The sequence below is a fragment of the Patella vulgata genome, chromosome 5, assembly GCF_932274485.2.
Source record: "Patella vulgata chromosome 5, xgPatVulg1.2, whole genome shotgun sequence".
In the NCBI taxonomy this organism is placed as follows: domain Eukaryota; kingdom Metazoa; phylum Mollusca; class Gastropoda; family Patellidae; genus Patella; species Patella vulgata.
In genome coordinates, this window is record NC_065883.2 from 57210727 (window position 1) to 57266206 (window position 55480).

The 55480-nt window shown below is 34.7% G+C and overlaps 1 protein-coding gene and 1 long non-coding RNA gene across 2 annotated transcripts; both read right to left on the reverse strand.

Annotated features, from left to right (window-relative positions):
* Window positions 1–18373: 18373 nt before the first annotated feature.
* On the reverse strand, window positions 18374–19694 carry LOC126820803 (uncharacterized). Its single transcript, XR_007680148.1, has 3 exons — window positions 19614–19694; window positions 19181–19503; window positions 18374–18559 (listed from the first exon to the last, which is right to left on the reverse strand). It is a non-coding gene; the product is annotated as an uncharacterized LOC126820803 (long non-coding RNA).
* An 18815-nt stretch (window positions 19695–38509) lies between these two features.
* LOC126820739 (beta-mannosidase) lies at window positions 38510–54946 on the reverse strand. The gene is made up of 17 exons (XM_050548839.2): window positions 54289–54946; window positions 51181–51327; window positions 50784–50935; window positions 49990–50180; window positions 49651–49718; window positions 49056–49222; window positions 48240–48411; window positions 47563–47729; window positions 46398–46535; window positions 45000–45079; window positions 44352–44542; window positions 43580–43759; window positions 43116–43213; window positions 42086–42233; window positions 41522–41844; window positions 39919–40113; window positions 38510–39257 (listed from the first exon to the last, which is right to left on the reverse strand). The coding sequence occupies exons 1-17, from the start codon at window positions 54392–54394 to the stop codon at window positions 39024–39026; spliced, it is 2757 nt and encodes a 918-aa protein (XP_050404796.2). The 5' UTR covers window positions 54395–54946; the 3' UTR covers window positions 38510–39023.
* Between the last annotated feature and the right edge of the window lie 534 nt (window positions 54947–55480).

Below are 55480 nucleotides of genomic sequence, written 5' to 3' on the forward strand. Positions count from 1 at the left end.
TAAACTGACAACTTTATGGATAACATTCACTAGGTTTATTAACTGCAACGTTTCAATGAGGATACTCTCACCGTTGCTTGATAACAGTGTGAGTATCCTCATTGAAACGTTGCAGTTAATATTTTGATGTCATCAGTTGTTTCAATATTTAAGATTTTTTCTTATCTGATCAGTTGATTTATGTTATAAAATAGCACTTCTTTTTATACGCCCACATTTCAGCTTGAGCGTATTATGTCGCCACCCTGTTCGTCGGTTAATTTGGCATGTGAACGAGATTAAGGGTAAAGTTTTTGTCGGATTCTTTCCAAATTCGGTGTAAAGCACCGTCGTCATCAGAGGACATGCCCTATTGAGTCGACTTTCATCGTTCTACGGCTCCCCGTTCCGGAGTTATACCCCGTTTGTCTGAACGTGTCAGGGGCTACATTTTGTAACGATTCTTTTTTTCAAATCTAGTTGTAAGCATTGGGGTCATGAGAGTACAAACCCTATCGATATTCTGTGTACCGTGACTTTCGGTTTCGGGGTTATCCACGCCCTCCTGTCGAAAACCTTGTGAAAACAATAGAGGCGTTAGTTTTTAACAGGTGTTTTTTTTATATTTGGTGAGATTATTTGTTGATGTTGATTTTCAACATTCTGCGAACAAAAAACAAAAAACAAACAAAAAACAAACAAACAAACTAATAAACGCAATAAAGACAATAGTTTGTATTGGATCTCCGTGGTAATTGGCTTTAAGCATTAGGGTCATCAATCCCTATCGATATTCATAATCCGCAGCCTTCCGTTCCTGAGTTATCCCCCTTTGCGATAGAGGCTATACGTTTTAACAGATTTATTTTCAAATTTGGTTGGAAGCAATGTAATCATAAGGGAATGTAGAGATTAGATTTCATTAAGGATCCTTATCAAATCTGCTCAGCAGCTAAGTTTCTATTTTGGATAAGCTGCAGCTGGGACAAAGGTGCTGTCCATTTTTGCTCATACTGAAGGTATGTACTGAGATAGGCATTGATGTACTCGAGATGTGTTTTGCGGGTAATGTGAACTGTATCACCAAAAGCATATACTAATTCCATGCCTCAGACCTTTTGTAATCGAGATGCTAATTAAATATTTGCTAGTTTCTGGGCTAAATAGTAGGAGCAGGAGGACCGCACCACACAACACAACAAGGGGTTGGCATGCAAGCTACGCCCATATTTTACAAGAGTTAGACAGAGAACGAGCTAAAATAGAAAACGATTGTTTGTACAATCAGGGGCCATAATCCAGGGAGTTACGGTTCGATATGCATGAATATCGAAAGGAACCGACATCTTTGGGTTATAAACATACCTTTCAAGTGTCATCAAATCGGATAAAAATTATGACCTCTAGAGTGTCCACAAACTAAAAACGTGATTTTTCGTACAATCAAGGGTTATAATCCGATACATTGGGAGATAAACCTATATTTCAAGTTTCGTCAAAACAGAATGTCCACAAATAAATTGCGGACTGGTGCACATCCGGGCGGGCGGACAGGGGCGTACAAAAACAAAAACAACAAGGAAAATCTGCGGAAATGACAGGTGGAACTCTTTCGAAATTCAATTGCTTAACCTAGAGATACATTGAAGTATTTGGAACGCAATACAAGACAGAATTCGCAACAAAACTCGTTTTAATTCTTATTGAACCCACTCAAATTCAAAGAGTTCAGTCTACATATTTTATTTTAAAGCATAGATAGAGTTCACAATGAGATTGTTTTGTTTTGTGTTTTAAACAAACTTGATCTGTAGGATTTAATGATAATGATTATAAAACTAGAACTGGCGACTTTGCTGCTGTAAGATGTTAAGTGACTTAGCAAGTTTATTTAAAGATACATTATGGGAGATTTTTATAGAGAGTTGGCCATTCTTGTTATAACAGTTCAAAAGTAGATAATGAAAGAAGAATATATTGAAAAATTCAGTCAAATTACTTTATTCTGAACATAGTTATCATCGTTGTAATATTTGCCTAGAAATGGTAGCGAAATGTGTCTTCACCTTCGCTGATCGTTTGATTGACAGGCGTTAACTCCACCTACATATCTCGATTATCAAGTAAAGTTTTCAATGGCATACGGAAACGCTTTACAGCGGCCTCGCTAAGTACACTCTATCATTTAGCCTCGATCTAACTGACGTATTTTCATCAGGTTACCCCTTATTTGATTTAATCAATTAGTGAAATCCTATTTAAATCCGAGCTGTAGCTGAGCCATCCGTGGGTCTACAGAGTTGATTTTGGTCTTGTTGTTTAAATAAAGATCTAATTTATAATTTCTATAACATCTGAAGCCTAAATTAAGACTTGCAATAATCAGATTTAGCTCTTGCATAATACATGTTTAAGTTACCAAACTAAATATAATAATATTGATAATTATATCAATATAATTAACCATCTAAATATTGGAGACATGTTGCTTTAAATATAACATCATCTAAATATTACGGAATTCTAAATTTAAGTATTGCAAATTTATACATTTAAACACTATCGAATTAATACATCTAAATAATACAGAGATAATACATGTACATCTAAATATTACATTGCAGAGTTAATGCATCTAAATATTACACAGTTAATACATCTAATCAATATTACAGGGTCAATAAATCTAAATATTACAGAGTCAATACATCTAAATATAGCAGAGTCAATATTTCTAAATATTGCAGAGTTATACATCCGAATATTACAAATATGTCATGTAAATGGACTTGAGATTTGTAAGTAAAGTTCGGTTCAGATAAATCTAAATGTTGCCGAGTTATCCATCCCGATAGACAGTTCAACGCAATTGCCTTGCCAAAAATAGAGTAAACACGAATACTACCCAGATCAATGATATTTAAAGCCAGCGGTGTTCAAAAATAAAAAGTGCTTGATTTATCAAATTTCCAAGATCAATACATGAATCCATTCAAAGTAACTAAGTCTTTAACTGAGTATCGTCCACAGTCGTCGACATTGAAAACACGAATTTATGTCAATTTAAATCAACATTGATGTTGTAATCTTACCTCCTGGAAAAGAAGAGTCTGGTATCCAATATTTAAGACAAAATCAACTTTTTGCATTGGTACACGAATCGTGTACCAGAATGCGTTTCATCGCCATTTGTAAACAGGGTCTCCAAGAACGAGGTTAGACATTTTCCACAAGTCATGTCAAACGGTGACTTCGTATTCTTATCTGGAGTGCATGCGCAATAAATACTACCCGTGTAGAAGTAGACGCTAGTGATTGCCATTTGATTGAGATTTCTCGCGTATTTCGCAGAACATAACTGCTTTGAAATTAGAGTAAAAACGGAAACGATTGAATGTAAATCAGTTTATATACATTCATATTACATTATGCCCCCATCAGACCCCATTGCTGCGATACTGCGACTGTACGGCGACCAGGAAATGTACACGGTCGCCGGCAAACGTGAACACAACACAAGAAAATGTCCCAGAAATTACAAGCTTGAAAAAAGGCGCGTTCTTTTGGCGTTTCTATTGAGATCTATTGGATTGGCAAAGGGGTTCTTACCACACGTCTTCTAAGTGTATCACGACTGGGCTTGCGTTTCTACCCCGTGATCACGGAGACTATACAAGCTGTTCAGATTTTTAGAGATTTCAAGATGACGACGTAAACATTGATATATGAAATTAAAATCGTCTGTTTTTATAGCAAGTAAAGCATAAAAAGCATGGTCGCCATACGGGCGTAATGCAAGATTTGTAACCGCGCCATGGCCGTATTATAAACTCTATAAACGCAGTGGGAACCCCATCAGATCGCCATAGGCACACTGGGAACCCCATTAGGACGTGGTGCAATCACACAACAGTGGTGAAGTCATCGTTACATCGCCGTGACAACACAATAAGGACGACGCGAGGGTCGTGGCCAAGACACCATGACGTCGCCCTAGCAAATGTTACAATTTTTGCAGCGTCTTTGCCACGCGTGTACTGCCCGTGTACTACGTTCATGGAGATTTTAACACGCTTGTCTTGCGACTTTCGCGACCCCATCGCGATCTCAAAGCTTTCCAGGTCAGATCGCATAACCCTGGGGTTTGTTTTAAACGGCGATCATTTGCGACCATGGAGACCACAGCACGATATTTGGCGTTTCCACCACGCTTATAATGTCCATGTTGACGCGCTCGGAGACCATTTTCAGTCGCCACTCCGGTCTGACGGAGGTATTATTTGTGTGAATTTCTCGATCCCAAATATTAGCTCCTTTAATTGTTTTTTGACACCCCTTAAAATCATATACTCAACTAAACATGAACTTTACATTCGTAATATTTCAATCAGAATAATATAGAAATAAATTATATATAAAACTTGATTGTTGACAACTATAGTTCGAGGTGTCTCCCAGTCAATCGCAGCACAACAGATATAATCACACAAATCGCAGTAATTACCACAGAACCTGTAAATAAGAAAATAGCATCCTTTAAATATTTTTCAATACAACAGCTGTGGTCTAACTTCTGCAGTGACATGTAAACGTTATAGCCCTTTTACTTTCAGTGACGTCCATCAACAGTATTGCCCACCCAATTTTTCGTTATAACGAATTAGTATTTCGTTATAACGAATTAGTATTTCGTTTAAACGAATTAGTATTTCGTTTAAACGAATTAGTATTTCGTTTAAACGAATTAGTATTTCGTTTAAACGAATTAGTATTTCGTTTAAACGAATTAGTATTTCGTTTAAACGAATTAGTATTTCGTTTAAACCAATTAATATTTCGTTTAAACCAATTAATATTTCGTTTTAAAATATTATATTTAAACGAAACTATTATATAAGGATGGAAGAAATATTTCGTTTAAACGAATTAATGTTTCGTTTAAAATATGTTGTTTAAACGAAACCATTATAAGAGTGGAACCGTGCGCGAAAAAATTATATAAGAGTGGAATCGTACACTAATTAAGGGACTATGTACTCAATGCCACTCAAGGATTAGAAATGACGTCATTGTTTTATAAACAAACTGTTGAAATTCCCTAGGTTTTTGGAGAAACTCTGATTACGGGCAAGTTCTATCATTACTTGGCTTAAAAATGTACATTCGTTTTCTTTAGCCAAGAACCGTTATTTAGTCGAAGCAATTAACGGGTCAAATGGAATTATTGCGTTGCTTTCTTTAAACCCTATTGAATTAAATGTTAAATAATCAGTCTGAGTATTGTAGATTAAGCCGTGAGAAATTTCATATGTTAATGAAAAAAGCCAATGGAGCATCTGGACTTTAATAACAAACCTTGAATTTTTGTAACAGTGCCTGCCGCCGTCGGTACCTCACAATTGACAGACGCTCTTCCAGATCTACAATCAACACCTTGTCTACTCCATGCTGATGATGTACATTCTCTTGTAGAATTGGCACCGACAGGACATTTAAAATACCCAAATCCTATCGTGGCATACGACGATAGCAGGGCTAGTTTACTGGGAACATGAACAGCTTGAGGAAATCCCAGTTCCCGACAAACTGCGTCACCTTCTCGTTTTGTAAAGCCATCAGCACAAAACGCATAATTCTTTCCAAACTTGTTCTTCAAAATGTACCCATCGCTATAACTTCTGCCTCCATCAAGTTTTACTGTAAAGGTATAACAAGACAATAATTACAATTATAGTTCCGAAATCACGCAATATTGTTACTCTTGTGAAATTGTGCATTATCCTTTAAGTGACCCACCGCCAAACGTGTCAAATATAACTTATTCTATATTTTCGTCGGTCTGTTCGCATTTTATTGTAAGCTGATTTCAGAGAACTACTGAAATCCTTTAATGAAATATTGGTACATTAACACTATTATGATAGAGCGACTTCAGAATCTGTTTACGAAATTTTCCTAACTTTCTTACTCGTCTTGCTAAACATCGTCTGCCAGAAGTGGTTATGCTTGTTGAAAAAAGGTGAAGGAAAACAGCGTGACTGACAACTTATAATGGACTTACAGATAAGTTACGAAACTGGTGGACATATTCCATCGAATGTTATCAAATCGGCCCTTATCCATTAACAAGTCATACATGTACTTACAATTGCCGATGCAGTAAACAGAAATATATTTTTGCTTGCCCTCAGCAAAAGAGACCTCTGTACTTTCTAGTTGAAGTTGGTCTACATCACCCCAAATAACTTTAATAGATACATCCCACCAATATGAGGAGGCTACTTCTGGCATATCATATATATAACCACCATCAAAACCAAGACCATTACAAGCAGCTGTTGCCAAATTCGGTTCTTTCTTTGTATTAATTACGTAACCAGTTCTGCCGTTCATTGTTAGCTGGACATACCCATAGTTCTTTCCACCATTAACCAACGTGTAATTCAAAACTGTAATTTATTGGAACAAAAAAATCGCCATTAACGCCTGGCTATGTTTAGTTCCCTCGCGTAATAGAATGGAATCAAAAAAGGCGGATTTTTAAAATAATCGTTATTTTTTTCCGATTGGATAGGAACTGCAACATGTCTATCACGTGGCTTTCGGTGTCATTTAGTTGAATTCTGATCTCAAAAATATAATTTCGAAATCCAGAATGGCCGCCAAAATAAAGTCCAAAATGTCAGATTTTTAATTTATCGTCATTTTTTTCCGTTGAATATGGCTTGTATCATGTCTTTTATAAGGCTTTTGAGATTAGTTCCGGCTCTTTATGAATAGCCCAGGTAGTATACATTTAAAACCACGATCAAAATAGTATTCAAAATGGCGTTTTTTGTTCTTGTGGCTACCGAATTCAATATTAGTTTTTTGGGTAGAGAATTGAAATTAGCAACCCCAAAACCCTTATATACAAGCCATACCCAACGGAAGCACATGGCGATAAATTAAGATTCAGCCATTTTGGATTTCATTTTAAATTTGTGCCATCTGTTGAATTTATTTTTGAGATCAGAATTGAACCGAACGACATCGAAAACCATGTTAATGACATGTAACAAATCATATCCAACAGGAAAAAATGAGGATTAACTGAAAATCAGCCATTTTGAACTCAAAATAAGGATAAAAAATGAAGAATGCGCCGTTGTAAGTTTGTAGAGAACTGACAAATAAATTGACGAGGATTATATCGTAAACAGCGTTAATCCCAAGAAACATTTATATTTTTTTTTTAAATGCTCCCCCCCTCCCCGCCTCTGTATCCGACCCCTAACTGTTCACTATCATGGTAAATAATGTCACAAATTACGACTGGCAAAAGTAGAATGAATCAGCAATTGGGGATTCTTTGTTTTCCATTAAGGCATTTTCCAAATCTGTGTATGTTGCCAAATTCAACAAGGTGACTAATTCTCAATTTACATTTAAGAAAATCTCTCATTTTAGCTTCTGCGTCTTTGGGATTAGATTCTCTTCGGCCATTAAAAAGTCCTTCTTAACTGATCTACTTCCGAGATCAAAACGGCATCTTAAATTTCACCATCAGGGTTTTAATATCGGCTATGATCCAGTGGGAGATTTCAATACATGTTAATTGAACTATTGTCCAGCTGATCATGTGTATCTTATGTTAATAATGAATATAATGATTGCCAATAGTCACGTGTAGTGCGTGGGTTTTTTTAGAATGTGTGACACATATATATAATAATTTTAATCCGATTGATACGATATTGATATATATATTCACAATGTCTTTGAGTTCACCCGACATAAAGGCGAAGGGTTCATGCTGCTTTTACTTATTATTTTATATGCTCTGAAAGTTAGAATCCGTCGATTTGAATATATTTGGGGTCGAAATGTTTTTTTTTTTTTTTTTTTTTTTTTATCAAATGTACATTTGATTGTCTGTTGTTTTAAATTCTAAATTTAACCTTTATTCTGACATGTTGCTTTAATATATATAATAATCCCGAAAGTATAATCAAGTACAAAAAGTGCAAAAACAAACCTGTGAAATGATTGTCGCAGTAGGCGAATGCTTCCTTGTAGGAATTACATGTATAGTTGGGATCATCTATCGTTTTATTGCACGACTTTAGATTTACCTCATCGCCAGTACAGTTTAAACCAAATATCCACATTGGCGTGAATACAAAGGGGGAAGAATTCTGCATACCAGCTTTCGCATAGCTGACATTTCCACAAACAACTTTAGCTGCTTTATCATTCCAATCATCTGCACAAACCGATCCCCACATACCATGATAGTATACTTCGACCCGGTTTGATTCGGGATCAATCCTTACTTTACCTTCATCTGAAACAAGTATGTACATGTATAAGACATACATGCCAACACAACAGCACATATATAATGTTAGGTATGAATATGCGATCGACAATAAATGTATTTGGATTAAGAAGAGTTATCTGGTTCCCAAGAATATCAATCACTACATTTCAAATATAATCATCTGTATTTCTGGCCATATTCCAAATAGTCAGCAAACTGGCTCACTATATAACCAGGAGGTCTCGGGTTTGAACCTGATACTGGCCGAAAAATTCCTCGGGGTATTCAGCGCGGTTCCCCCTTGTCAATGTTGCAGGGCGTGGGTGGGGGTCTGGCAACGGAACCGCGTCTATTGCACCTACGAGAACCTTTAATAGTTGGAATTCAGTGAAGATTATTCAGAAATGCCCCTATCCGGTAAAATCCCACTCATAGCACACCGCATGTCGTATGTATGTCTTTATTACCCCGGTTGATGAAGAAAACTTGGAAGTTAAACCAATTTCATTTCGTGTAAATATTAATACATGTAGTTACTTTTTTTTAAAAGAGAAAGAAAGAACATTAATGTACCCGATTTATTTGTTTCTTTGGAACATACGACTGCTGAAATTCCATCCGGGTTATCACATGAAGATATGTTATGTGAATTACAATCTTTCAATCTCTCTTCTGTTCCTTTACAATTGAAGGATTTACTTAGTATCTCCTTCTTTTCGTCTTGACTATTATATTTGTAAGCTGTATACGGTAAAACTCGACCTTCATCACCACGACCCCATTCTCGACAGACAACCTTGGCCACATTCTCATCAAAACCATCGTAACACAATCTCTTAACGACAGTTTTCTCATCAAAAACCTTTACAATTCCATGGGATCTATCGCGTGCTGGTGTGGGAATAACTATAATTAAATGGATTTTTTAATGGCACAATCTGTTTTATTTGGGTGAAAAATGAAAATGTATATTTTATTAAATTATGCGAAATAGAAGATATTCTACAAAGAGTTTTATGTCAAAGAATCTGTCTTTATTGGGGGACAACTGATTTGGGACCTTTGCTTGTGTCCCTATCTTAATGCAGACAAAACATGAAATGCAAAATTATTATATTACAGCTGCATAATACGTTTATCAAGAGACACCAATCTAATATAGAAACAAATGTCAAGATATTTCTTGGCAACATAATAAACTTATAAGTAGACCTACACGTTTGCTCCTTGGTCGAATTAACCAAGTGCGAAGACAAATGGTTCAAATCTTGCGCCGTCGCTGTTCGCTTCGCTATGAGTTAACCATGTGAAGACAAGAAAGCAACAAATAATCAGTCCGCAGCCAGCATATAAAGTTCTTAACTACTTTTTATCACCCAATAATACATTCTACAGTAGATATCGCTTGTGTAATAAATTTCATAATCTACTGCGATATCTCCTGAGGAGACATCGCTTTACATAAATTTGATTGGTCAGTTGAAAAGAAATTACTTTTTTTATTATTTTTAAAGAACAGTTCAATTTTTATTAAAAGTAACTTCTATTTTTATTAAAAATGAACAACTTTTTTTTAATTGACTTTGATGGAAACACTGTATCAATATAAAGGAATTTGCAATGGCTGAATTGCTATCAAAAATGATATATCACTACGCAGTAATGTAATCAGGTTCAGTAAAAGTGAAATCTATAGCAAAGAATTATATTTATTTATTTATTTGTGCATGTAAGAAAGGATTGGGTGATAAAAATAAAATCTCCTACTCGTCTTTTTTATATCAAAAAAAAAAATCAACACTCGTCGATGAAGTAAAAAAAAAAAAAACTAGGGAGAGCCTCGTTTTTTTTACTTTATCGACTTGTGTTGATAATTTTTAATATCAAAAAAATGACTCGTAGGAGATTCTCTATATTATATTATTATATGAACTTCCCTAACAAATAAGAAAAAAACAATATTCTGCACGACAACCGCAGCTAACATAATATACCCTTTAAAGAATACAATTTCGTATTTACCTTTATCGATGAAGGCTATGCGCACAAAGCATTGCACTGTAGCAAAAATAGTGTTGTCATATGTACATCCTCCTCTATACCGTCTACACTGACTTAGGCTGGTCTCATGTCCAAGACATCTATAGTGCTGGTCCATCATTGTAATATTTTTGTTTGGTACCAAAAATCCATCACTACCTGCAATCTGACCAGTCTGATATCCAACTTGTCTACAAATTACCCGTGCTGTTGCGTCAGTAAAATCGCCCCTACACATTGTTTGATATTGGTGTAGACTTTCATTATAAATAAATACTATACCCTTGCCAGTTTGAAATGCCAGAAACACTGAAACAATGACATTTGAAATTTTAATCTTTTGTCGTCGTAGTAAGTCTTTGGTTAATTTTAATATCAAAACATTATTAAATTAAAATGATGAAAGAAATGTTGCCTTTTATCTTAATATATATTGTAAAAAGACAGAAATTGCCCCGCTTCATTTTATGCTGTGTGAAGTTGTAATTTCCAGAACTGAAATATGGATCTTTGGACAGTAATTTAACCCATTTACAGATATGCTCAATAAATTATTGTTAAATATCATGTACAAATAAGAATTTAAAGCTGGACTGAAAAATTCAGATAAGCTATTTGAGCTAATTCTTGTTTAATGTGTACACTTAATCTCCCTTTTAACCAAACGGTACCATGTGAAATCTGAGACAGCCCCTTTAATTTTTTAGTGTTTCTTTAATAATCATTATTTATTCGTAGTTTGATAATACTTTGCAATTATTACTTCGTTAGATGACTTGTTATTTTATCCAATTACGTTTTCTACATCTTTCTATATTTGTTTGATAAAGGGTCCATGGGGTATCATTAATGTGTCTGACTGGTAACAAAATAAGTAGCGGCATTGTTTACATACCACCAGGCCGCACCAACACCACACACACACGCACTTACAGAGCCATCACTTACCATCCCCAAGACATCTTATGTTATAGAACCTTACATCTTCTGAACATTCTGATCCATACGTCCAACCTGTATTACTGCAGTTTAAAAGAGTAACGTCATCTCGATTACAAGATATGTTAGTTGTCCAATAACCCAACGTCTGGTTTCTCAATATGCTTCTGGCATCGAGGATTAAAGGTTTGTCAGCAATCCTGTAACCCAAGTCTTTACAAACTAAATCACCATTTCTTGTTTCGGGATACGATCCACTAACATCACACAGATATCCCCATTTACCGTTAATTTTCACCTGTATGGCTCCTTCATTCTCAGTAACACTTCCTGACAAACGGACAGGTTTATCTAGGAGAAAAGAAGAACAAGAGATGATAGTGAGACCAAAAAAAAAAAAGAAATCCGGGGACACTGTTACACAAATGTTTACATGATAAAGAACCCAAGATGTAGCAATTGAAGGGAACATGTGTTTACTTGATTGTCTCAACCCGTAAAGGTATATGATTCAATGCTTAGGGTTTGTATGGGTGTTACTCACTTACCGTCCGTCGCTGCTGTGGCTGTAAGAACACCGTATATTAAGAGGACAGGAAGAAGTAAAAATGTACACCTATTTGACATGTTGACTTATACCTGAAGAGAATAAAACATAACAAAATGGACACTCGTTTTATAAACATAAAATTCGAACAAAACAGTGACATATCAATAGTATGGTTTGTCAGTATTCGTTACACTGTGCAGTCAGAATAATGTGTAATTTACTAACATTACAGATTATGTATTACTGATGACGCCAATTTGACACAATCATGTGTTGTTTCGCAATGTTTAAAGGCGTGGTTTTTTTTTTTTAAAGATACAGTAGTTAAGATTTTAATAAAGAGTTGGCCATTCTTAATATAGAAGTTCAAAATAGATGATAGAAATAGAAAATTTCAGTCAAATTACTTTATTCTGAACGATGTTATCACGGTTGGAACTGTCTCTGCACCGTCTCCGAGAATTGCCGACCGTTTGACTGACAGACGATAACTCCGCCCACATATTCTCGATTATCAAGTAACATTCTCAATGCCTACGGTATCCTCGATTATCAGCCCTTTCATCGGTAGTCTCCGGTAGTGACGTTAGTGATAAACGGTAATTATTAAATGGGCGACTGTTTAAATCGAAGCTGTATCCAAGCAATCCGAGGGCCTACAGAGTTGATTTTGGGCTTGTTATGTAAATACAAGTCTAAGTAATAATTTCTATAACATACACAATCTTCGGGTTATTTTTATGTATATTTAACACAAAAATGCGAAACATCAAAAAGTAAGTTCGACGTGACAATCATAAAGGATATAATGTACATGGTTTAACGAGACATATATTCTCTGTGTACATCACCAGATATACCATTTCTTCTGTATTTCACTTTTACATAATACACTCTTCAAAAAAAGTAGGGGATATTGAAATGCAAATACCTATGCAGGTTGTGATATCATAATAGGGTCATGGACACTTGACATGCTTTGAGAGTATGTTCACAGATGAAGAACTTAACGCCTCAACAGAACCACTGAGCTGCGCATGTGACACGAAATAGCGCCATACACGTGGGAGGGGTTCATTGTCAAATTTGATACGCGCCCATATGAACTGTTTCTGTTCATTTGCAGGCGATTGGCCTGTTATTAACATACACTGGTTACCTCTAATAAAAACAGCAGTGCATTTCCGCAGTTTTGTATTCTTTCTGAATATCCCCTACTTATTTTTAAGAGTACATCGTAGTGACTCTACTGGTTGCCTCTCACGCTATTTTACGTTCTTTAGCAAAAACCTATAGTAGTATATGCACCATTCTTTTATTTTTTTTTTTTTTAGTTGGGTGGCGAAAAACTAACTATTTCTTTTATAGTGTGGTATTTAAGTAACTTGACACGTGATTTTTCTGGTGGACATCCTAGTACCATTTTACGTCTTCGGAATCCTTTCCAATTGATGTTTAATGAAAGAATATAGTGCTTCCCAGTGGATCTCTTTTAGTTTACTTCGCCTTCATCATAGACGTACTAAATATTCATTCAAATATAATACAGGTCACTTCTAAGGCACTGACTGTAAAGGTGGGCGATGATTTATAGTTAAATACTAAAATAACTATCTGTCTTTTAACTATCTGTTAATATTTCTAATATTCGTTACAATCTCACATACATAGCACGTTCAAGGGTCAACAACCCCAACGCGTGGCTTTCACGGGTTTAAATTTCACAATATTACTTAATCTATACTTCCTAATCATTTTGTAATTGTTTTGTTGACTTTGGACATGCTATCATAGAACTAAATGCTATGAAATGAAATGAAATGGGGTTTAACGTCCTACTGTTCTGCTCCTATACTGGGCTAATGAAGACGGGCATACGCCATACAATGTGCTATGAGGGAAATTTTGCCCGGACAGCGGCACTATCGCCTACTCTTATATCGAATTCCTACTGTCAGGGGATCTTTTACGTACATTCCAATATATACACGGAACCTCGGTTTTTCGTATCACCCAAATGACTAGACAGCTGTCCTTGTCAGGCCCTCCGTCCTACATCACTGACAAGGCGGAATCACGCCGGACAATCTGGATGAACTTTGTCGGCCGACCCACTTAGCCACGTGACCCCGTCTAAATGCTATGAACACCTACCAAAGTTCATAAACATATGATAACTGTCGATTTGCAGGGTTCTGCAATTAATGGATATTCTTGAGAATCGAAGAATTAATTAATTTTCAAAATGAAATATATTGATTGGTGAAATAGACAACTACCTTAAAGGAACTAAATCGCTAATATTAGGGACCTAGAAATTGACACAAATGGGTCGCAACGCATATAATAATGTAATATGAATGTATGTAAACTGATTCACATTCAATCGTTTCCGTTTTTACTCTAATTTTAAATCAGTTATGTTCGGCAAAGTACGCGAGAAGTCACTCTCTAGCGTCTGGCTATTCCTGTCTACACCGGTAATATTTATTGCGCATGCTCTCCTGATAAGAATATAGCGTCACCGTTCAACATGACTTGTGGAATATGTCTAGCCCCGTTCTTCGAGTTCCTTGTTACACATGGCGCTGAAACGCATACTAGTATACTATTCGCTGAATTACCGGCCCTTGCCGGAAGAGGGAAGTGTCTTGACTACATAACATCACTTGGTCTTAAACACTGGAGAACAGCACACGTAAAAGGGCACGAGTAGTTCATGAAGCCCGCTTACATATCAGATGACGTCATCTCCTTACCTCTAAAGGCAGAATAAAACGGATCGTAGCATTTGTTAAGAGTTATCAACCCCTTTCTTCCGGGTATATTGCATGAATGTCTTACACCAATCAATAACGATCAGAACAAACTCAACGCATCATCATAACGTCTTGAGCAGACGTTCATAATGTCATTTTGCAGTTCGATTTATTAATATTGCCAACTAGAGAGCGGGGCTGGGTTAAGTGTTAGTAAAGTACAAAAAAAAAATGAAAAATAAAAAAAAGCGTTCTTGCCTATAGGACTCCTCGCAGTGGAACCACTGTGCCTGCAATACTTACATCTATAGGCAACTCAGAGGAAAGTTTACTATTCGTGTACCAATGGTAAACATTAATGTTAATTCAAATTGACAAATAATTCGTGTTTTCATTGCCGAAGACTTTGGATGATAATGAGTTAAAGACTTAACTACTTTAAGTGAAACCCATATTTAGGTAAATAATAAACGGACATTTGAAGCAGTTGAGAAACTTTGATGATGTCAACCTATTCATATTCGCCAAGCTGCAAAACACAACAGATATAACCGAACGAGGTAAGAGAGAGAGAGAGGGAGAAAGTAATTGGGTTTAACGTCCACTCGACACAAACTAGGTCATTTCGGACTAACATATGGTTCAATTTTATTATTATTATTATTATTATTGTTCGATTTATATCATTAATTCGGTTGCGCGTAGGTGTCTTTGACAGGAGAAAAGCCGCGAGGTTGGACAGGCGACCCAATTCCTTGTCACGTACAAGCGGGGAATCGAAACCACGTCACTTGACTCAATGACAGACCTTATTATGTGACGTGCATTCAGAACACCCACCTCCCCACCCCTTTTGGGCAATGAAAACATGTAAATAGATTCCTCTGGTCAGTGACGTATTTGGGTGGTGCCCTGTCACCTCTGCCTTTTAGGAATCCAGCATACACCACTGTCTGTCATGTCTCAGATCTGAATGACACAGGTTCCAAAAGATGACAATAATTATAATAAAACGGCAACTCACCTTACTTTATGTTCGTATCTTTGTCATATTTATGTGTGTTATATCTTGATAAAGCTTTTATTTGGAAGCAAAGCCAGCTATTACACCCATGATTAAGGTGTATTTCGCAATATGTATATCACATACCACCGTCACTATCAGTAGATAACGGATTTGAGAAATACGCCATGATGTAATGTTAAACAATTACTTGGGCTATTGCATTATAAGATAAGATATATAGATTATCCCAGATTGAATAAAATGTTTCGTTATTGACTATTATTTTCTAGACAAATATTAACGGAGGGTTGATTGGTTTGTAAATGATTTTTACATTTGATGGACTTCAAACAAATATTATGTTACTTTGAAGTCACTTATTTAGATGGATACTTTCTCTCTGCATTACTTTAAGCTCAAACCTCACAATCTGGTTTAGTATATACTGGCAGGATACACGGCTTTGCCCGGTGCCCAACTTCGCCCAAATTCGATGGCCTAAAACATACACGGGGTCATGCTGGTTAATTTGATACCACATAATGTGGGGCGTACGTAACTAACGTACGAAAATTAAATGGCAGCTGGCTTTTTTTTCGCACGTATACAGTGAATGGCCATTTTGCTCTATAATCCCAGCCAGAATTTGGCTATTTTTTTAAAATTGCGTTAAAGTTTTAAATTTTTGTTTAGAACTGAAATAAATTAACTTTTAGTCAATCCCCACGCTAAAAACATTAACAGAATTGATTGTGTATATCTGAAATAGACACGACCGAAGCACAAAATACTGCCAATATTCCGACGTCAAATCTAGAGTTGTAGATGATGTTATTTTTGTGAAAAATCATTGGAAGAAGCGATAAGACGTTCTGTACGGATTATACAGTCCTAAAGGCTGCAAGAAGGCTATTGTTTACAATGTAACATTGTGTCTTGTAATGTTGATAATGATCATAATGACGGTGTTTACATTTTGTTTGTTGATGTGACCTCCTGACCTGTGACGTTTAGATAACGTCATATGGATATCATGGCTATTCACTGTGTCAGAGTCACTTCTCTGCAGGTAGGGTGAGTCTGTCACGGGGTCATACTGGTTAATTTGATACCACATGTGGGGGTGGATCGCGGCGACGAAGAGTGATGGGCGAACACTCATACTTACATACACACAGATATCTTTTATTTTAATCATATAGAAAATTTTATTGCACTAAACTCAAGGGCTAGTGTACATGTCCACCGAAACGGATTTATTATAAACATGTTGAATTTACTTGGCCGGAGGAATTTCAGAAAGGGTTTGGTGTTAAAGAAGCATAATTACGTCATATACTTACTTTAATACGAGTAAAAACTCATTCATTTCGACAGCTGGGGCTTTGTATAGGAGTGGGCAATTTATAATTTGGGACAGTCTTTAAATCCATTGGAAAGAAAGTGGTCCGTTACGGCACTTGAGTGCCATATTAAGGTGATGTACGATCTTTTCGGTCGTCTCTTCCAATTTTTAATTGACAGTGATCAAAGCTCTAGCCCAAAAGCTCTTGGATATAAGGTCCCTATTACCCGGGTGATATTGTTCATAGACAAGGTAAGAAAAAATCAAATGCTAATGTATTATTTACACGAGAGTATAAAGCGTTGTGCGAAACAGTACATAATTCCATTACGACACAACTAATGCACATTGGGGGGTTTTGTCGATCCATGGCTGACATACAGTAGGCCATTCACATAAGATTGAGAAGTCTTATGGAATATACAGTGATTTTAATTTTAAACAAATAATGAAATGAAAAGTCTACATGTATATTATGTTTGAGAGAAAATATATTATCTTTAATTATAAATGTCCATTAAAGATTTAACAGTTAAAGATTTTTTGAATGTATCTAAATCTACTGGTTGCCAAGCAGTAAAAGTTAAATGTAGTGCAGGATCTTTCATAATAAAACCATTATCTGAGAATCTTCCTGATATGTTATAGGCATTTATCCATACAAATGGTGCGATATTATTCGTTGCCAAGGTGAGTGTAAATTTGGTTGCTGAAGTAGCGATCACATTTTTAATCTGTAAATACAAAATGATAGATTTTTTTCGGATGTCAACCAGTAACACCAAGAAATAAAAGAAATATTTTATATTATTACTAGTTCCCAATATTATGCTTGTTTAGGTATTCGGCGTAGTGAAATTCACCCCAAAATCAGTCATGATTGTAACTGAAGACCACCTGCCAACGACTGCTATATATTCCAGATAATAGGCCAACATGCATTTTACCAGATCAGTACCTGTATTTTAGCTTTATAATAATAGTAAACATTCTACCTGTATATTAGCTTTATAATAATAGAAAATATTTCACCTGTATATTAGCCTTGCAATAATAGTAAATATTTTACTTGTATATTAGCTTTATAATAATAGTAAATATTCTACCTGTATTTTAGCGTTATAATAATAGTACATAATAACAGTAAATATTTAAGCTGTATTTTAATTTTTTAATAACAGTAAATATTTTACCTGTATATTAGCTTTATAATAATATAAAATATATAATACCAGTATTTTAGCTTTATAATAATAGTAGATATTCTACCTGTAGTGTAGCTTTATAATAACAGTAAATATTTTACCTGTATTTTAGTTTTATAATAACAGTAAATATTTTACCTGTGTATTAGCTTTATAATAACAGTAAATATTTTACCTGTATAAACAGTAAATATTTTCCTGTATTTTAGCTTTATAATATATAATAACAGTAAATATTTTACCTGTATATTAGCTTTTGGTATAAAACCTTGAGTATCTGTAAAATATGTTAATGGCAGCCATGATGTACTGGTTGGATTAGATTTAGAGTTGAGATAAAAATAAAGAAAACAACTTTTATTATGTACGCAACCAGCGTCAGACTGAACTTCATTTATGGGTCTCTGAAAAACCGAGCCTGTAGTGTGGTTTAACTGAAAAATAGAAGAAGGTATTTTTTGGAAGAAAATTTGATAAGCCAGTGGGCGTAATAATACGTATAAATTGCCTACTATTAGAAATAATGTAAGCTATGCTGATGTTGGCAAAACAGACAAAACAAACACTTTATTCACTTAAGCTTTGATAATATTCGGAATCGCCTGTCAAATATGAATTCTCCAACCTTAGATTTCTTCACGCCATATATCTTATAGGCCAGTATGCAGAGAAGACGTGTGACACAATTCTATGGAATTCCGGTGAGATATCCATAGGGTTCGTCGCCACATTTGAAAGAAAATAATTACAAATTGAACCTCTATTGCGTTAACAATGTTTTCGAAAAGGGTTGCTTGAGTAATTCCGTAACGGACGGTCGCAGAACGCATTCGCCCCATTCCACTAATGCTTCACACCTAATTTTAAAAAAAAAAATCCGTCAAGACTCTATTACGTCAACAAGGTTCTCGGGAGGGGCGGTGGGTACCTCTTGAATATGAATTCGCGGAACGCTGAAGATTGATAGGGTTCATCCTCTAATGGCCCCAATGTTTCACTACAATCTTGACGGGGGTTAATTTCATTGGTCTACATGTGCCAGTTATATTAACTACCTTGAAGGAAATATTCCATGTTTTAAGTGGTGTAAATGTGCCCCAGTTATACATCTCCATTATAACAGTACCATGTATAGCCTGTTCTGTTTTCCTCAATTTGTCTTCTTTATGGTTACTTGGAAATTTCTCATCTATTTCTAATGGCGTCATTGGTCTGAACTGTAACCGGTTTGTAGTGGAGTGTCTTTCTTCAATGGACGGCAATTCGTCATTTACAATATATATGTGCAGATTTTCTCCTTCCAGATATGGAGATATTATGGTAGGACTAAAGAAACGTTTAGCATAATAATGCAGCATCTTCCATTTGAGATTATAATCTACGAATGTAAGAAATATGTCAGTAAAATAAAAGCAAACTGAAATGCCATTCATAACAAACATGCGATTGGAAAGTTAAAAACAGTCATAAATTTGAAGTATATAATACCTATTGACGACCATGTTGGAGCTTGCCATACGTCTGCTAGGAACCAAAAAATGGCGCCCATTGTGTTTCCCTTTCCATCCATCAGGTTCAGATTATTTTGTGATCGTCGAAAGTGTTCTGTTTGAAATCTCATCATCAGAGCATGGTTAATCTATTTTAACATATTAAACATATTTTTATTATATAACATGTGTTACATTATTAAAACACAGTTTCGGTATTTATTTTTCAGCTTAAAATGCAGTATGTAAGATTTAGATAAAGGGCTATTCGTTCTTGCTATAATGGTTCAAAAACAGATATTGAAAAATGAATAAACTGAAATTTCATTCAAATTACTTGCTATAATGGTTCAAAAACATATAATGAAAAATGAATATACTGAAATTTCATTCAAATTACTTTATTGTTGGGGAAGTTAGGAATGGTTGAAGTTTTGACAAGCAATAACGTAATATTCTCGATTTTCAAGTACCATTGCTATAGGCAGAGTTAACTCTTACATAATGTATCTTTAATTGCATAAACTTCCCTTTTTATTAGTACATATTCATTTGATTTCCGGTCTAACCTTTATATTAGTACATATTTATTTGATTTCCAGCCATATTAAAACTAACAAATAAATTTGATAACAAGATGTAGTCAAGGAACAATATTCACAATGGGCGCGACACTATAGATCCACTGTCAAGATATAAACCTGTATCAATCGCCCTGGCTCCCAGCTTCTCGTGTCGCTTTGACGTAGCCTTTGATCTTGTTATTTTATTACCTGTGTTACGTATATCATATCTTTAAAGTTCTGTACAATATCTTTAGAGTTTGGCAATGTCATGTGACTTTTACATTCATCATACATTTGTTGTGCACCTGTTACGTATATAGAATCAGTACAATATTATCAACCCACCTAAATTAAACATTTATTAAACAATTTTAAAAATCTATGTCGAAATTGTCATATTCGTCCATAAAATCAGACTAAGCAGAAAATGATTGTTTTAAATATTTTTATTCTTTATATAGTGTTAAACTCTTTTCAGCCATGCACAACCCGAAATACAAAACAACCGTTTCTCCGTTAATATGATTAGCCTGGCTATTGTGACACCACGAGGGCTTGTCTGTGATATCACCCTGGGTGAAAGCAGACGTTAAGCTCCAGAAGGAACGAATGAACGAACATCAGTGGAAATTTTTAGCACGTGCTACAATGAAATTCGATTGACCAACTTTCGTATAGCGTATTCATCTACAGCTAAATTTGCCCTTGAAGTTGAACCGATCCGTCACCTAGTACCTACAAGTGGTATCAGGTGTTATAAATAAGACGGACCACTACCTTTCGGTACCTGATAGGATAGCCTGTGAGCTTTACCTTCGGGATGGTGTGTCCTGTGAATACACATATCTGAGAATAAATCCATATCACTGTCTTTTAGGACAGTTTCAAGGGTTTCATATTCACACCATGAAATCAGACCATATTCAGAAGCAAATCTTGGTGTAGGATAACTCTTCACATCCCACATATCAGCGGAATAATCGTAGAAATGAACTGAAATGTAGAACTGCATTATTCAAGATGTTATTTCAAAATCCCACTTTTCTTTATCTAATGTAAATCTTTCGATGTCTGAACTAATTATTGGTGTTTTCAGTCGTGCTGTTCTGTTTTGGATTCTCTGGAGTTTATCTAGAGGGGTTTGATTGATTCCGTACAAATTAGTCGAGTTGGGATGATACTTAAGGAAACCAGATAATAAAAAACATTAATCCAGTCTTCGCTGGGGATGTTTCCATATAATTTTTTATGATTTGTGATCTCAACGAATGTTGAAGAGAGAAAGAATCTGATTTAAATAACCTACCGTCACCATTAAGTTCTGACTGACAATCATTAGCTATCCAGTGATTATCTTTAGTATAAATACCATCACTAGGTGATGATGGTATCCAGGGTCTAGTGGTATCTTCAGATACAACAATAGGTCTAATAGTATCAATAAATAATTTTATATAATCTTGTTTATATATTTCTACATTAGTTAAATTTAACCTGTAAACAAATTAAAATTCGTATCAGTATGGAATGGGGGCATCCAAAAAGAATTTGAGAGGAGGGAATAGTCAGATTCGACTTCTGAAATTCAAGTTAAAGCTACCGTTTCAACTGTGCTATCATTAGTGACTGCTGTTGTGCACGGAGCAGATATGTTTAAGATACTACTTTTCAATTATCTGGAAATTTCCCAAAACAAAACGTTTGTTTTGCATCTCTGTCCCTTTATCCACGTTGTGTAACCCTTATAGACATGGTTTGAGTAACATACTTTCCATTATTTGGGAATCCTTTTTTGGGTTTACTTTTTAAAAACAATTTTCAAAAATTCTAAAAGTTACTGTTATTAGGAACGGACCAGTTTTCACTTATAAGAACCTCATCCTCGTCATTGAAACCCCAAGCTATGATTGACGGGTGATTCTTTAGACGTCGAATCTAAAAAAAAAATATATTCATATATTAATGTTGTCGCAGATGTATTTTAGTGAATGAAATGTGTGAAAGAATGTTAGAATCTGTTATCCAATCGGACACTTTCGGTTTACATGCATAGTTGGCGATGAGTCACACAAACTCTTCTCTAGCCCGAAGTGCCTAGATAACGATATCGAAATGCGCATACTAAGGTAATAGTGATCGTCGCGATGAACATGTCACACAACTGAACAGTGAAATTCCATGATTGTGTTAGGTAAATTTAGGCTAAGCAAAATTATTGATTGTTTCCTAATGACTCAATACTTTGAATGGAACTTTCAGATACGTAAATTATGTTGTTTCTTCGTCTTATGGTGCTGGATTTACATGTGGTTTAAATGATGTTCCGTGTAATATGAGATCTCTGCTTTATAAAGTCTATAAAAGAGATCCAGGTTTTTTTCATCACCTTGTGATCCTAGGTTTCATAAAGAGAGAAATTCTTATTTCAATGGATTTAAATCTGCCACAATTTGATTTACAAGTATATATACACGCAGTGCACGCTATTTTGTCACAGGGTTCGTCTTCTGACTGAAATGCTTACCTAATTCCTACCCTAGCTAAAAGTTGTCCCCTTTCATTTGAAATTCTCCGAGAACCAAATACCTCCATGATGAGAATCACCTGTATATCCTTAACGATAATTGTACCCCCCATCATCAAAACCACCCGTCATTTTAACAATAATATACCATCAGTTTTGTTCCTTAGTATAATAACACTCTCAGACTGATAAACAGAGTGTAGAAACGACGGTTATGTACCTGTTGGGTGACTTCAGTTGTAACCGAATCTAAAAATGGTTTTGTGGTAGGATAAACTGCATCACAGAACATTAACCCTTCAATTAACATTATACCCAGTCGATTGGTCATCTCGTAAAAATAATCCTGTTCATACACCTATTAACAAAAAACATTATTTATTAGATATTCTTTTAAAAACGATATTAGAAAACATACTAGTTTTAACCTAGATCATTCAGATAAATAGATTATGTTTTGTTCGCACCCCCCCCCCACCCAAAGAATTCCATTAGCATTTATCGTAGAAATGTTTGGCCAATATAGAACCCGTGTAATATCTTCTATAAATGTACTTTATTGTGTAATATCTGTTAACTACTTAGACCTCGAATTAAACTAACAACAAACCCATATGGAAGGTAACAGTGACGTCTACAGGATTTTAAGATTGTTTGAGTTACTTAAATGTCATTGAAAGGAGTTAAACCTTTGAAAAGTTTTGATCTGACGTGTTATTTCAATTAATAATGGGCTTAAACTGAAGTGGGTTGTTTACTAATTTAAGTTAAAATCAATCATTTCTCAACACTGGCTTAACCTATAAACTAAAATTTTTAAGCCAGACAGATGGCCATTCTACAAAACAAATAGGTTTTATATCGGTAACTGAAATATGCAGTGGTGCGTGTGGTAAAACAAAAACCAAATCTGACGCCTCTGCATACTCCATGGACGGTAATGAAATGAAATGGGGTTTAACGTCCTACTGTTCTGCTCCTAAACTGGGTTAATGAAGACGGGCATACGCCATACAGTGTGCTATGAGGGAAATTTTGCCCGGGGAGCGGCGCTACGACCTAATCTTATATCGAATTCCAACTGCCAAGCGATCTTTTAATGCACGCCAATGAGTACACGGGACCTCTGTTTTTCGTCCCATCCCAACGACTAGACAGCTGTCCTTGTCAGGCCCTCCGTCCTGCATCACTGACAAGGGGAAACCACGCCGGATAATCTGGATGAACTTTCTCGGCCAATGCAGGGATCGAACACCCGACCTCCAGACTAGACAGCCAGCGTCTTACCCACTTAGCCACCGTGACCCCCCTCCATGGAAGGTAGCCCAGCAACATGGAGGTGACGGGAACGGCGTCGTCTCCAGCCTTTGGTCTTTATCCGTTAATTGCTTCTGTAACATTCCCGGCCTGGGGTTGTACAGCGCAGTCGACGCTTATGGCAGGCCCTCGGGTCCATCCACTTGATTTGATATTTTTTGTTTATTTCTTGCAATGTATGGGTTATTTTCTTGTCCACAGGTTTATCTTGTCGGTTTTTCTTTGCGTGTAGTGTGGTTCTCCTGCACTTACAACATCAGAGCAGGTTGTAAAACCAGAGAACATTTTTAAAAACCCAGTTTAATAGTAGTCATTAAAAGTATATGGCTGTTCTTAACTTTATAGAATTAATATCGAGTTCTTACCGCTAAACCGGGGGTTGGATGGCTGAATGGTTAGCGTGCGCGCGCTGTATCATAAAGTCTGTTATTGAGTCGACTGGCGTGGTTTCGAATCCCCGGTTGTACGTGACAAGGAGTAGGGTCGCCTATCCAACCTCGTGGGTTTTCTCCGGGTCCTCCGGTTTCCACTGCTAAAGACACCTATGCGCAAGCGAATTATTGAAATAAAATTAAACCATATGTTAGTCCCGAAATGACCTAGTTGTGTCGAGTGGACGTTAAACCCCATTACTTTACCGCTAAACCAGGTATGGTTAAAACATTCATATTAGCTTCAACAACTGATTGTAATAATATAGCAATTCTTTCTTCTGTAATTCGTTCTAAAAACACATCAGGTGGGACCCAGTTAGCTCCTTTTAAAAATATTGGTACACCATTCACTCTGAAGTAAAAACTGGCTCCTGCAGGAAATAAGAAAACAGTTTGTGAGCGTCGTGAAATAATAAATAAAACAAATTAGTCATTTATCTAAGGCAACTTATCCTTGATCCCTGCTCAAGTCCGGTAAGTCGTATGCTCTTTTGAAGATAATAGCGGTAATTGGCGGTTATTATCGATTACACTTAGATATGGCGAAAACCCAAGAAGAAAGAAATTATGATCGGGTATGTCAGAAAGAGCAAGCACTCACTGTATCATATAGATTTTAGACATCAAAGTTTCAGTGTAAAACAAATCAAATACCCGTCATGCACTTGTGTAATATATGAACAATTTTAGCTTATATATTAGTTACCAAAATTATAGCTATCAGACACCGGATCTTGAACCAATTCAACTGTTCTAAAGCCAATTGTTTTACTTTTATTTGATGTTTCTGTTGTATTGATTATTGATAATATAACCGATACTGTATATACAGTTTGATCTCCATATCCATTTGGCCACCATAGACCTATTTCAATATCCTGCAAAACAAAATTTTGCCATGGCTTTAATATATGGATTTAAGAAGATATCTTCATGTAAATTTGAGCAAAGTTGAATGTGGATTTATGTGTCTGGTTTGTATCGGGTAAGCAAGATAATATAATATATTTTAATAAAATGTTATTAGAAATTTCGTTTGTTTTGGTTAATTGGTTATAACTGGATATTTGGTCTATGATCACAATTTCTAACACTACTGTTCACTTAATCCTAATCCCCGAAATGGACAGAGCTTCGCCAAGTCTCAGATAAATTAATCCGATAATTTGTTCTTAATCTGCTATGGGCCCAAATGACGACCGTTTTAGGGGTAGAGCTCTGATAATAACAAATATACTTGAAGCGCAGTATAGAATTCAAATTACTAACATTTGGTATTGGTATTTGGTAATGGTAATTTTGTTGATTAGGAGTAATGTTAATTGTCTGAACATGTTTTGGAAGAGTTGTTCCTTCTAATATTGTAGTAATTTGACCGGATATGGTTATTTCACCAGGTACATCAATATAGACATCAACATCAATTGACCATTCATCACCTACAATATATAAAATACTGTTTTGAAAATTAATGTCCTAATAGCAGCAGCAGTAGTAGTTTGCATCAAACTAATTCACAATATTAAAATAACACGGAAATGCAATTAACTATGAACGGGAGCAGCACCATGACTTCCAGATATCTTTGTAGTGTTTAGGCTTACAGTTACATATAGGATGTTCAAATTGGATTACTTGCAATATTTAAAGAAACTCGGTCAATCCATTGCAGTTTGATACAAATTTCCTATTTTACGTCATTTGACTGTAGGTTTATATTTGAGAGTGGGGCAGAAATGGGGTTTAACGTCCACTCGATAAAAACTAGGTCATCTCTGGACTAACACATGGTTCAATAATCCGTTTGCGCGCTGCGCGTAGGGGTCTTTTTAGGTTGGGGGAAACTGGGGAACCCGGAGAAAACTCGCCAGGTTAGACTGGCGGTTTATATTTGAAGGGTGGGAGGGGGTCTAATTATTTAAGCAAATCTGCCTACCCATACGTAAGATTCGGGGGGGGGGGGATGCTTCAATGGACAAGTCTGAAATATTTTTGATGTTGCAATTTCTGAATTATTGTTCGTATTTGTTTTAAACCGCAATGTTGTTGTGGCAGGGGTGCTTACCTATTTTAAGTGGTAATACAGAAATACTGTTTATCTTTGGAAGCAGAAACTTCTCAATATAAATGTTTTTCCTGAAGACATAAAATATACAGTGACAAGATAAATAGATAAAGTTCACTAATACATTCTCCAACCAGCGGCTGTCAGGCAAGATACGCCCACATTTTGCAAGAGATGGGTAGAAAACAGTGATTTTTCGTACGATCAAGGGCCATAATTCAGGAAGTTACAGTCCGATATGCTCGAATATCGAAAGGAACCAAGATTTTTGGGTTATAAAGATATATTTCAAGGGTCATCAAAATCGGATCGAAATTGTGACTTTTAGAGGGTCCACAACCTTGATATATATATTTACAATATTTGCGTACGAGGGGCGGCAATTTTGTCCGGCAGTTTTGGTCCGATTTTCACTAATTTCGACGGACAGATGCGACAACAATATACGTCCATATGAAAATGTGGGCGTATAAAAATGAAATACGATACAGATTTGTCATTAAATTACTTACCAGATACCTTGACCAGGAAATGCCGGGCCCCAATCCCAGGAGAAGGAATATTCAAATTTACGTATAAAGTTATAATGACAAAATCCGTGGTATTCTGGAGGACAGATAGATGGTAAACTGTAAGCTGATTGGTTACTAAGATATTCAGCCATTGTAACAGCCGATGTAAAATCAATTGTAATCGTATTTGTACCTTCCTAAAAATAAAATCAGAAGATATCAACATAAAGCTCTAGATATTACCAAAAGTACATTAATTCCTTCTTTTTCTTGTTTCAGAAGTTAAAATACAGGTGCTTTTGTGTGTCTTTCAGTAGCGTGTATAGGGTTTCGGACCGGAAGGGGGAGATTGAAATTTTCCGACATATTGTTTGATATAATAAGATTTAAATTGCTAAGCATAGCAATTGCAAACACTGTCCAAAAATTTGTTTCGGTCTGAATGCAATAATCCTTGTATAGAGAATCAATTTATATAAAGTGAATGTTATTCGTATGGAAACCTGGACGTTATTTATATACAAAGTGAATGTTATTATGGAAGCATGGGGAATGTTATTTGTATGGAAACGTGAACAAAGTTAATGTCATTCTATATATTGAAATATGGCCTTATTCTATATATAAAGTGAATGTTATTCCTGTGGAAACGTGGGCTTATTCTATATGTAAAGTGAATGTTATTCGTATGTACTTATGGGAAATATTTTCAAGGAAATTTTCCTCAAAACCCTATAATTCTTAAGATTTAATGTTTGGACAATGATATAGTCAGCAGGTCATGTCCACTTGACGTGATCTGACGCGTCAACGTGTTTGGATTTTCTATGTCTATTTTAAAAATCATATTAATAATTCCTTCCACTTATTTCCTCATCTAGACTGATAATGCCACCGAAGGGATGTATTTATGTTAATAAAAACAGAATTCATAAGCGATGCAATTTTCTTTTTTTGAAAAAAAAAATAATCAAAGCGTTAACACTACCTGAAGTAAATTTCTGATATCAAATATGTATTTTATAAACATATTATCTGTTGAACCCAAAGTCATGCCATTGATTGACAGACTAGCAAACGTATCTAAACCTTCTGCTACCAGATGAATATTATACAACTTTAAATCACCCACAGAAACTAAAAAAAACAACAACAAATACTCTGAGGTTAAATTTATATTTGAACAAACAGGCCTTTGTAATATTGTCGATATCTCTAACATCCAAGTGATAATTTTAACAAAGCCAAATCTATTATGAGGAACTGGCTCACTAACTAGGGCCTAGGCTCAACCCCGGTGTTGGTCGAGAAAGTGTCCGGTCCGGTACAGAAAAGTAGGACGTTCAACTCCATGTTAAATTCCCTCAATTTAATTCAAGATTGACTTTGTTGTACAGTCCTACAGAGACCCATCTACTTCTGAAACTGAGCTAACTGTGGACAGACAGCCTAAGTTTCTTATGAGACAGCGTCAACTAATACAGTCAGCAGGGCATATAGATGGACTGTTTATATATTTCTTATATGAGTTAAGGTATGTCGTAATGTCTTGATATTATGAGATCGGGTGGTTAATGACAACAAAACCAATATTTAATGGTCAATTTTGTTCTTGATTCATCTTTTAGCTGTTAATAAAAATAACACTCACTGTCAAAGTTTCTAGAATATGTCCAGTTCTCCAAAGCTATCCATTTATATTTTATATCATTGTCTCTATAAAATGGATCCCCTATTATATTATTCTTGATTAAAGCTGTATAAATACCTCCAGGTATATCACCACTTATATTATATTCTGTAGTATATAAATATTATATTTCATCAGGGATATTATATTAGGTTATATAAAAAACCCTTAATATTATAGAATATATAAAATCACCGATGTGATATATCATGAAACCGCCGCTTATATATTAGGTAAATTAAAATCCCCACAGTATGAGGAAATACATAAAATCACCACTAATATGTGATATAAATCTTATTATATCCCTACTTATATATTCTACAACCCCCTCCCCCGCCTCACACACACACACACACACCAACACACACACACGCGCGCAGGCGCCCTTGCCAAACATGATTTACTGTGTTTTGTTTCATCCTAATCAAATCACGTTTGATCTTTGTAAAACTAACAACATGAAATCAATTATAACATGTACTTACGCCCTTTGGAGTCTTGTATTTGCCATTGTCCATTTAAATTCTGATACAAATATGCATGCACTAAATGAATTGTTATAAAAAGAAAAAAATGCAACTTAATTAGGTGGGTCACCATCTTGAACTAGCATATATCACCTCATAACTACGTTATCAAAATACATTGACGACCTTCATAAATTATCTACTATAATAATACAATGATACTTACTTATAGAGTTCTATTATTATCATGTCTTTATCTGTCAAACATTTTGCTGAATGTGCTAAGGTCGCCAGGTTTTATTCAGTCATTAGTTTATGAGTTCTCAGTTTAAAGATGAATTATTACTATTATTAATTTTAAATAATATCTTACTGTAGACTTATCTATTTATACAACAACTAGCCTACTTGGAGCAGATTATATGGGCGTCTGCTAAACTCCTAGACATACACTATATTCTACAATGTGTACGATTCTTAATGAAGCTTAGAACGTCTATATCTTAGCAATGCAGGGGCGTGGTTACCGCTGATTTTGCACGAAGAACAAGAACTCGTTGAGAATATTTTTATTTTAACGTTAGTGGTTAGGGAGTCCAATGGAGGTGTTGGCCGAGAAAGTTTATCACATTTTCCGGGGTGGTTTCCCCATGTCAGTTTTACAGGACGGCGAGTCCGACACGGTCAGCTCTCTAGTCGTTCGGGTGAGACGAAAAACCGAGGTCCCATGAACACATTGGCGTGCACGTTAAAGGTCCCTTGGATGTTGGAGTTCGACATAAGAGTAGGCCTAAACGCTGCTGTCAGGGCAAAATGTTCCTCATAGCACAATTTATGGCATATGCCCGTCTTCATTAGCCCAGTTGGAGCAGCAGAACAGTAGGGAGTTAAACACCATTTCATTTGATTTCATTTCCGATGGAGATGTGTGTTTGTGCGATTGGGGCGGATATGTAATTAGGGGGCGGTCATCCCATGCCGAGAAATTTTGAGCCTTGAGGTACATTATTAGAGTCGATCTGCAGCATATCACTGTCACGGTTTGACAAGGGTTATAGTCTCATAACATAATGTATGGCACATGTCCGTCTTCATTAGCCCAGTTGGAGCAGAACAGTAGGGCGTTAAACCTCATTTCATTTCCGTTGGAGGTGTGTATTTGCGCGGTTGGGTTGGGGTGGGGTGGGGTGGGGTGTAATTAGGGACTGTCATCCCATGACTAGAAATTTTGGGCCTTGAGGTACATCATTAGTCGATCTGCAGCATATTAAAGCCACGGTTTGACAAGGGTTATAGTCTTGTAAATTGCATTGCAAACATGTTATTTATTCCACTGACAGCGAGCACAAAAACTGTAAACCCATGATGCACTGTGCGTCATTGCACCTCTATCTTTCTCTTAATCCCTGCAGCAATAGATTAGTAGATTTGTCCCGAATTAGCATACCCACGATGAGCTGGATATAATTAGGCTTTCCATGAATACAAAATGCACAGTGTGTCAGCAAGGTAATCTTTGGTTGTTTGGAAAAAATCCTACAAAATAGGAGGCCTCGAAAGAGGCAGACACTTTGGATTGATCTGGGGGTGCTGTATAATAAAGGAAACTATAATAATATGTCATGAACACTATTGATGCAAAATGCAAATAAGTAGACAGATAAATGTAAAATATCAGTCCATTCTCCAAGTAATTATGTCCTTATATAAGGTTTTATTTTGTACAATATAACTAGAAAATCATAGATATATCTTTAATATATTTTCAATCACATTTCAACAACACATATAAGAATACTGAGTACTATAATTTACAATCATTTGGCTTAAATCATATCAATAATATTTGTTAAATACATGTATAGGCACTATATATTAATATATATAAACTTTAAGAAAACATTACTTTCCTGTTAACGGAAAATTACTATTCTTAAATATCATCATTTTATGTGTAAAATTCTATTAGGGCTTAACATTAGATATATAATTAAGTTCATAATAATATTTTGAATTGGTAAATAATATCATTTCTATGAATATGGATAACTTCAGTACTATAGTTCTGTAATTCAAAGTATTTCGCCTGTTAGCAATAGCATTTTCTTTAGTTATGTCATTAAAAATACCAAATATATAATAAAAGGCCATAAAATATCCTTAGTTATAAAAATCAAAAATATCTTACATAACATAACATTTGTTACATGAATTAATACTTAATTCCTCAAAATATCATTAATTAGCGTAAATTATATTCAATAATCTAATTTCCTAATTACAATATCATTAGTTTATCAAGTTAAATGTCATTAGTTTTATGGAGTGTAATATCATAAGTTTTATCAAGCGAAATATCGTTAGCTATATAATCATCTATTATATATCTATATAATCATAGATGTCTGCGTGAATGTGAATGTTTGCCCATCACGCTTCATGGCCGCAATCAACCCCCACATATACATTATCAAATTAACCTGCATGACCCCGTGAATGTTTTAGGCCATGATTTATGAAGATCAAGGTCACAGATCTTGGACCCTGGGTAGATCTTGGGATCAGGGTGAAGCTGGGTATGCACATAGTTATTAATATTTCTACAGAACAACACATTCCAAATAAAAGTTAAAATATAACAATATTTTTAAAAAGTTTAAAGCACAGACTCATTGCAATCAAGAATTAGTGTAAAAGGCATTGGGAGATATAAATAACATTTGCGTAGATTCTATTATATATTTTAACACATCCTAGTAAACTAGATACTGGGTTTAACTTAATGAATACCAGCAATTCTTGCCAGAATATCTAATACTTGTGGGTCTATTTTTACAGGTGGAGCAACATCTCTCCTTAGTGTGCTTTCACTGAGAATAAGGCGTGTGTCAGCTTCTAATAAAATAGCTCCAGATACGACTTCAAAAATATTGTTATGTGTGACACCGTGTACAGAATAAGTCAAATATAATTCCTCCGCTAATTTTCTTCGGAAAAAGTCTCCCCTGTCACCACAGCAACCCACATCAATATGTTGACCATTAAGATAACCAAGGACTTGTTGCATGTTTTGAAGTTTAGGCTGAAGAAGCATTCCAGTGTTATTCATCATCAACATAATTCTCTCACAAGCAACGATAGCTATACGATTTAATGTGGAAACTGGAAACATTCGATCCATGGTGGATGGTATGGTGGAATTCATACTTCCCGTACCAAAAGAATTGTTGATTTGGTAAGTAGCCATCTTATTGTTTTGATGTCTGAAAAATAAAAGTATTGTATCATATGAGGGGTGAATGTTTTGGATATATATAATATTTATGGTTTAAAGTTTACGGATGTTCTATTTCCTAATTATGAGTTTATGATCCAGCTAGTACTATCAAGTGAAAGAATTTAAAGTGTGACTGGTGCCCTAAAGTCACCCAAATTCCCATCAGTCTGAGTCATGCTCCCTGTTCCATTTGTTTCATTTTTTAAAAAAAACAAACAAACAAAACAACAACAACTGTTACTTCTAGTGACTTATAAATTACATGAATTGCTACAGTAAAGCTTAAATATAGTGTTCACTAGTGTTTATTTCACTGCCAATCACTCTGGGACCATAGAGTCCAAACTCTTTTGGGACTGGACTGGTTTGAGGTCCTATTCCATTGTTAGTGTTAAATTCTTTCATTGCTAACAAAAATAGCTATACTATTATCCTATAATGATATAGGCTTAGGGTGTATAATAATAATAGGCTATACTCATAATACGAAGGAATGGTAAAAGGTTGACACTGCCATAATCTACACCAATAAACCCATACTTAAACATACATTATGCAAGAGCTATAAATCTACCTATTGCAGGACTTTCTTTAGGCTGAAATTTTATCTAAATTATTAATTAGACATTAATTAACTTATCCAGACCATAATCAACTCTCGATGTCATTGCTAGCCTACGATGTTTAGACTACTGGTTTTGAATATATTTTGTGATGAATGATTTAACATTAAAATGGATAATCGAGACACTGTTTTTACCATATAGACTTTAGTAGTGAGGATCAAGACTACTGACTAGGCTTAAAATTCAATCGCTAATATCTTGGTTCAGAGTGGAGCAATTTGATCGAAATTGTCAGCATATTTTCTTTACATTATCAATTTTTAACTATTAAAAATAGCGAGAACTGTCAGCTCTTTATCAAATCTCCCATAATGCTAATTTAAGATATTACTACGGTCAGTCATGATGATCATTTGAATGTCATAAAATGGACCACAGTCCCCGCCGTTACAGCATGGCAGATTTCTGAACGGAGGGTAAACAAAAAGCTACGGGATCGGGTGAAGAATGGTAAATTTAAAATAAACAAAATGTGAACTCTCTCTCTCTCTCTCTACGTAGATCGAACTCAACATGTTTTTTAATCCATGTAATCATAGACAGATAATACGGTATATCTACCCTTTCTTTTACAGCTCTGTATTAGCGGAGGTGGTTTTGCGATGTCTTGTGCTATTGCTTATTACGAACTAGAAGCTATGGTTGTTATGGATCGTCAGCCATTTGTAAACAACACACGACAGGGGGAGAAACTCTTGTGGTTTAGTCCTGATTATCACAACTCTTGACTGAAAAACAGGTAGTCTCGATAATCTAGCCCCATAGCTTTGCCAAAAGGGTTTATTTGGACTACTATGTGCTGTGTGTAAATACCCTATAAAGATGATTTATTAATGGCCGGGGGGGGGGGGGGAGATAACGTTTTATCCAAAACAAATTGCAAAAGAAGCTAATGCAGTTTGGTTCAATTATACATTATGTCAGACAAGATCATAATCAAATTCGACCGAAATAACGTAATTAACATTTTTAGTCTATATGACGGTCTTTAGGAAGTTTCGGAGAGCAATATCTCGTAAACAGTGTGTTTTAGTGATAGGAGAATAACTTTACGAGAAAGGTGTAACGGTCGTGTGCATTATCCTTTATCATCAGATGGTGGGATGGGTTTGGCATTCAAAGCGCGTAATAATGATGTGTGATATCACGATTAGGGCCTAATGTGATCCTATTATCATGCATTGTCAACTGTCAAATTTAAGTAACAGGAGCCTTGCAAACCCCCCTCCTGCAAAAATTCATGGATCCGCCCCTGTTTTCCCCATATAACCAGCGAGAATCTCGTAAGATGTGACTTTTATTGTGTCTTTTATACGGTTTTCGATGTCTCTGAATTCAAAGATAATGTCAAAAATCCATATTGATAGCAATTCAAAATGGCAGCCAAAATGGAATCCACTAAGATGGATTTTAAGTTAATCGTCGTTTATTCCTGTTGGATATGACCTGTAATAACAATTTAGAGAATCAATGGTGGTAGAAATTCCAAATTGCCGCCAAAATGAAATCCAAAATGGCGGAATTTTAATTAATCGTAATAAAATAGTATTTTCTCTATATAGCCAGTGAAATATCGCAAGATATGACCTTTACTATGTCTTTTATATGGTTTTCGATTTCTCTGAATTTAAAGATCAATTTCGAAAATCTGACATGCCAGTAATTCAAAATGGACTAAAAAATGTCGGATTTTAAGTTAACCGTCATTTTTTTCCTGATGGATATGGGTTTTAGCATGTCATGTATGTGGTTGTCGATGTCACTGGCTTCAATTCTGATCGCAAAAATCAATTTCGAGAATCCATGAAGGCAGAAATCCAAAATGGCGGAATTGTATTTAATCGTCATTGTTTCCGTTGGATATGGCTTGTAATATGTCTTATGTAAGGGTTTTGAGGTTGCTGAGTTCAGTTTCTACCAAAAACTTAGCCAAGATGGTGTAAATTTAAAACGACAATCTTATTAGAATCCAAAATTGCGATTTTGTTGTGAATATTGTTTGTAAAATAACGTTTTCAGGGTTACTGAATTCAATATTGGGTTCAAAAATTAATTTCAGATAAGATTGTAACACATCAAATTTGTGCATAAGCTAGAAACATCAGGACATAGGCTACTGTAGAAAACATAAATTTATAGTAAGTTTTTCAAAGAAATTTCGCGCCGTGGAGGAGAGAACCACAATGGACCCCCATTATAGCGTGGGAACCCGTCGCGGCCAGGTTCGGGAGCCATTTGGTCCCCAGTCCGTCTCTGGTATTATCTAGATCCTAGAGCGATTGTAAACACGGATTCATTTCACGGCAAGTTCACCGTTATAATGTTTTCGCCAGCAATGGACACTAGATAATACATATATGATACCAGGGACAGGCTGATCTTTGCTCCGTAAGATGAACGACGGGGTTATCTCCAACCAAACTCGAAATTTCTGTAAATGGTGCTTTCTGGAGTATATCCTTGTGTTTTTAGCTCATACATATATATCTTAACAATTCATCAACAACGACGTAAATTCAACCGCCATATTGTTTTGACTCGTTGACGACACTTCGTATGCTTCTACCACTTCCCGTCGGTTTTATTGCCAACGAGACTTTATTTGATCATTATGCGGCTCACGATGTAATTAAATTGGTCATTTTACGGCGTTATTAATTACAAATTAACTCCGAAGCGCTATCCCTTGGGGATTATCAACTTCGTTGGACCGGAAGTTGCACGAAATGAGATCAATGACGTCGCGTTGGGGGAGCCCTTATTTTTGATTGATTGATTTTATTTATTACCTTGAAGAAGAAGAGGGTACCTCTTCGAAACGTTGGTCTAATTATATCTGACTATGAAAACAGTGTTAGTGTCTCTTTTGTTTATCTACTTTATATTTATCAAGTGAAGAACACCTCCGTATAGGATTCCTCGATCCATTGTTTTCATATTCCTGTTGGACGCGGATTCTATACAAGTTTTGTGTTCTAGGATACACATAGATTCATAAAAAACGCTATTATATAACATTTCAAAGTCTAAAAGTAGCAAAAAAGACAGTAAAAAGACGGGAGTTATACGGAACTTTTCCGTATGAAAGCTATTCGATATGTGCTGCCGTATCCGTGTGCCGTATCACGTATGAGAAATACGCACACATTGATGACGTCACATGCACAATCCATACGGATACGCGAAGCGGACCAGGAAATTTACGCTGGCCAAAAGTCTCTATTCCCTTTTTTTTCACTTTTGTTTATGATGCCAATGCCAGAAACCGGCCGTCTCAGGTTTCGGCTGATCTGCTATAATGGATTTTTCAGGCATCGATAATTTTTTTTATGTCGTCAGTTTTTCAGAAACTGTTATGTTTCTTAACTGACTCAAGAATTTAAAATTTTTAAAATAAGTGTAAAAGACAAACCAACAGTGAGGCTTATGTCCCCCGCCGAATTCCCAAAATTAATAGATGACACATATTAGTTAATCGCACATATATTTTTTTTTTCAAAAGTATCAAGCAATCAAACTGATTATCAACTATACACTAACTTTCATCACTCTCTATCAGATAGAATCACAGTTATCTTGTCCCAAAGAATCGACCTATGAAATTGCTTAGCTCTGCTTAGCTTTAGCGCTAAATGTTGATCATTGACCTCAGTCCAGACATTCACCTAATGAACATCTACATCAAGTTTAAACATTCTACCTCAATTAAAAGCAGAGTTGTTAGGTTCCAAGTCTTGACCAATCAAATTGCTTATCCCTCCTTAGCCTCAGCAGAAAATTCTCATCATGGAAGTTAGTCAAGATAATAAAAAATAATGAATTTATACTCAGTGTTTCATCACTCTCACTTAATTATAACCAAAGTTATCGTGCCCCCAAAGCATCAACTAATCAGATTACTTATCTCTGCTTACTGTAAGCAGACAATGTTTATCATCGAACTCCATCACGGCATTCACCTAATGAACACCTACACCAAGTTTGAACATTCTACCTCAATTAGAAGGAGAGTTATTGTGTTTCAAAGTCTCGGCTAATCAAATTGCTTATCGCTCTGCTTACCCTGAGCAGAAAATGCTCATTATCGAACTTAGTCAAGGTATTGAACTAAAGTTATCGTGTCTCAAAGCTTCAACCAATCAAATTGCTTACCTCTGCTGCTTACTCTAAGCAGAAAATGCTCATCTTCGAACTCCATCAAGGCATTGACCTAATAAACACTAACACCAAGTTTGAAAATTCTAGCTCAATAAGAAGGGGAGAGTTATTGTGCCCCAAAAAGTGTGACAGACAGACAGACAGACGGACGGACAAACCCATTTTAATAGTCCCCTGCATTCTTCGAAAGGCGGGGGAACAAAAACGATGTGTGGTGCCACTCGAGTGTAGTCACTCTGCTTTATGTCCGCATTTTTTGTTTCTATGCACAGATAGGCAGACAACAACAACAACGCCTGCTGGTGTCTTGGTGCAGTCTGGATCCCCCAGTCTCTAGGCAATTTTCGCATAACAGATAGGTTAATGAAGGGGCAATGCCATTTTATTACCACATTTAGCAGCCATTTTGAAAACATGACCGGTACTATGTGAAAAAATTTTTTTTTAAATTTGTTTGGTCAAGTTTTTTTTATTTTCGGAATATATCGCCTTTATTACCACTTTGTACTGTAAGATTTTAATTAAAAAAATCTATTCATTGTCCCACCACTGAAACGCACTCTAGTTAAAGATATCGCTCTCAGAAACTTCCTTGAGACCGTCATATTGAATTATATTAACTACGTCATTTCGCCTTGGTAGACTTCGGCCGAATTTGAGTATGATGTTGTCTAATATTTATAAGTATGATTGAACCAAACTGCATTGGTTTCTTTTGCAATTTGTTGGGGTCACTCCACTTTTGAGATTAACTTCCCCCGCCTATAAAGTACTATACAGTTCGACAAATGTCTAAATGCAGTTGAATATTATATTTAATTCATCAGCTAAATCACCCCAACCAACAAAACGCTCAAATGTATACGTTTCTGTCCACAGAAACAATATGAATATTTTATATTGTTATTTAGAGGGAACCCGAGCCCCATATTATTTGATAACACGCATTTTATTTTATTTGTGTTTAGTGCTTACTAATACTAATTGGCAAAGGGCAGATGAGTTCTAACGATATTCTTTTAAGGAATGTCCAACAAATTGTAGCATATGACTCGAGTTTTTGTCGGGACTTTCGGGAAGAAAATTAAGTATCTAAATTTAATCCGCGTAAATCAAATTATGTTGCACACAGTGAAAAACATTGAATATATTTGTCTACTTCTTTAACCCGCCGCAGAAAAGTAGGACGTTAAACCCCATTTCATTTCATCTACATAAATACAGTAACTAATATAAGAAAAGCTGAATGTAGGCTTTACATCTTTATTACCTTCATCTTCTCTAATATAAAGTCGTTATCAACAACACAAAATGAATAGTATTTTACAACCATCAAAAAATTATAATAAATTTACTGCCCATTAATAATGCATGTGTGGCATAATGTCCAAATAATGCATGTGTGGCATAATGCATATAGGATGAAATGTAGATTAATTTAACATTAATAGTTGAATAATAGTCCCAACAACTCATTAGGGAGAGAGAGAGAGAGAGAGAGAGAGATTATTGGAGATCTACAGCGCTCAGGTTAGATCTCAGTTCAATTCCCTTTTATTAAACTGCAGTGTAATAGCCGTATACTTATAATTTCGTATATTTTCCTTTTGCTTATTTCATTTATGAGATTACTTGGCCATGAAACAGATGAGACAGTTCAGATACTGAAGTACTAAAATACAAACGGGAGATAATGACAAACATCCAGTTACACCTATTTGAGGTAAATTGAGGAATGTCTAAACGAAAATATTTAATAAATAACAAAATTAGTAATAAATGTCCATAAAAGATTTAACAGTTAAAGATTTTTTGAATATATCTAGGTCTACCGGTTGCCAGGAGGTAAACGTCAACGAAAGCAAAGGATCTTTCATAAGAAAACCATTATCAGAAAATCTTCCTGATATTTTGTAAGCGTTGACCCACACAAATGGTGCTATATTATCTGTTGCCAGGGTTACAGTAAATTGTGTTTGGGATTGTGCAGTCACATCCGTTACCTGAAATATAAGGAAATTCATATATAATTCAATACCGTCAAATACGTATCACTTATAATTGAAATATATCCATCCTTAATTTATTACAGTACACTATGTGTACAAGCACTTAAAATAACACAATTTTCGGAAATTTAGAAGTATGAGATACTAAAAGATTAGTTTTATACACTAATGGATGATACCAACACAGATTGGGGTGATTATTATTCTTGTGCTAACTGAAACTCCACATGGATTTTTAAATAAGAACAACCACAGCCATATAGACTGTATTCAAAACAAAGTACATTGTTTGGATGTAAATATCAAAAGAACCGACTTTAAAATAATCATAATAATATAGATAAAAACCAATCTCCAGACAACGCCAAGCAATTTAATGCATCTCATGATCAGACACCTACAAACTATAGAAATGGCCCATTTATTACAGTTTAACAATTTTTAAAAGCAAAGTGGGAAAATTTGATTTTAAAAAAAGTTCACTGCCAAGAACGATAACAGTTGATGATCTTCGAATTAACCCTTGGCTTATAGGATACGAGCAGGCGGTTGGTGTATAATACAGCACCCGCCAATGGCTATCAACCCACTTCAGCTATATAATAATTATTTTATGACAATGAATAAATTACAATGCATGTAATATTATACTTACTACAACTTTAGCTTTAGGTATAAAACTTTGGCTTTCTATAAAATAGTTTAAAGTTAACCAACTCGTACTGACTGGTGGGGATTTATAAGCGTTGATGTAGAAATATAGAAAACAATTTCTCTGATCAAAACAAGCAGCCTCATTTAAAACTTCAGCCACAGCTTTCTTAAATATTAGACCCGACGTCTTATCTAACTGAAACAACAGATTAAAATTTCAAGATAATATGTTATGTTAAGACATAATTTTATGAGTATGGTACGGGTAAAATATATCACTTTAGAATTTAAAAATAACGGTGATTAACTCTTATTTAAAAATGCATTATATAATTGCAGGTCTTTCTTAAGGCCTGAAATGTTTCTAAATTATTAATTAGGCATTAATTAATTTTTCCAGGCCATAATCAACTTTCGATGGCATCGGATTTCTCCGATATTAAATAGATTAGAACAGTTCATGAATATTTTGATTTAAGCTAAAAATGAAGGAGCGAGACTTAGCTTCCAACAACAAGTACGGTGTTTGAAATTATTGCACTCGTCTTGTCAAACCTTCAAAGACTAATAACTTCGCTCACAATAGAGTAAATTGAATGAAATTTTCAAATTATTCATTTTACATTATCTATTTTCGAACGGCTAGCTCTTTATCTAATTCTTACATAATCTTTAAGAAGAAAACAGAACAATCTGTCGTTTTACAATACACCATGTGAACGTTCTTAATATTCGAATACGAATCCCACGGTAGGAAAATAACATTATTTTATTCAACTGTAACTTAAAAAGTCTACAGGAGAACAGACTGATGCCTCCTCGCGAAATATTGTATTATCCACCTTAATCAGTAGAGCTATAAAATGTAATAATATGCAAGAGCTAAATCTGCCTATTGCACAGGCCGTAACTAGCTAAGAGCAACGAGGGGGGGGGGGGTGTTCTCAGGGGTGCTGTAAAATTGACGGACAATGTATATCTATTTTTTAATGGTCTTTCTGGGCTGAAATGTTATATAAACTATTAATTAGACATTTATTAACACAAGACCGTGATCATCTCTCCGTGCCATCCGATTTTCATTAGATTTGAATCCGATCTACCGTTCAACGGCCATTGATGATTAAACGCAAAATAATGGATAATCGAGACTTATTTTATTTTCGCCACAAAGGCAACAATGACAATCGAGAATACAGCGTTTTTAAAATGAGTATTTTTCGGCTTAGAGTGAAGTTATTTGACTAAAATTGTCAGAATATTCCGTTACATTATCTATGACTTAACTATTAAAGTGAGAATTGTCAGCTCTTTATCTAATCTCTCATTATGTATAGTAATTAATCAGATGATGAGAATATAACTATATAATATGATGTCATTATCCAGGGAATATGCATCTATGTTGACCTGCTTCAGGTCCCATTAATTTCTCGACGCTACAACTTACTGTCTTAAAATTCCTTAATCGTTGTCCCGCTACTTTAAAAATTTCATCAGCATTGAAGGAATAAACTAGTATCATTTTTCTTTTCATTTTATAAAATTTTAAACTCAGGTAACTAATAATTAAAAGTAATCTGTGCTAGTATTTATTTTCTGACCTGGTAGGGGATATTCCATGTTTTGATTGGTGTGAAACTCGACCAATTATACATCTCCATTATAACAGTTCCAAATATAGTCTCTTTCATTTTATTCATTATGTCTACATATTGGTGCAGAGGAAATTTTTGGTATATATCTGATGACTTCATTTGTTTAAAATATAACTGCTGGGTTTCAGGGTGTCTCTCTTCAATCGAAGGTACTTCATCAGTCACCATAAAAATATTGAGAATATCTCCATCGAGATAAGGAGATATCAATTTTGGACTTAAAAAATGTCTTGCATAATAATGAAGCATTTTCCAGTTAATGTCGTAATCTGGAAAAGATAAATGTTAATAAAGGTGGAAAAATTGTATTTTGAAAAATCCTTGACAAAATGCGACTACATTATTATGGTTAATTCCAGTGATAAATATCCAAAACATTTTTAGAAACAGTTTGTTAGTGATTTGGTTTTATTCTTAGGTGTTACTGTCAGAAGCAGAATGTACTATGGGACTAAAACATTAAGTGGAACATTGATGTATAACATTATATCTCTGTATGTAAATTATTACCTATGGAAGACCAAGTAGGAGCTTGCCAGACATCCACAAGTTGCCAATACAGGGCTCCCATAGTTATACCTTTACCATCCTTGTTGAGTTCATTCTGATATCTTCTATAATGTTCTACTTCAGTTCTAATACCCATAGCCTGGTTAATCTAGTAATACAGTAAATGAGATGATATCATCCAAAATTCTCAAACACTATAATATGTCATAACAAACATAAGAAACATAAAATAAGAACATGACATGACACAGGAAACCATATAATAACATACAGTAAAAAATCAATTTCCTATTTCAAGAAAAATAAGAAAATAATCTTGTAGAAAATATAGGGATAATTTTCTAGAGTATATTTTGAAAGTCAAAAGATTAACTTAAATCAAGAAATATATATTCAATTAAGATTATATAATTCATAAAATAAGAAAATTTTCGTAGAATAATTTCAATAATTTTCTTGAATCAAGTTTATGATAAGAAAAAAATGGGTCTGGTGGATATTTCTAATAATTTTCTTATATCTAGTCTTCGTGTCCAGTTTCCATTGAAATAAGATAACAGATTCTTATATTGCGCAGGAGAGGACGATTAAACCTATCGCTATTCAGCATTCTGTGACCATCTGTTCCAAAACCCATCTTGTCATTTTTATATGCCCACATGGAAATTTTATGATTGATGGACACAGATGAATAAGAGTTTTGATCTATATTATCTTCGAATTCCTTGATTATACAATACAATAATAAGGCATAAGAACTATTCAACAATAACAATAAACTATACATAACTTGACATAGGAAACCATATAATAGCATAAGAAATATACAATAACAAGAAACTCTATATTATATGAGCATAATAAATTTATATATAGTAGGAAATTCGAAAAAATGTTGTTTTATTTTTAAGTTTTTAAATGGAATTACTCTGCTGGTACTCCATATCCCTTAATCAAACTTTATCAATGGAATGGTTAAAATTTGTCTTTTCGTCTTCATCATGGGGAGTTAGTTTGAATAATCTGTTACCTGTGTGACGTATATCAAATCTTTAAATCGTTGTTTTACATCAGTTGAATTGGGAAGTTTCATGTGTACAACAGCTTCCATAATCAACTCCAAATTACCTGTTATACAAAACAAATATAGACAATACAAATATATACAGAACAAAAGAGACCATTCAACATGCAAGCGATAATCTTTCAGTTTCCCAAATCTTAGCATTTACTCATTTAAGAATATATGTCAATATTAGAGCCCCCCCCTCCTCCTCAAAAAAAAACTAATTATGTCTCTGGTTATTTTAAGAGTCCCACCCCAGTTCGGTTGCTTCCCCAGGTTATATTAATTACTCAATTTGTTTTACAATATTGACCAAATATCTAAAGATACACCATTTGGTCATTCCGTATGACTTTTTCTATCTATAAAAATATTTAGTTTATGTGTTTTACAGTATGATGAACGTGTTTATTATAGTAAGGTAATACCTAGTGGGTGGTGTTGTCGGTGAAAAGACATGTTAGACCAATAATCAAAATCACTATCCTCAAAAACAGGTTCAATTGTTTCAAAATTACACCAAGACTGTAATCCAAATTCAGCTGCAAATCTTGGTGTTGGAAAATTACTTACATTCCACAGATCAGATGTATAGTCATAGAAATGGACTGAAAGTAAAGAAAACCTATTGTAATTTATGGTAGGAATGTATAAAATGTAATTGTGTGATGCAGAGATGTATTGTCTGGAAGTCAGATCCCAATCTTAGAAGAAAAACAGAAGATTTTCTGTGGTTATTCCTAGTCCAATATAGTTTTTAACACAATTCAAAGATGTTGAGTTACACGTTATTTTGTCGGCCCAATTTCTTTGAAATTGTCTGTGTCACAGAGTGTGTTATAATGTTCGTGAAATATTTATTTTGTTGCCTAATCTGACAGCCGTTTAATACATGATAACAGCTTCAAGACATATTGTACATCGGAACCCCACCCAGAACTAACTGCATTATTCATCAATAGTGATTTCTAGACAATAAATAATATAGACAGTTATAGTGACCATAGGTCTTTCTCGTAGATTAGAATTGAACTGAGGTCAACTTCCCGTCGACCTCAACACACCATGAAGGTCATCTGAGACTAATGTGCGATTAATCTCTTTTCTGTGGCCACGTGTGCATATCTAGCGGCGAGATTTTTACTACACGTTTGGCGTTTTCTACAACATAGATTTATAGTAAAAACATTAAAGTCTTACTATCCCCAACTGTCTCTAAAGCTGAATTATTGGCAAACCAGCCTTGGTCTTTTTCTACACTGACACCATTACTTGGACTAGATGGTATCCATGGTCTTGTGTCATCTTCAGCTAACATAATAGGTCGTACGGTATCAATATATAATGTAACATAGTCTTTCTCAAATCGAGATATATTTTTCAATTGAAACCTGAAATTGGACAAAAAATATACAGTTTAAAAACACATCGACAAGGCCGATTTGATAGAAAAACCCACCCGAACATCGGCATGATTTTAATAAAACAAAACAATCCAGCATCGACATGATTGGTTTGAAAAAAAACCCAACAATACCACTCGACATGGATATACTTGGTTCAAAATTTAAAAAAAAAACCTCCCCAACATGAAACATCGATGTGACTGGTTTGAAAACTGTAACACACAAACATGTAACATCGACATGATCGGTTTAAAATTTAAAAACAAAAACACCCTAACATGCAACCGCTGTTGTAATATACCAACTTCTGCAAAATATGCGATATAAGAAAGTTATCTTTATCACTATAAAAACAATTTCTTACAATCTTGGTTAGCACTATGTGAAAATAATTTATTAGAGAATTTGAACTTTTGAAGTATATCTAGTTTATGGGACTTACCAATTCAATTTGATTAGTTCTTCATTCTCGTTATTTAGTGCCCATGCGATAATTGATGGGCGGTGTTTTAATCGTTTCATCTGATGAAAAAAAGGTATAGTAAGTTAGGCATGATACAAAAGAGGTTGATACAAAGAATGGATGACAGAGATGATACAAAGAATGGATGACAGAGATGAAGAGCCCCGGGGAAGAACGATCTAAGTCACTTTTTCAACGAACCCCAGTTAATGGCGTCATCTGGTAGCAAATTGTATAAGCTTTCTGTGGAACAATCAATTTCAGGTAAAACGACCGGAGTCACATCGAACCAAGGCCTTTCTGAAAAGGCCTCCCGGACAAATAAAAGTTCATCGTATTTATTTGACCTTAATTTGGCTGAAAAGTAGAAGTCAGTTGTACTGGTAATTATGATTTGTATTAAACATCATTTTGAAGTTGTAATTAAACCCACTCGTTATTCTGTTGGCATGAAGCATTCTCGTTCAAAAGTTTGTTTTGCCTTTTATGCGAAAAGACAAAAATGTGACTTAGATCGTTCTTCCACTGGACTCTTCAGATGATATGCAAAGAATGAATAACATTGATTTGATGATACAAAGAATGGATAATAAAGATGATATACAAAGAATGGATAACAGAGATGATATACAAAAAATGGATAACAGTGGTGATACAAAGAATGGATAACAAAGATGATACAAAAAAAAGATAATAATAACAGTCGGATAATAGACATGGCTACAATGCGATGTTACATTACAGATCGGGGAGCCACGGTGGCTAGTTGGTTAAGACGCTGGCTCGCTAGCCTGGAGGTCGGGTGTTCGATCCCTGCATTGGCCGAGAAAGTTCATCCAGATTTTCAGACGTGGTTTCCCCTTGTCAGTGGTGCAGAACGGAGGGCCTGACAAGGACAGCTGTCTAGTCCTTCGGATGAGACGAAAAACAGAGGTCTCGTGTATACATTGGAATGCACGTAAAAGATCCCTTGGCAGTTGGAATTCGATATAAGAGTAGGCGATAGTGCCGCTGCCCGGGCAAAACTTCCCTTATAGCACACTGTATGGCGTATGCCCGTCTTCATTAGCCCAGTATAGGAGCAGAACAGTAGGACGTTAAACCTCATTTCATTTCATTTCATTACAGATCGATAATATCAAGCACAACGATGACAATAATATGATACTTATCAAAACGTCGTGCTTGCGTATATAAACCAGTGATTGTTGTCTCAGTGGTGTTGTTTAGTTTCATTTGAATTGACATTGTATTCTAGGTTAGTGTGGTTCTTTTATGCGTTGCCTGTTCTTTTTCTTTGGTTTTTGGGTAGCCTTGTCAGTTGTCAAACATGAGAAAAACAGGTGTTTTGGATTTTGATTTAACAATATATTTTACCTGTTGTGTAATTTCTGTTTTAACTGAATTAAGAAATACGTTGGTTACAGGATACACGGCATCACTGAACATAAAATCTTGTATTATCATTATACCAAGTTCATCTGTTAAATCATAGAAATAATCTTCTTCATAAATCTACAACATAAAAGTTAAAATACAAATTAGTGTGAAAATTAGTGGTGTATATGAGAGACAATAAACAAGCGACAGAAGGGCGAGAGTTGAGGTAGACTTTACACAAATTGTTAGTGTTAGTATTTAGTTTATTAAGATATTATTTAAATACGAATGGGTGAAGAAATGGCACGTGATGGATTTTGCTGGGGGTATGCAGTAGGGAACAGACAGATATCATATATAATATAATATATATAATCTAAAATAATTCATTGAAAGACAGGGGAGATGCGGTGAATCAGTGAGTGAGACTTATGTCTTGGTTTCGCCTCGACAGTGGTGCAGGACGTGGGGGGGGGGGCTGACAAAGACAGTGTCTAGTCGCTCGAATGGGACGAAAAAAAGAACAGAAGTCCCGTGCACATATTGGCGTGGACATAAAAGGACCCTTGACAGTTGGGATTCGAAATAAGAGTAGGCCGTAGGGCCGCTGTCCCAGCAAAGATTTCCCTAATACTACATGACAAACGGCACACTGTATGGCGTAACTCCCCGTCTTCATTAGCCCAGCCATGTCAGAAAAATAGGGCGTTAAACCCTATTTCATTTCATTTCTTACAATAAATTAAATTATCGTTTCTAGCAAATTGCTTATCAGGGCTTGAATGAAATCTTCCTCGCGAACAAAAATAAATTGTTCATTGGAAACATGTTCTTTTGTAGCTGTCAAATAACTTTCCGTAAAACTTAATATACCAAGCGTTAATATAACTGGTAATTTAGAGACGGAAATTGGATAGCGCATACATTTGATACACGGATTAATCAATAAGACATTAAAAAAAAAAATGAGAAAAACAATTCGATATCTCCGCCCTCTTACAAAATGATGCAATGCAAGTTACTAACAAAAAAATGCCAATATTGGGTAAAACAGCTTGTCAATGTATGAAATATCTACAAAAAGAAAACGAGTATCAAAATATGCTCTTTTTCATAGGATATGCCGAAAATACAATTAACAATTTACATTACCCCTACTTACCCCTACTCCATTCATTCTCATAGCATTGACGTGAACTTCGACAGCTGATTGCAGAAATCGTCGAGTCCTTTCTGGTGTTATTCTCTCTAAAAACATATCTGATGGTATCCAGTTACTGCCTTTCAGGAATATAGGAACATCGTTAATCTTGTAGTAAAATGTTAATCCTAGGACAGAAAGGTATATATATATAAACAAAAAACCCCCGGGAAATCTGGTTTAACAGATTGTGTGAGGTATCTAAGAGTACATCAAAACCATATTAGCTATGTAATCTACTCAAATTAAAGGTGGTAGTAGGTGTTCTAGAAAGTGTTAGTATACTCTTGTGCACGACACTCGATACAGCGTATATCCATCTGTATCGATGGTTTGGTCCCGGCGTCGTGATTTGATTTTGTTCCTCGTCCAAATGTAGAGCAAAAATATGTTAGCTAACTATGTGAACCCCTCAAATTATATAGGAAGGATGATAACTCCTTGCGTTCAACTGGAGAGATGGTTTAGAATGTTATTCCGATCGTCAACATTAATATTTATCAGTGTGTACCCAGCTTACGTGTAGACGAAAATCTGAAGTTGTGAATCACCAACAATTTTTGGACTTTATAGTGCTTCGGGATTATAAAGATATCCAAATAGGATAAAAAATATTGTGCAAACCAATTAATTCTTACCATGGCTAGCATTATTAGACACGGGATCTTCTACTAACTCTACAGTTCTAAATCCAAATCTTCTAGACTTAACTGATATCCCTGATGTATTTTGACACAAAAATATTACAGTTAGATTGTAGAGAGTTTGGTTTCCATATCCATTTGGCCACCACACATCCAGAGGGAAATTCTGTAATGTTATGTTACATTGTTGAAGTGTTGTTTTGGTTTTTTTTTAAATGCTAAATTCTGAATTTGCTTGAAAATTATTGTCTTTAACTCTCACTTAAATGTGTTCAGCGTTACTGATCTATTTGTTATCTATGAAACGTATATTCCACAAAACTACACCACATCGCTGAAAAGCACCATTTCAATATCTGGCTCCTGATTTGGGTTGCATTTTTAACTGCAGTTGTCATATCTTAAAAAAGCGGATAATTGATAAAGGGTGATCTCAGATATTTAAGATGGTTGATAAAGGAAGAACAGATCACAGAACAGATCTTAGATATTAAAGATGGTTGATAAAGGGAGGACAGATCTCAGATATTAAAGTTACAGGGGTCGAGATTAAGGATTGCTTTGAATACAAAGATTAATAATTATTTTAATTCAGTCAAATAAAGCATGAATTCGAAGCCAGTGTAAGCTTTTAAGAAAAGGGGTGATAACTTTTGTACATTGCTCCAGCATTTGGTTAGTAGGGATCCGCTTCTCATGGCTTACTGGATAGGGTAAACATCTTCTGCATGCACTGTTCGAATATCGACAGGCGCTATACCTTCACAGTAATTAGTGACAAACGCTGCACTATAAAAGAGATGAACTTACCGGTGGTATATCTACTGTATGTTTTATAACTTTATTAGTAACAGATAAACCTGAAATCTGTTTTTTTAATAATTTTAAATCCTGTACTAAAAATTCTATTATACCATCTACTTTACCATCGCTAGTTTCAAAATTCACTTCAACGTCAACAGACCAATTACCATTAACTATATAGTAAAATATATCTAATATTAATCCAAATGGTTAATATAAATGTATCTGTATATTATGTAAAGTATATTGTAACTATTGCTCCCTATAAAAGATGTTTACACCGACATAGTCCGACATGTTTGACTATTTCCTTGGCTAAAATTTTTTTGTTGGTAGCCAAGAGAGTGTAAGAATCGTCGCGCCCGGTTTTTGCCAGATTTTTTAAACCCGATACACGTTAAAATAAATAATAGAAAGACTGGCCATGTATATTCCAGACATTTCTTTGAATTCTTTGAGTCAAAAACACAATGGATATAGTTCTGGTCAAATAAAAAGCAGCAGAACCCAGTCAAGACAGTCACCTTAGAACGAACATGTACCTCAATTAGAAGGCAGAAAGTCTATATCAAAAGTCTATAATGATGACAACTATATCTACCTTTATGTGGTAAAACAGATATATTTTGTATAATTGGTGTTTTGATTATTTGTATATAAATATTCTTCCTAAAAATAAAAAAGACATGTACAAAATACAAGTAAGATAAACATTATACATGTACTAGTATTTAATAAAATCCATAAAATTTTGCTTCTGATATACATGTCCCTAATGAATTTTTTTTTTTATATATAATATCTTTAAGTGTACAAATTTTGCTTCTGATATACATGTTCCAAATGAAAAATATTTTCTATTATATCTTAACGTATATAAATTAAATTTCATAAACATTTTATAAAATGTACTATGTACAAGATTTTAAATAAGACTTACCAAATGCCCTGGCTTGGAAATGCTGGACCCCAATCCCATGAAAAGGAATACTGCATCTTTCTAAGAAAATTAACATTCGGAAAACCGTTGTAGGACGGCGTGGAATGACTTGGTATGTAGGATTTATTAGCTAAGTTGTTAGCAGCATTCAATGCAGATTGGAAGGCGATATCTATAGAATAGAAACCTTGCTGTAAAAAAATAAAAGATAACAGATGAAAATGTATATTTCACTTTTTGTATTCAGTGTTTATTTAGTATGGGTAGTTTTAGCGCTGGTTCTTGTATAAAAACGCAGAACATGCTTACACGTACTCTTTCCAAAACACACTTCGTATATATATAGCTCATAAACTTTTACTATACTTTTGCATCCCGTAAAGAAAATGCAGTGTATTAACCAAGCAATAACTACCACAGCTGGTTAAATCCATAAAGTGGTTCTCCTGTCCAGATCTCGTGGGACTGAATAATCATACATAATGAAACTGAGTATGTACTTTCCAAGCAAGGAGCCTGGTGAAATTTGTTGAAATCTTACAAACAATGGTTTAGACGGCAGGGTGAAAGACACTCCGATTGAGTATTAGCAATGTCAGACACCATAAATGTTTGCCTTACTTTGCCGACAGTGGAACAGAAAATCTGTTGCAGTTCAATATTGGCTTTATCTATGTTGGCAAAATTGTATTTTTGACCAAAATCAAAGCGATCTGATCATTTTAGACTTTGCAATGGGGAAGATGTCCAATTAATTGCTAAAAACTATTTACCGTCAAGATTAAATATTATACCTTTTGTATGATATTTGTAACATCTATTGTGTAAGTAACAAACATATTATCTGTCCTTACGACTGCTTGTCCATTCATATATATTGTAGAAACTGTATCCAGTCCTTCAGCAACCAAGACCACCCTTTCTTCTTCCAAAACATCATGTTCAACTGAAAACAATAAATACAATATATAAACATACTTTTTTAATTTACATTATGTATTTTATAGCATATTCTATTGGTTTTAATGTGTTCGTTTCTTTGACACCCAGTATGTTATTTATCTAAATTCAAATTTACTTGAACACCTAAAACTTACTGTAAATATTCCTGGAATAAGCCCAATTTTCCCAAGCTATCCATCTATATTTTATTCATCTAAATTCAAATTTACTTGAGCACCTAAAACTTACTGTAAATATTTCTGGAATAAGTCCAATTTTCCCAAGCTATCCATCTATATTTTATATCATTATCTCTATAAAATGGATCCCCTATTATATTATTCTTGATCAAAGCTGTATAAATACCTCCAGGTACATCACCACTTATATTATATTCTGTAATATATAAATATATAAATATTATATTTCATCACTTATATATTTTGTTGTATTGTATATAACTATTATAATCTGTGATATAAATATCATAAAACATCACTTAGAAAAGTTATGTAATATAAATATTACATTTTGTAATATAAGTATTACATTTGGTAATATAAATATTACATATTCGTAAAATATAAATATTTTGTAATATAAACATTATATTTTGTAATTTCAACATTATATTTTGTAATTTAAACATTATATTTTGTAATATAAACATTACATTTTATAAGATAAATACTATATTTTATAACATAAATATTATATTTTATAATATAAAAATATATAAATATATTTTATAATATAAATATTATACTTTATAATATAAATATTATACTTTATAATATAAATATTATATTTTATAATATAAATATTATATTTTATAATATAAATATTATATTTTTAATATAAAACCTCAGAGGTGGAAGTCTGATAAGGCTGACTGGGCTCTTTTAGAATCTTTGTGTCTTTTCTCTTTTGATGCAAATGAGCTGGAAGATGTAAATAGGCCTACGGCCTTATTCGCTTCAATTCTTTAAGAAGTAGCTGAACAGGCGATTCCAAAAACCACGACTGAACCAAAACGTTTCAATAAACCTTGGTATAATGACGATTGCAAGTCCGTTCAAATTTTAGACGACTAAAGAATTATCCTTCCATGGAGAATATTGCGGCATACTCCGGGCGAAGGCTCGTAGAACCATACGTCAAGCAAATAAATCTTCATGGCAAGGTTACGTCTCAAAGGTCATTTCCCCTTCCACATCTAAGTCGGTATGGGATAGGATTCGTAGGATTAAAGGTAAAAGTAGTGCTTGTTTGGTACCTTGAGTCCAACAACCTTATAACTGACCTCCAATGTGGATCTCAGTCCCAAAGGAGCACTCTTCGTCATCTCGTTCGATTTGAAACGTTCATCAGGGACGCTTTCATCCAGAAGCAACATTTAGTTGCAATATTTTCCGATCTGGAAAAAGCTTACGATACTATATGGAAACATGGTATCATGCGTGACATCCATAAGCTCGGCCTACGAGGTCGGTAACATGTCTTCATTAAAAAATATCGTGGAAGATAGGTCATTTAAGGTAAGACTGAGATCAATATTCTCTGATCCATTTCCTCAGGAAATGGGGATTCCTCACGGAAGCCGAAAATGGATCTCGTTTTTCGAAATCCAAGACTGTCTGCATGCATTTCTGTCAGAAACAAGGTATACATCCAGATCCAGAATTGTTTTTGGAGGTGAATCGCCTTCCAGTTGTGGATGAAAGACAATTTATCCCCCACATTAAAAGTCCCAAAAAGAAATGTCTGAAAGCCCTCACCATATTGAGAGTCTTATCAAATACTGAGTGGGAAGCAGACCGTAAGAATTTGCTTCGATTATATCGAGCATTAATCAAAACTCGATTATGGGTGTATTGTGTATGGGTCTGCCCGCGAGCCTTATCTCAAAAAGCTTGACACCATACCCAACCAAAGACTTTGAATCAGTTTAGGAGCATTTTGTACATCTCCAGTGGACAGTTTATATGTCGAGGCTCACGGGTCCTCGTTGCAGAATCGACATGATAAACTGGCCCTGCAGTATGCTACAAAAATTACATCTCTTCTTAATCACATTTCATATAACACCATATTTAGATCCTATCATGGGCATTTATATCTGCTCAAAACGAATGTTATTCCATCTTTCGGTATTCACATACAACCCCTTTTGTCTGAGGCTGGTATCAGTCTTAACAGTATTGCGAATATCCTTTTCTTTTAAATACCACCGTGGGCTATATCTCCACCTAAGATCGATTTCGATCTTACTAAACATAAAAAGAAAGATAGTTTGATACCCATGTCCTTGCTGATACACTCGAATGATAGTAGCAGACGATATATATCTGCTACTAATGGATGATCAAGCTGTTTGTTATCAAATGCTTGAAGAGAGGACAAAGAGTCAGTAAAGATGATATGCTTCAATATTGATGATGATTGAATGAAGAAGCAGCAGCAGGTGATAGGCGAACAGAATGGTCTCGGATGATGTCACGGTAGCCGCTCTCCAATCACCATCCTTCGAACCATCTGTATAAATAGGAGTATATAGTCACCATACTTAGACCATATCTTTCCGAAGAGAGGTTGGAACACCGTGGAGCTAGTATCTTTCTTTTTATGTTTAGTAAGATCGAAATCGATCTTAGGTGGAGATATAGCCCACCTAAATATTATGTTTTATAATTTAGATATAATATTGTAAAATATAAATATATTATTGTAAAATATAAATATATTATTGTAAATATACATATTATATTCTATAATATTAATATTATATTCTATAATTTAAATATTATATTCTATAATATAAATATTATATTATGTAATATAATCTTTAATATAACCATGCGCATATATTTTGTAATACATGAGAGAGGGAGAGAAATGGGGTTTAACTTCCACTCGACACAAACTAGGTCATTTCGGGACTAACATATGGTTTAATTTTATTTACATAATTCGCTTGCGCGTAGGGGTCTTTAGCAGTGGGAGGAAACCGGAGGACCCGGAGAAAACCCACGAGGTTGGACAGGCGACCCTACTCCTTGCCACGTACAACCGTTGTAATACATATAGGACCAATTATATTCTAGTTTGTAAAAAAAAAAACAAAAAAAAAAAACATATAGAATCAAGTATATTCAATAACAAATAATATTATATACAACAACTTTTATTATATTTTGTAATATATAAATATTAAATTATAGTGTATTTTATAATAACCGTATAAAATATTAGGTCTATAAATAGCCACTTATATTCTGTAATAATAATAATAAAAATAATAATAATAGTTTTTTCACAATATTACTGCAGTTATGTTTATAACGATAGTGTACTTACTTTTATCTGTATTTGAAATCCGCCATTCTCCATTTAAATTCAGGAATGTGTTACATTCAACTCCAAGTAGACACAAGCAGAAAACATACAATAATAACATCCGCATATTGATTTGTTGGATATAAGCTTAGCTCTTGCAATGATGAAAAGTGATGTCCTACTTTAGGTATATGTGTTCAATGAATCACGTGATTTGCGAGTTTATATACATTCTTATTGTTTTTACGGTTTATGATAAGAGTAACAGCAAAGAACGGGTCAGTATCCGTGTCTATTATTTTTCCCGTATAAGAACAGAACTAAGTCTAAAGCGTCGAACCTATTATATATAGTAGGCTGTAGCCTACTTAACTACGTGTAAGGAAATTGGTGCTATGCAAAGATGTAATGATCCTACTATACTTTTACTAGTTTTAGCTACGGTTTTTGAACTTCGATCCCCGATAAATGAAAATTAATATCGTCTGCTCTAGAAAGAATAACAATACACTGCATTGTGAATAATGTACTGTTCGGACTGCAAACCTGAATATTTATGTTATTCCATTCCTACTTTTACTTTATAATGGATTTAGATCCGGTATAGTTATGGATGCAGACCACATTTAATTTGTCCATTGATTTTAATGTTAATTTTGGTTTCATGTTAATTTTCATTTCATTGCTCGATCCAATATTTCCCAAATTTTCATTGTGTGGAACACTACCCATCACAGACAAAGCAGCATCTGACCATGCCTAGTTTCAAAGCTTGTATGAGGCTCTCTGAAATGAAATGCCAAAAACAATTAGACGGCAAACGCGTTTTCCTGGGGGATTGATATATTCAGAATATTTCTATATAGAGGATATTTGTCGTTTTAGAGTGAATAACATATTTTATTTCATCGAGAAGCAAGAAAACTTATATTTTCACGAATGCGTAGCATGAGTGAAAATATAAACGTTTTCTTGCTTAGAGATGAAATAAAATATGTTATTCACGATAAAACGACAAATGTTCTATTTATTTTATGATTTTACAATCATTTTAGGTAAAAACAACATGGACTACTTTGCCAGTGGAATAACACTTTTATTTCACTGATAAAACGCGGTATTCCACTACTGATCATAAAATAAATTTTATTATCTGTACTAATATAATGGAAATTTTCAATATTTCATTATTTAAATGTAATGTAGAAAAAGA

What these genes read in the sequence shown, in the direction of transcription:
- LOC126820739 (XM_050548839.2), bottom strand. Translation starts at nt 54,394, where the DNA reads ATGCGGATGTTATTATTGTATGTTTTCTGCTTGTGTCTACTTGGAGTT. An exon ending in TTATTCCAGAAATATTTACA is followed by an intron (nt 50,936 to 51,180) that starts GTAAGTTTTAGG and finishes TATTGTTTTCAG; the next exon opens with TTGAACATGATGTTTTGGAA. An exon ending in ATCTGTTTTACCACATAAAG is followed by an intron (nt 49,223 to 49,650) that starts GTAGATATAGTT and finishes TTTACTATATAG; the next exon opens with TTAATGGTAATTGGTCTGTT.